This window comes from Abrus precatorius, unplaced genomic scaffold (genome assembly GCF_003935025.1).
Source record: "Abrus precatorius isolate BTA unplaced genomic scaffold, Abrus_2018 Scaffold1, whole genome shotgun sequence".
NCBI lineage: Eukaryota > Viridiplantae > Streptophyta > Magnoliopsida > Fabales > Fabaceae > Abrus > Abrus precatorius.
The window spans coordinates 5,009,316-5,081,404 of record NW_020874291.1 but is presented as its reverse complement, the minus strand read 5'-3'; the positions used below and the strand labels follow the sequence as shown (position 1 = coordinate 5,081,404).

Below are 72,089 nucleotides of genomic sequence, written 5' to 3'. Positions count from 1 at the left end.
AGTGTGGTTACGTGCAGTGAGTGCACGTGTATATGGATTGTTTGATGGTGCAGTGAGCGCATCCGTTTGTGAATTGAAATGGAATGTTGAAAATGTATTATTTTACATCTGCTTGATGTGTGATTTGAATAATATTAGAAAAGTGTGTAATGTGTGAGGTGAGTCTTTGTGCTTGTGTGCGATAGTGTAGAGTACTCAACCTTATATTTATTTTTCAGATGACTAAGACGATCAGCACCGAATTCGGTGAAGGGATGGATGAAACTGGTATAGGTCTTAAAAAGTTATTTTGAAAACTATGATGTATTTAAACTAGTCCTATAGCAATCATTTGATATAAATTTGTAATTCATCTTTATTTTAAAATACTTTATTGAACTATGTATTAAGAACTGTTTGAATGAAAATTTGTATTTTTCCTATTTTTGTGAAATTTATTTATTTAAAAATAAAATTAAGGTGTTACACTTTTACAGCAACAACTCTTTCAAGTAAATGAGTATTTTTTACTCTCAACACTATTGGATATATGAAAAATATAAAAAATGAAAAGGCTGGCATGCAATTTGATGTTTTGTCAGAACGTTTCCATCGTCAAACAGTTTTTGCTTTTACTTGTATAGGTTTTGCATTTATTTATTTACGTTAAATATCTTTAATTATCTTTTTACTTTTTAATCTTCAATCTGAGCATTTTTTTTTAATTTGTTATCCTGTTCATACGATTTGACGTTTCAAGTGTTTAATATTTTTGAAAATAGGAATTGTTATTATTTATTTACGTATTTAGGTACAATTGTTAAAATAGATTTTTGTTGTTGTTAACTTTATATCTAAAGTTTGTTTTATTTATTCTAGTGTTTTATTGAACATTTATTTTATTTTATTATAAATTTAGATATTTTTTATTATGTATATAATAATAAAATAATAAACTTTTTAATGTATCATTTCATATTTTATTTCTATCTAGTAATTAAATTTTAATCTTTAATTCTTTGAATAATAATAATAATAATTATTATTATTATTATTATTATTATATGATATAGATGTAAATGAATTTAAAAATTAATATATATATATATATTATTTTTTATTTATTTAGTCATTAATATTATTATCTTCCTTCATTTTATATGTGGATGATATCAATATAATTTCATTTAAATTTATGTGCTATTCCTTTTTATTATTATGCTAAATTATAAAAAAAAATTATCTAAAATTAAGCAAGTGGATAATACAATATTTGCATTGATTTATAACATTAATGTATAGATACTCTACCGCCATGTATTATAAATTGATAAAATCTTTATGTACCAAAGTTACCGTAGGTTCTATATAATATAAATATATCAACCAAGTTTAATCTTTTCATTAAATAATAATAATTTTTTATTTTATTTTATTATAATATATTCATTCCTCTCATTAAATGAAATTAATTTCATATTTTAATTTTTTAATTTATATTTCTAATTTTAATCAAATAACCAAATATTTATTCAATTTATTATATAAATTTTTGCAATATGGATGTGTAGTTTATATTGTCTTTGATTATCCAATAATTATTATGGATTTATATATAGCTTACACTATCTTAAATTCTCTTCAATATAAATCTTCAAATATAAATTCAAACTTTTCATTTACAAATAATAATATTTTAAAAATTATTAAATCATTTTAAATGATTTGCAATGTAGTTGTGTGATCACACTTGGCCTTCTATATTGTTTATCGTATGATGCATCTATAATCGCGTTATCTTATATCCTAAACATTAATCTTATCAAAATAATTTTAATCTCAAAATAAACTTTCTTTTACTAAACTTAATTTTAATCAACCAAGTTCGTAATTTTTAGATAGAACTATGTGACTTTGAGTTCTTCATTTCACTTGGGGGATACGTAATAGCGGAGTCAGACTCGTCAAATCAAAATAACTTTCAAAAATATATTTTTTTCTCTCTTAAGATACCAATTAACATTTCAATAAATAATTTTTCTTCTTCTAAAATAAAAATAATTATTATTTAAGGGTTAAATACATATTTTTTTAAATTGAAATGAATTTACACAATTAATTTAAGGTAACAATTTTTAACGGACGTTATAGGATGCTAATATCTTCTTTATATGTAAATGAATCTCGAACTCATCTTTGGTTTCAAAGATCATATTATTTTAAAAGTTTTTTCAAGGTTTTTTTAAAATAAACTTTGGTGGCTACTCCTCTGATTTTTTTAGAAAATGTTTTTTATTCCTAAAAGATGTTTTTTTATAAACACGTTTCCATCAATATGACTGCCTAGTTGCTACAAAAGGTATTTTAGTTATTTATAAAAATTTATTAAAAATTATTTAAGTTCAATTTTTTCACTTCTAATTTAATAGTTATATTATATATTGTAAAAAAGTGTGTTCGTGGTTAGAAACAATTGTAAAAAGAATTAAATTCAAACTAGCAAACGTGATAAAAGTTGAAAAGGAGGTTTTGAATGGAGCAAATATTGAACAGTCTTAATGGTCACTGCTCACATATCATCAAAACTTGGCCTCAGCACGACTTCCACCATTCAGTGGGCAATAATTGAGATTAATGGTTTATATTTGGGATTATTAATATGATATGAAAAGAATTGTAATGCAATTATATAACTTAATATGAGCTAGTTAAATTAAATTATGTCCAGCCTATATGTTAATTAATTATTGAGCTGATTATTTCTCATGTTGTAGCAGGAATGACTCTTCATCTTTCTCTAGCTTTGTCTTGGATCAAAGGCTGATTAGATGGACTCCTCCTCCTAATTAGCTCAAGTTAATCGTGATAGTAATGGAAGGTTCATAGTTGGTTTCTGTAGTAGCCTAGACTCTTGTTTCCCCTCTTTGTTGAACTGTGGGGCATTTTTTTGGTATTTAGTTGGCAGTCTCTTCTCATGCTCAAGTAATTTAGATTGAAAGTGATGCCAAAGAAGCTATCAATCTTGTGTTCAAAGTTCTCTTATCTTCTCATCCTTTGTTCTCCTTTGTTTGTAATATTAGAGAATTTAATATATATTAGTTTTGTTAAGTTTACTCATAGCTGTAGAGAAGCTAATTTTTGTGCTAACTTTTTAGCTAAATTAGGTCTAGGGCTCCTTTTCCTTTTATGTCGAGTTTAAGGTCCCTCTTCCTCCTTTTTGCCTTTCCTGATATTATATATTTATTTAAATTAAAAATTATGATTTTTTATTATTTTAAAAATTTAAAATATTTATATATTTTTTAAATAAACAACTAATTTCATTATTTATTCATAGAAAATTAACACTCATAGTACTGTTGAACATGTAAAACAACATAAAATGCTCTCATTTTAATAAATATCATAGAATTTGCCATTAAAAGAAATCAACTTTTTATAATAAGAAAAGTATACAACTTTATATTATTATATAAATTAGAAAAAATTTGTAAAAGAAAAAAAATATAAAGTAAAATTTTATTAAATGTAAAAAAAAAAAAAACTAAATGTAATTTGTCTTTAAATCAAATATACCAAAGGCGTGATATATAATTAAATTGTATAAATATGTAAAGTAAAAGTATATAAAATAATTTAATAAAAATATATTTATTATTTTTATTTAAATATTTTTAATTAATTTATATAAATCAATATTTTGTTACACTTCTATTATATTTTGTTATTTATTGAATGAAATTTTAATTTGAAAAACTTCATTTGAAGAAGACAAATAAACATAATGAGAAATTAAAATTATATAAATTAGAATACGGAAATTAAAAATGTAATTTATTTTATTTGTTAATCTAAACTTTCAATTTTTTTACTAATAATTAATAAAAATTTATCTTTAACACTCAGACCTTAATTTTAATATACATATATAGAGAAACACACAATTAAATTCTATTGATATTAGGTGTTTAATTTAAGTATTTATATTATTTAATAATTTTTCATAGAATGGTAAATTGACAAATTTAATCGTTTGTATGAAAGTTTTTAATATTTTATAAAATTTTGTAAAAATAATACATACAGATTGTATCGTATAATGTTATTTTAGTAAATAATATATTTTAAAATATAAATAAATATTAAAATTAATATACAAAATTATGAAGATAATTCAACTATTAAATCTATGAATCTTGTATTCTATAAAAAAATATTAAATAATGTAAATATACAAATTTGGCATCCTAACTCTCTTTTTATGTAAAGCTAACTTAGTTCCACACATTAATTTATTTGTTTTTTATTAACATCTAACATACATTAAAAAAAAGGGTGCACAAATGATGATAATTAGGCCATATATTAATTAACCATGCAAATTGGGTTTTGATGAGGACGATTCTTCCCACTTGGGTGTCATAATATAATACTAATATTCCATTCATTTATATTATTTTCACAAAATAATTCAAACAAAAAGATAATATAATATAGGGTTTAGATTTATGCTGCACACCACACTTATTGCATAACAAGAGTCTCCTCTATTTTACTAAATATTATTAAGTAGTTTAGGATTACTATGTTAGTAAATAGATAAAGATATTATTTTATGATATATTGGTTAAACTATTGTTAAATCGATATTAATTAAATATGTATATTTTATATAATATATTAAATAATAAAAAATTATAAAGCATAGTAAATGAGTAAATATATTGTTTAATATTAAGTTATATAATATTATAATTATAGTAATATAATTATTACATCATAAAAAGACTTTTTTTTGCATAGTATAGTGTAGTGGTTAAGTATTTTTGCATGGTTTTAAGGTGTTTGTTACCGTGTTCGTGAACTTAAAAGAATATTTTATACTCTCTTGAGAATAATCGTTATAATTCTTCTCCCATTTTAAAAATTAAAAAATATTAACGTTTTTTTTTTCTAATTAAATCATCAATTTTATTGTTTATTAATATTAAATTAACAATAACAATTATTTCACGTAAAAAATATACCAAGCCTTCTTAATAATTAAAGCAGGTATAATAGATTTTATCTAATTTTAATAGATAATACGTGAAAAGTAAAAGTTAGTCTAATTCTCGGTTGGATTGGTTGGTCTAATTCTCAAAACACATCCATTATTAATTAAATAAAATAATCTAATAAAATTATGATATATTTATTTCATGTTTTTGTTTTTAATTTTTTAGAATGTAAAATTATATATTAAATCCGTAAGCATTTCATACATAATACATTACCTTTATAAATAAAAAATAATGAAAAATATTAAAAAAATATGATATTTTTTATTTAAATATTTTATAAAATTTTTGTTTAATTTGTGATCAGAAAATTAATTTAAATAAATAATTAAAAATTACAAGAGTTAAATATGAACAATTAAAATTATACATAAATTTAAGTATGAGGACTAAAAATGTAATTTAAGTATAAAGAATTATAAAAGTGAAATGTTTGATGTAAAAAAAATAAACAGAGATCAATGGTGTAAAATTAGAATAGATTTTAAATAGAAGAATTTAATGTATACGATTTTTTTATTGCAATTAGTTTATTTAATACCTCTTTCTCAATGAATAAAAAATCAATTAGTAAAATAAATAACAAAAATTTATTTGTTAAAATTATTGTAATTTTGTTTGAAGTTTACACTTAAGGTTTTTGGGGATGTATAACTACTTATTAAATTATCGTAGTTAATTATGTTTGATACTTTTAAATTAATAATAAAGTCAACTAATAAAATAGTTACTGAATTAAGAGAATAAATATAGTAAGTTGAGCGACTTCTATTTTCAGAAAAAAAAAATCATTATTCCTAATACTACTCATTAAATAACTAATAACCTTTTTACAAATTTGTGGTGGGAAAATAAAAATATTAACAATTAATAATATTCTTAAAACCTAAAAATAAAAAACTAGGTGTCTTACGCTTAAATTGACCTTGCTTTATCATTCATTTTTCCTTGTATAATACACACTAATTACAAATAGAAGAAGATAAACTCGACATGCAACAATATATGACCACCAAAAATATTAATCAAAAGCATATATTATATGACACGATGATGCAAAAAAGTAACTCTTAATTCATGTCAAGCAAGAATCACTGTAAAATGAACGTACCATTTATTATTATTTTATTATTCCTATCATCGTTAATCTACTATGTTTATATTTTTGTAAAATATTTATTTATATTTCAATGAAAAAAAGCCTAATTCAGACTTCAAAGTAGGAATGTAAGGAAGATTATGAACTTGAAATTTTGATGTCAGTCACATTCCAACAATAATATATTTTAAAATAATTAATATTAATATAAATATAATATTACAACATACAAAATATTATTCATTAAGTATTGAAAATATCATAGTTAATATATAATTATTTTAAAAAAAATGTAAACTTTAAAAAATAAAGGTCACCTAGCCAATACAATCTAAAATATAATTTGAACTTGTCTTTAGTTTTACGGACAAAATTTATGTGTTCATTTTAGATACTATTTGTGTTGTTTATTAATTAAAATTAAAGTTTTATTTTAGTAAAAGATTATATTTAATATTATTGTATATTATTGAGGCAAGACCCTAATTTTAATTCAAAAGCACTAAAAATAGAAATATTTATAATACTCAACTTAAATTTTTTCCTTAATTTTAAAATCTAAACTTATATATTTTAGGTATGGGAATTGTGACACAAATATATGCATTGTGAAAATGGGCTGAAAAATAAAAGCCCATAGACCAAACAATAAAAACCCAACCCAATGCCAAAAAAAAGTGCATTTTGAAAAACATTCTAACCATCAAACAGAGAAAAGTCAATATCTAATCCATGTTCTGCGATCAATAGATTCGACCTTTTCTCTCTTCGGCTACACATATTGGTATATCATCTAAATTAGCCTCCTACATTTATAATTTTAATTTTTATCGTAAAAAAATATTAAATATGATAATATAATGATAATTTGTTATGTTAAAATGCATATTAGAGTTCACTTTAAATATAAAATAATGTCATTTTTAAGATCTCTTAATTTATGTGTGGATATTATTTACTAAACTAATATTTTTTTAATAAGATTAAAAAAGTTTTAAAATTAATTTGTCACTAAGAAATGTTTGTAGGGGCTGCATTTATGATTAGACTAAAAGAATAATTTATCCAGCATCAATTTTGATTAATTAAAATTACTTTTGGTGAATTCAAAAATATAATGTAAATAATTATTAAAATAATCTAAATAATTACACGAAAATTAAAAATAATGAAGCCAAACGCCAAATATGTGAAAATGGGCCAAAGTCTTAAAATGAAAGGTGATCCAGAACTGAAACAAAGAAGATAAAAAATTCACAACGACAATATAAGTTTTTTTTATTTGAAAATTAAATTTAAAAATAAAATAAAAATATAAAAAATAATAACAGTAATAATAAATGATGATTGTTACAGGAAAACTAAAATAATATAAATATTTAAGCCCAAAACTTTTTTATATGTTGAAATTATAAGAAGAAATTGCAATAAAAATGTTGAAAATAAATAACAAGGTTAGGTTTTTTTTTTCTTTTAAGATAAATTTCTAACTTAGACTGATAGGTTTCTTTTGTAAAATCTCTCTTTTAAACATAAAATAATAATGAAAATAAGAAAAAGCACCCAAATTTCCTATCCTCATCACTTATAATTCAGGTACATAACCACATCCTCACACCACACTTTAATTAATTGACATGGAATTCACAAAAAACCCTTCGTGCCATGAAATTGGGTAAAGGAGAGTGTCATTTTATTGTTTACTCAATTCTGGGTTTAAGAAATTGAGTTATACATTAATCAGTATATTACCGCAATTTCAGCATTTTTTAAGGAGTGTTTACCCAATCATTTCTAAAATCACTGCATCTTAATCAACCCATACCCCATGTCCATGTTCTTTTTAAAACTTTTACAGCTTTTAGGTGTAATGTGGGAACAATGCAATTTTGTTTAAATATCTTGATATTTATTTTTTGTAACATTGTTTAAAAATTAATGATGTTACAAACTCTGTTACTAATTTGTAACATACTTAATTTTTAAATTTTAAAAGCTGCTTATTCTATTAATACAAATTTAGCATAATGTATAAAACTTTTATATAATGACAAATATTGTAAGTATAAATAGATAAAATATCTATTTGTGAATAAGGTTGTTTACAAAGTCTGCCAATTCAAGAAATATTAAGTAAATACCAGTAAACATAAATCATAATTACTCGAAATAAATTTTTACAAACATTGGTACAAGGCCTGCATTTATACATATTTTATACAGTAATTTATAAACTGTTTGTCAAAACAGGTGGGACTCAAAATAATATTTATATGACCAAAATAATTACATTACAATAACTTATAAACTGCATTTATACATATTTTATACACCATTCGATGTATCACAATACCTATATCTTAATCACACTCCTCAATCTATTATGACTCACGTATTATAATCATGCATCTTATGATTTCATGATCATGTTACATTGTTCACTTTTATACATAATACTCATTGTAACACCCTCTTTTCATTATTTAGAAAATTATGTTTCGTTTGATATTAAATAGCATTAGGATATGTTAGGAGTAAACTGAGAGGGGTTTTAGAAGAAGTTAATGTAGAGAATCTCGCTCAAGCGAGTAGAATCTTACTCAAGCGAGACTGAGCGCCCAGAAATATTCTGTTCCGAGCAATCTCGCTTATGCGAGATAATTCTCGCTCAAGTGAGATAATTATCGCTCAGGTGAGATAGGATAGAATTGGCCCAACTGCCACCTTACTCAGGCGAGAGCAATCTCGCTCAGGCAAGATGGAGATCTCGCTCAGGCGAGCTATGTCGTTCAGACGAGGACTCACAGGAGAAATCTCGCCCTCTCTGGCCGCCATCTCGCTCAAGCGAGCATATCAGAGAAACGTTAGGAAAACCATTGTCTGCATATCTTGCTCAAGCGAGGGATCTGTCACTCAAGCAAGATACTGTCGCTCAAGCGAGATGTTCATTGCTCAAGCGAGATTGCGCGAGGCTGAGGGGTTTTAAGAGATTTCCGGCATGAAAATTCATTTCATTTCACAACTCATGTACCTCTTTCATATTCTCTGAACTCTCTCTTCCCTATCATAGATAAAAGCCTTAAAAACTTAGAAACTTCACTGAACACAAGCTTAAACTTCTACTCGGAATCTTTGGTGAGTATCTTAGATCTCGAACCTTTCATTTTTACTTCTATCTTCTCTATTCTCTCTTTTCTCAAAGAACCTCTTTTCTTTAAGGTGTAGAATAACCTAAGTCCGTTAACCAACCTTCTCTTACCTCTTCTCAACCAAAAACTAGTTTTTCTAAGGTAAAAAGAGCTCTATCTTATTACTAAGAAATGTGTGTTTGCATGTATAATTATGTTTGATTTGAATATGTAATGAGTGATAATATGTTTTTGATTTACTTGGAATATGATTTGATATATACGAAGTATGTTTTATGATGATGAGTGTAATTTCATTTTGAATATATGCATGTATATGGTGGACTGAGTCTGGGGGAACTAACTCTCGACAATGATTGACTAATATATGATATAATAATGAACTAAGAAAAAATATAAAAAGATGAGATAGAAATATGGAAAAGGAAAGGAAAGGATATGATAAGGATGTGTATAGATAGTTCAGAGGTACATTGAGAGTATGGAAGATGGAGAAGACTGAAAAGTCTTGGAGAAATGAGGGTGGTGGATGCTCCTCTTGAATTGTGCAAGATAAATGAGAGTAAAAGCACCACAGGCCTCACACTAGTTTCTTAACTAAACTCTTAACCATGCTTTTGCTAAAAAAGGTTGGGTCGACACACGTTATATCTGTGTAGCTGTGGCTATTCAGCGACTATCTATGCTAAGGAAGACCTCGAGGGATCTCAGGAGCAGTGAAATTGAGAAATGGTAATGTTAATAATAATGAATTTAAGTTGAATAAATTAGGATATTAATAATCTTGTTATATGATGTTTGCATGATTGCTTTATATGTATCATTGAATTATTTGTGATTGTATGCTTAGTAATGAAAATAGAGACTCATCCTTACATAACCATTTCAGGGAACCAGGATGACAGCACCCACCGAGAGCCTTAGGCTTATAAATAGTTCTGTAATCTATAGGTTAAATTATGTATTGAATAAGTATCAGAGACTTTGTTTCTTTAAGATTATTGTGTATGAAAGTGATGTATCTAATGACCTTATTATGATGGAAATGGAAATAGCCTTTAATATTCCTTTTGATTTTCCTATAAGTAGAGTCCATCATACTCTATGCATATATATCTTTCTTGGCACCGTGAGGACCCCTGCAACATTGACGTATCTATTCACGTACCATGACCACGATTATCTTGGAAGGCCATCTTATTGGATGTTTGAGAGAATTACTAGTACCCAGGTTACTGCAGACTCTGGTGACGTATATCTCAGATCTGATGATGACCTTAACTCAGACGATATAGCGATGATAGAAGGATGACACGTGGATGACTAGTGTCTTTTTGGTCACGTGATGGATAGGCTGCTCATTAGGACTTTATATGTTTTGTAATTTATAAATGTTAATATAATGTTTATTATGAGAACAATGTATGTTCATGTATTTTAATGTTTCTTATTTAGATTCTGCTTAATCATTATTGTTCATTATTCAAAGTTTTGTACAATTGAGCAAAATGAACAGAATATATGATAATTTTACTGTTATATTTGACCAGTAACTAAAAATTTATCTCATTTTCTATTTAATTATGAAATTTTACTATTATTGTTTTAAATAAAAATAAGGATGTTACACTCATTCTTCATTCAAGAACAATCACACACTTTTCATCAATAACATAAATCCACCCACTTTGACATACATCAGCCATCAGGCAAACATCCATATCAGTCTAACACAAAATGATCAAACAATTTCACACCACACAATTAATACCATGTGCCAAAGGTTGGACTCCTTCGGACTGAACGTAAGCGTACAACTTAATATACACATTTTCTAAGTTTTAATAAAATCGCCTATCTTAAAGTTCAGTATCTTCTAATACATATATCATGTAGAATAATAATTCAATATTACTTACACATACCTCAATAATAGTAAAATATTAAGAATCATTAGGATTCTATTACTCAAAATAAAAATACTAATCTTAGGGTTCAAAATGGGGTTTTCTCTCCAAAAATCCATTTTTAACACTATAATTTCATGAAAAGCTTATAACTTTTCCTTTTCAAATCAAGTAGTTTGATTTTTCTAAGTTAAATTACATGAATAAGACTTAGGGTTCGGGATCAACTCCCCTTACTTGGAAATAGATTCCTTAGACTAAGTTTTCCTAGAAATCCAAGGGAGAGGTACAACGTCCTAATGGAGAATATTGTCTAAAAGATAAAGTTTTCCTTAAATAAGTAGGCATCTTTTGAGAAAGAGAAAATTGAAGAAAAGAAATGAGACTAGAGATTTGAACACCAAAAACTTACTTGAATCAGAATGGAATAGATGTTTGAGCTCAGATCTTGAAGAGATTCAAGGTTTGGGAGAGTTTTCTTTGAGAGGAAAAGATGAGAGAATAGAGAGGGAAGGTTGTTTAATGAGAAATGAATGTTTTTAGGGCTGAGGTTCCTTAAATACCCTCCAAACTCGTGCATTCTCGCTTGAGCGAGCCCAACTTTTGCATGGGTGAGATCATCCTCGCCTAAGCTCATTGATTAATTGGATTTTTATAACCTTATTTTCTCTCATTCCTAGCTCATTAATCCTCTTTTGTGCCTAATTGGTTTGAATTAGATCATTTTATGATGTTTGAATTTTATTTGGGCTTTATTTAATTTTTCCAGTATTTGAAAATTTTTGATACTATTTTGGTTTCTGGACCATATCTTGAGTTGTAGAACTCATTTCATTGTGATTCTTGATTTGTAGGAAAGATAAGAGAAAGACGCACAATTCTTATGCATAGGTGAGAACCCAATTCTAATGATAATAAGTTGAAACTGGGCCTGGAAAAAGTTGAAATGCTGCACTCGCAGTTTTTGACCTTGGTGCAGTATTTGGGCCATATCTCAGTCCACAGATGTCAGTTTAAGTCCATTCTAGTTGCATTTTAAAGCTAACATCCAGGGCTACAATTTATCTTCATATTATAAATCAAATCAAATAGATCTTCATGGCCAAAAATGTCACACAATATCTTCTCGAATTCAACATAGCAATTACAAGCATAACTTTCCCTCCAAAATTGAAACTTGAACAAATAAGGATTCCAGAGACAGCTATTGAGTAGAGGATTAATGTAATTGAATAATTTTTAATTACATTTTACATTTTAAGCCTTAAGAGCCTGTATTTAAATTAGGGCAGCAGGCTGTAAAAGGGTTGGTTGGGACGTTAGGTTAGATTAGGTTTATGTTTTAGGGTTTTTGGTTTTTCTTCTTTGTCTCTTTTATTTTTACCTTTCGTTTTCCTCCATTAATGGAGGCTTAGACTTCCTTCTAGTCCAAGGATTGAAAAAGGGCTGAGACACACTTGAGGATCGGTTTCACAATTTATTCAACAATAAATTCAGTTTCATCTCTTCCTTCTTTCTCCTTTTGCTAATTATGATTTTGAATTGAAGTTCTTCGTTTGGATTGATAATTGTGCAATTATTTGATTACATATTATTCAGTTGATGTATGTAATTAATTCTTGAAGGAGTATGAATTAGATTTTCAGGTTTGAGATCTAAGATTAATGACATTGGTGAATTAAATTAACATAAATCGATTAGGTTCTAGAGGTTTATGAACTTTGAGCGAATTGTGTGTTAATCGAATGTATGAGGGTTCTCATGTGAATGCTTAATTTAAATTGAGGTTTTATTCGAATTTAATGTTAATCACTAATTTGTTGGTTGATGTATCTTCTTGGAATCCAGTGATAGAGTGATCGTAGTTCTTCTAAATTCTTGGATTAGAGCCTTTAATTCTTGTTAACTTTTTATTCTAATTAGTGTTATTCTATAAATCAAACTCCCTCTAAATTTATAACCATATAACATTATCATCATTGGGAGACGATTCAGATTGCATCTCTTACTACATAATTTTTATGCAATTTAGTTTTTATTAATTTGTCTGAGCGCGACACTCGCGATCACTATTCTCGTCTATGTGTGAGACATTCTCGCCTGAGCGAGTAGAATATCACTTGGGTGAGAGGTATTCTCGCCTAAGCGAGAATGGGTCCAGAAAGCTTCTTGTTTTTCCTGTGACTTCTCACCTAAGCAAACTTCATTCGCCTCGAGGAGCTACTTCTCGCCTGAGTGAGACCCTTTCTAGCTTAGGCGAGAGGACAGTTAGGATAACTTTATCCTATCTCGCTTGAGCAAAAATGCTCTAGAAAGCCTACTTTTAGAAGACTCTATTTTGCTTGAGCGAGAAATCCTACATCTAAATTCCTATTTTTCCCATACAAAAACAACAAAATTGAGGGTGTTACATCTTCTCATTTACAGTTCTGATGACCCCTTTTAGCAAGTTCACAATTATGTTTTTTTTTAATTATGAGATAGCTAGTCCTCCTCCTTTACTGTTGATTTTTTATTTTTTTTTACTTTTGTGATTAAATTCTTACTTTTGTCTATGTTAAAAAATGACTATAAATACCAAAAAGGAAAAGAAATAATTCTATTTTAAGAATGATAAGAAAGAGTCTTAAAAATGGGACAAAATCATATTTGACTCTCTAAAATAAAAATAAAATATTGGAGACAAACAAACCCATAAACTAATATTAGCTTTACATATAAAGAATAAAATATAAAAAGAATTATTATTTTTTAGTCTTGTGAGCATAAAATAGAGAAAAAAATTGTAGAACGAAGAAGGAGATTAAAATAAAAATTAAAAATAGAAAAGAGGAGAGAATAGAAAAATAAATTTCGGGAAACCAGAATGAAAAGAGAACATAATTGAAATTAAAGATTAAAGAAAAGAAAGATAGAAAGAAGAGTTGAGAGAAGAAAAAAATTGAAAAAAAGAACAAAGAGAAAAAAGAATGGAATGAAAATTGAGAAGATAAATAAAGATAAAAATAAAAATAAAAAAATAATAAAAAAGGAGCAAATATATATATATATATATATATATATATATATATATATATATATATATATTGTTATCTTAATCGGTTAAATTTAAGGTTTCATAACATGAATTGTGAGTAACACTTACAAAATGATTACATTAACTAAGTCAGTCTAAACTAGTTTGATAAAATATAGGATTGTGGTATTAAATTTTGAACTTGAATTATTTTAAAATCTTTTTAACAAAATCCAATCAAATCTAACGTGAGTTAAGCCAAAAAAAAAAAAAAAAAATTTACTCATTTTGCATATTTATGAGATTGAATTAAATTAAAATACTTTTAGTGTAACCCACTAAAGTTCTATCTCTCGTAATAACAAGTTAGTCCAAATGGATTAAATAGTCCATTTGCTAAATCTAGTTATGGAAACAATAAAATCATCTCCTTTCCCATTTCTTTGTCCCCTCTCTTCTTTCTCTTAAGAAGGCTTACTATGAACCTTAAGAAAAAGTAGAAAATTGTAACACAATCCTACCGATAGAATGACTCAATTCTATTCCACATATTTCTTTTCACAAATTCATAACTTACATAAAATTACAATAAAAAATACATAGCTTTCTTTAGCCCTCAAGAAAAACGAGATAACAAAACTCAATTCTACAAGAGAGGACTACCTTATAAGAGGGACTCAACACAATAGGCTTAATTCGCTGGGGAAAACAATACAAAACATAACTCACAACATTAAATACAACAATGAAAGCTACTCTTAACCAAATTAAGAATAGGTAGGGGCTAGTTTTAGTTGTGTCCATTGTTTATAGGCGTACTCGGTATAAGCCCACAATTTAGAGCACTTCTAGGAATTCTCCTCACTTTGTGAACACCCTCAGCAAAGATCACACCCATACCCATATGCAAATGGGGTTCAATGTGGCAATGGAAGGCCCAAACTCCAGGATTATCTGCCCTAAACCTTAGGGCAGTCCAACCATATGGAAATATGACTGCAGTGTTCCTTAAGGGTGCATGAATCAAATTGAATTTCTTCTCATCCTCAGGCTTGAATTTTCCTTCTCCATACCCCAAAACCCAAAAGTCATGCCCATGCAAATGCCAAGGGTGAATCTCACTACCATTCCCTTTTAATTGGTTTGCATTTTGTAGTATCACATCAACAACATCATTAAGTTGAAACATGTACACCCCATCACCAATAGTTGCATTACCATTCACTGGTGGGTTAAAGATGTCATATTCTTGTGGGAAGTTTTCTGGTGGGGGCTTTGGGTCAAAGGCATTATTTATTTTAAACTTGATGGAGCCCAAATAAGGTGTTGCTGGCAATGACAAGGAAACATTGTTAATGGCCCACTTGGTGAACCCATTGACTTGGTTTTGTGTGTTGAGGAGCAAAATCTTACGGTTAGAGAGTCTTGGAGGTTGTGGGGTTCCCCTCTTGGCAATGATCTTTTTGGTGAATGCTTTGCTACGCTCAAAATCATTCCATAGGGGTGTGATGGGTGGTGGTGAAGTGGGAAAAACTGAGGCTGAAATGGTCTTGTAATTTAGAATGGTTAAGCCTTGTGGGGTGTTGGGCGCTCTTCCTCTAACTCCAATTGAAAGCCAATAATTTTTGCTTGGGTCTTGATCCGTGCGAAGGAGCACTGAATAGCTCTCACCAGAATAAATATCCATGTCATCAACCATGAATGGCTCCACATAGTTTCCATCAGCCTCCACCACAAGAAGCTTGTGATTCTACATCACACACACAAATTACAGGATATGATTAATTGTTGCATACCAATATTGAATCTATTCTGTCATTCATGATAATAATATATAATCAATCAAGTGAATTTTTATAACAAAATAATGAAATTAAATGCATGCTTCAATTAAATGAAAGCAATAGATTCACTGTAGACTCTCTGCTTGAATTGATTTATTTTGTCTGTAAGTAAACTTATTATCAAAACAAAAAAGTTTATGTAAATAGTTCTCAAAAAATAGGGTAAATGAAGGGACTTTACCAAGCTCTTGCCAATTATTATTAAATTGAAAGGATAAAATTTAGATTCGGTATCCTAGATATTTCAAAAATTATTATTTAATTAAAATTTTATTTTAATTATGAACAAAATAAAGATTTAACTGAAACTTTAATTTTGTTTAATACTAAATATCTTAAATATATAAGAGCAGAACTTTTTTATATTAGTATAAGTTTAAAATTTTTTACATTTGATATGAGTTTTTTATTTAACTTATATCTTATTAGTTATTGTTGATTATTTTATTAATTTTTAAATATAAATTAAACAAAAACTTTATAAAAATATTTAAATTTACATTAACGTGAAAAAATACTTCCATATATATATATATATATATAATTTTAGAATTTTAAATCATAAATAGTTTAATTGTAAAGAGAAATGACATGCCAATACAGGAATATCACTAGAATCATTGCTATTGTCATGATAGAATGGGTATGTGCTCGTCAAATCGATAGCCACGACCTTTCCCGTCTTTCACGACGTGCTTATGTCCTACCTAAACCCTTGGAATCTCAATCATAAATCTGCTTTCTTTATTTTAATAATTTATTCAGCAAACTCTCACATTCATTCCATGAGATTGTTAATGTTAAGTATTTTAATTTTATAGATATCAAACAAGATCGAGAGCAATCTCAAAAATGATAAGTTTTTTAAATATAAAGATATGTAAAATAAAAATATTATTATTATTATTTTAAATTTAAATATTTTAAAAATATAATCAACTTTAAATTAATAATGTATAAATCGTTAATTTTTTCAATTTATTACTCTTCTCAGAGAAAATAAAGTTAATATTTGATATTATAAGAGTCACTGTCTCTTTTCACCGTATCTCTCGGTGCTCGACAACTCAGGGAGTCCCACGCACATACATATTCATTCTAATTTTGAAAATACACTATTATTTTAAGATTAAATAATCAGCACTGTTTTCACCAAGAAATTGACGTATTGTTTCGGACTAATTTTAAGCATTATGATTTTATTAAAAAATATAGATTATATAAAAAAAATACAGTTTTAACAAATTTTAAATTTAATTAAAATATGCTAACAATATAATTTTTTATATTATTTTTCAATTACAAATTATTGTATTAATAACAATTATTAATTATAAACATACCTGTCATATATTCTAATTATTTAATTATATAAACTTTTTATACTTATAATAATTAAAATTAAACTAATTAAGTTTAATATTTTTATTAACTACGAGTGTAAATTATGAGGAATTTTCTTTAGTAAATTTCTAATATTTTTAATCCTCAACCAGGCTGTCGCTGTTCCCACATACAACGGTCTAATTGAATTTACACCACAAAGTCTAAGATTTCTACATCTACATGAAGATTTTTTATATATATTTGAAGGGACACTTCAGGCTTTGAAATTAGGTTTAAATAATTATTCATAATGAGTTTTAATGTAATTAATAAATATTTTTAATAAAAATATATTATTTTAAATATTTAAAATAAATTCTAAACATCAAAAGAAAGATGGTCCACGAAATCATCCTCCTTTAATCACTTTATATTTTAATTCAACTTTCTTGACCAATTAGTCAAGTCTTTATTACCTTAACACCTACCAATACCTAAATTATTATATCTTTAGGGAATAAACAATTAACAATAGACATGAATGTTCCTCTAATTGGTTTGCTTTTTGCTTAAATGATAAATGAGAACAAGAAAAAATCTTAGACTAATTAACCTTATCACACAGCTAATGGTCACTAAGATGCATATACGCGTAGAAGTGATGACACCTTTACAGAATGACATAAAAGTTAAAAAAAGAGGAACAAAAAAGAGCGATAGTGAAATGGAAGATTCGATAGTGCCAATGAGAACTCACCGAAATGGCTAAGTTGAGGGATGCTAAAGAAGTGGTACTAGCAATTCTGATCCTGTAGGTCTTGTTTGGCTCCACATGAAGAATTTGAGGAGCACATTCTTCACCACCTTTAAAATTGCACTGGGGTAGGGTGGTGTTGATGAATTTAGTAGCAAGGGAACAATTGAATTGTCCTCTTCCATTGATTAGCAGTGTCTGAAAAGTGAAAAAATGCGTGCAAGGTCAGAACTTGAGAAAGATAAGGACACATTCCAAAAGTTCATCAGAGAAATATGAAAAAAATAGTTGATTAAATAGCTGTATAGATTACTTTTCTTTCTACCTTTTCTCAATTAATTAAAGCCTCTCTACCGCGTAAAGCACCTAAATATTGCACTTTTTATAATACTTCAAATCTACTTTTTAAAAGATTAATTAACATACTCATTGGTTTTAGTTCTTAGAGATTCTTTGTCAAATTAATGATTTGAAAGTTTAACACATTATTATATCCATCTTTATAAAACATCAGAGAAACTGACATAGAAAGATAAAGTTTGATTACAGCTGTATATTTTGTAAAAGCTAGTCTGAAAGTAAAATCATTAAAAATTATAACACATGAATGTTTTAAAACTCAATTTAAAAGATTATGTTTGAAAAGCTAGTAAAAGTGTGTTTGAATTCACACCAAGACTCCTCAAATATAAATTTAAACATGTACTAAAATACAATAATTTTTATTGTCTTATTTAATTTTAAGAAAATTATATATATATATATATATATATAATATATATATATATAATTATAAATAGAAATTCTCTATTAAATTAGGTTTCAGATAGTCATCCCATCCCGACTTGAAGTTGTAAGTGCTCTTTAATTCTTGATACAAGTCTTGATCTTAATGAGCTTTAGAGATCTAATGGATTTTAGTTTTAATTATAAAATAGAAAAAAAAAAATCCTTTTGATAATATCCCATAAGACATAATGCATTTTCTTCAAACATTTTTTTCAGTAAAATTCAATTAAAAATGTCAAAGGTGTAATAACATTTATGGCTGAAAGGCAGACTTTAAAAGTTACTAATTCTAAATCTTACTATAAATTTAATTATGATTTAATTTTAAAATATATATTAGATTATTTGTTTACAATTGTATCAGGAACAAACCATGTTTCTCCAACGGAGGTCTTGGTGGAAATTACAATCAGACAACACTAAGATGGAGGAATGTTATCATTTAGCTGTATTGAACTGTTTTAATTCAGAGAGAGATCTAGAGAGGGTAAAATGCATTCCATATTTCAAAATAAAGGTTAAAAAAAATATATCAAAATTGATCAATTAATTTATAGGCAAATTTGAAGACATTTAGAAGAGTTCTAAAATAATATGTGAAAGTAATTTATGTCGTAAGCTCTTTTCTTATATATATATATATTTAAATACTTAATTATATTACCTAAATAAATCTACCCTTAAACTTGATATATGGTGTTGACAGAGGAATAATAATAGTAATAATATAAACAAAGGAGTAGTGGGGGAATTCAAAGATGCCCTAATAAAAAAATCCAACACCACTTTGGGTAGATGGGCCATATGTGCACGTTTTTCCAACATACTTTACGGAATTCATATGATTTTTCAGTTTGGAATTTGGATGTTTATACTGAAATTTAATAATTTTATATCTTTTACATATTTCTATGTCCCATGTGGGAGTTACTTGGAAAGCAAACATATGAGTTGTTTTAATTGGTCCATTTGTTGTAATGTTTTTTATTATTATTTTTGTGTGTATGTACGTGAATGGATGGTGATCAATGTATAGGGGAATATAATAATTGCACATAAAGTACACATCATATAAATAAATAGGATTATATATCCGCTATGAATACAAAGAAGATACAAAGAAATTAAATAGAATAAAGGTTTAATGAATAATAGTGACGAGTGTTTTATTTATGAATTCAAGCAATTATTACTCAGTCAGAAAAATCATTTGAATTCATCTTCTAGAAAAAGCTAAAGTACGTAGTAATAATAACTGGTTAATCAAGTTCTGCTATAAAAAAAGGTTAATATTTAATATTTTTTAATACAAACGTGTAGCTAACATCATTATAAAAAAATAATAATATGAGATAAAAGGAACACTGCTTTTCTTACTCTTGTTTGTAGATAACTTGCATTTAATATAAGATTTGAAAAAAAGAAAAAGCAAAGTTAATGAAAAGAAAGATTTTAGTTTAATCAAGTTATATTACCTGAGCTTCACCAATCCATTTGAATGGCATTGAAGAGAGGCCAACCTCTTGTTCATGTGAACTTTTGTGCCACAGATCACTAAGGAGGAGGTTGAACTCACCATCATAGTGAAATGGCTCTCTTTGTCCTCTAGGTAAATCTACTATCAATGACCCATACAACCCTGCTGCTCTTTGCATACCATAGTGTCCATGATAGAAATATGTACCAGCCTGTATCACAAATATAACCCATAAACATTCATTATTATATAACATTGAGAGAGATCCATTCTCCAATTAAACAACAAAAGCATAAATTTAGTCACATGAGCTCCACCACCAAAGGAGACATGGTGCGTCAATCAATATAGATTTCTATAGAAGCTATCTGGTCCAAGTGAAAAGAACTCATCACATCTTAAGTTTGAGTTATATTTTCCAAAATAAATTTAGTCAACTAGATTTAAATTAATTGTGATTTAACGTGAGTATTTGTAAAAGAATAATAAAAAAGATTAAAAAAATTGAATTTCTTTTGTACATTAAAATTAATCAGATTTTCAATTTCTTTTTAAAGACTCGAGAAAAAAAAAACTTAAGTTTAAGTTTTAAGAAAAAAATGATTCATTTTTTTTTCATTTAACTCTTTTAGTTATTAATGTTAATTAAAGTTGTATATATCATTTCAAAATAAATAAATAAATAAAATGTAATTACCTTGTCAACTTTGAACGTGTAATTAAAAGTTTCTCCTGGATTTATAGCACACTGAGAGATGGCAGCAGTTCCATCTGCCCAAGGAGTTCCATACTGGAAACATAAAACAACAAAAATTATTAACAATAAGACAATACATTAAGGTTACCATATGACATAGTAAAACCATAGAAACACTCATTAATTTCTACACATAGTGAGCTAAAACAAAAGAGAAAAAGAAAACCTGTCTAATTCCATGCCAGTGAATAACAGTTCCCTCAGTGAAAAGCTTGTTGGTAAGGGCAATGTCAAGGGTGTCACCAACTTGAGCTCTGATTGTTGGGCCTGGAAACTGACCATTGATTCCCATCACAACGTGTTCCAAGCAATCAGGTGTCTTAATCATATATTCCACATCAAACTTGTAGTTTATCACTCTTCCTCCCACTGTTAACCCAAACAACCCCAAAAACATGCACCAAACAAAGAGTTCTTTCAACCCCATTGTTACTGTTACTGTTGCTCAAGAGAGCCTTAGCAGATATTAAGGTCTTAACCAGTACAATGGAAGCAGCTATTGGTGAATAAAGGAATATGAATATAAGAATATGGGTAGAGTAGAGGAACAAGGTGATATTTAGATTGTAACACCATTGCCCAAGCAGGCATATATATAGTGAAAGCTGCTTTTTTTCATGTCTTGGATCTTGAGTTGTTTTTCTGGTTATATTAATCTAACGAATTGCGCGTGCACTTTACTTTTTTTTTAAATAATAAATTACTCTCTGTATAACCCTTTTCAGAACGAACTAATTAGGCGTAGATTTTATCAAGCCTCACGTGTATTATTGGTTATTATCATCTCGCGTAAGAGCCAGCCAGTGAGATGACAAAACAAGAATATATGGACGCGTTTGCTAATGGTTAAACTATTTTAATATATATATATATATATATATATATATATATATAAATTATTTTTCATTAGTATAAGTCTTTAATTTAACTTAAAAATATAAAAATATTTAGACTTATATTAATGTGAGAAAATTTTGTCTGCATATATGCACCAAATGTATAATTTTGATTCTCTTGTTGATTTAGATTTACATTATTGATTCTTTGAGATGATACAAAATAAATATGTGAAGAATATTTTTATAGATAAACTCAGTAGTTTCTGATATAGAAAGTAATAATTGAGTAAAGTATTTGAATAATAATAAAATTTAATTTTGAAATTTTGAAAGAAATTAAAAGATAAAATTAGCCTGCGTGTTTCATTATGCTAACCACTTCTGAATATGTTTTATTGAGATAAAACATCTTAAGCTGAACTTTTCTAATTAAAGTAATACCATTTCAATCAAAGTTTCTGAAAGTGTATTTGAATAAATCATGCTTTAAATAAACGAATACAACGTGCACAAGACTAGTTAACACGTTTAAACAGAAATGGTCTGTCATTAGTTATTTAACTTTCGTAGAATGAATTAATAAAGAGGAATTTGTGCCTTTATTTGTTTAAAGCCACTCATCATTCAAATTTCCTGTAATTCAATCATGTGATTAATAATAGAAGTTTTTTCTCTTACGTTAGAGAGAGTAATAAAAGGAGATACAAACAGAGAAAAGTAAAAAAAAAAAAACAAAAAAAACTGTGAAAACAAATAAAAAGATCCCAACTTCAAATATTATTATTATTATTATTATTATTGTGGTTGAGGAAGCTTACGCAATCGTTGACTATACAGCAGACCTTATTTGATGATTTCTCCCATAAATCTGTACGCGTATTGAAGAAATTTTTCTGTATGGTAGTGTTATTTACGTTATATATAATATCTTCTCATGCTAGTAGTAGTTTAAATTTAAAATTTTTTATATTTAATTTATATTTAACAGTTATTAGTGAAATAATAAATTATAACGTTAGTATTAGAAGATTATATTCAGTGCATATATATATATATATATAAATATTAGTAATGATTATTAAATCAAAATAAATAATTTAAATTTAATGTTATTATTTAATTATCTATTTTTTTTATCAATAACTATTATTAATTTCTTTCACCTCTCACTTAAAACGTCATATATATTATAAAATTTTGATTCACCGTTATACACATATATAACTGCCCAGTAAATTTATCCACAGCCGTCGTTGAAAGCGAAACGAAAATATGTAATATATATAGGATAAATTATATTTCTTTCTTTTAAAATGATGTATGTACTGTATTTTTGTTATTTTAAAATATTAATAACCCTTCTTGTTAAAATTAAAATATTTATAATTTAATTTATTTTAAATTTTTGTTAAAATATTATTAAATATTTGTAAATTTATTTTGCTAAATTAATTTTTAATAAATTTTACATTTTTTTCAATACAAAACACTTGTTATTGTTATAAGAATTTTAAAGGTTTATCTCAACATCAATTAATAAAAATAAAACTAAACATATTCTCATTTATAGTACAAACAATCAAAACATAAACAATTTGTAGTTTTAATACATTTAAAGAAGAAGATAAAGCATAAAAAAAATTAAAAAATTCAGATATTCACATAAAAATTAAACAAGCAAAAGTTAGTAAATTTAAAATTAAATATATTAAATAAAATATTTAAATATTTTAAAAGTATATTTAACAGTTTAAAGTTAAATGAATCAAATAGTAAATTTTATGATATAGTAAATTTGTTGCTTCATGATGCTTTGATCAATCATGATATTATTAGTATTGCGTGTGATATTATGATGCTTTGATCAATCATGATATTATTAGAATTGTGTATGTTATGTCACGATCTATTTTTGTAAAGGATCACTGATATTTGCAACAATTGCTTTACATGGAGCTCAATACAAAATTTTGAATAATAATTACATTGCTTAAAAATTGTAGCTAAAAAGTCTAGACCTATCAATAAAACTTAGATTGACAAAATAATTAAAGCTATAAGTTTTTCCTAAAAAGTATGTTGACTCTGACATTTATTGATACCTTTCAGCTTAAGAAGTAGCTATAGCACCTGTCACATTTCCTCACGTACTCCAAAATGATCATTACAAAATGCAAACACACCAACATAGACAAAGTGTAAGGGTGAGCTTATGAAATAAAATTCATGATCATATATATATATAAGAATGTGAATATAAATATTTGTACAACCTATTATTTCTACATTTCTTAACACATAACGCAGCAATACAGTCCATTATCAACTTACTTAATGTAGACAATAACAACTCAGCTCCAATTGGCATTATAGCCTTAGTAAAACTAGAAGGAACCTACAATCTTTCAGTCTGGGAATGACCCATTCTGGTACTTGGATATAGATAAAACACAACTTAACTCGACATGTTTTTGAATCGTTACATGCCTACACCCCTTTAAATATGTGACTTAGCCCCAATATAACGACATTTCATACAATTACAACGCAACCATATAATAAGCATTTCTATATATTATTTCACAATATTTATCAGCTCGTCTTAGCACTTATATTGTAACTCAGGTATTTACTTGACCAATATTAGCATTTACCAACTAATTTTGGCACATTTCATTATAGCATTTCAAATGTGAGTAGTTTCACAAGACAACAGAAAATCCCATCACACACACATCAAGCATTGTTACATTCATCAACAATGGTCAACCCACTCAACTGTGTTTACACTGGGTCCTATCCTAAGGTTTGTTCATACACTAATTCATTCTTAGCTGAAATAAAATTATACATGTAAATATCTCAGTGTTTAGTAAATAAATAAGGCTAGTTTAGGTAAGATCCCCTTACTTGGAACTAGGCTTCCTTAAATTGGACTCCACGTGAGTTCCAAGAAAGAAATACCACTTGAGGGTTCAGATCTTCTCGCTATTAGGGAATAGAAACTTTAGAGAAGAGAAACCCAAGAAATAAGACGAAGAGTTGGAGAATGAGGTTGTAGGAGCTCACCTAGATCCGAACTAAACAGGGGTTCCACTTGGATAGGGAAGAAGTTCATTCTTGAGAAGGTTTTCTCTAAGAGAAAAAAGTGAAGGAACAGAGAGAAAATGAGAGAAAGAGGCCATCTGGTGAAAAATGACATTTTTCTGCACTAGGGTTCCTTAAATACCCTTTCAGGCCCAAGCACTCTCACTTGAGCGAGCCTTGCCCTCGCCTGGGCGAGCAAACCAGATAGTGGAACCTCTCAGATTTTTGCTACTCTCGCTTGAGCGAGGAACGTCTCGTCTGAGCGAGTTTAGGTTCAAAGAGCTACCCATTTTTCTTGTGATTCTTTGCCTGAGTGAGCTTCTCTTGCCTAAAAAGGTTGCCTCTCGCTTGAACAAGATCCCTTCTCACCTGGTCGAGAGGACAGTTGGGGCAGTCCTATCTGATCTTGCTTAAGCGAGAATGCTCCTAGATGTTTAATTCTGCACAACTCAGTCTTGGTTGAGTGAGAATTTCCTTGCTTGAGTGAGACACCCTCACCTAGAACTCCTAATTCTTCCTAGAATGAAGCAATACAAGTTCTCAACTACAATCCTTAGGTTATTATATACCTAATACACTAAATGATACATACATTTCAAACATACATAACACAATTTAAAAGAAATAATACATACATGAAAATACACCGATCTAACAATTCTCTCCCTGAAAATAAATTTTTGTCCTAAAAAATTCATTTATCACAAAAAAGATAGGGGTATTGGTCTCTCATCCGATCCTCTGACTCCCACATTGCATCACTAGTAACTGGATCCTAAATGACTTTCACTAGTTGGATTGACTTGCCTCTGGGTTCTTTAACTTTAGTGTCTTTAATACGCACAGCTGAAAGCTCAACCAATAAGTCATCTCGTATCTGCACAGTATCAGGTTCGATTACGTGAGTGAGATCTAGAATGTACTTCCTCAACTGTGACACGTGAAAGACATTATGCAACCTTGTCAACTGAGGTGGTAAAGCTAACTCATAGGCTACTGGTCCCCTACGATGCAATATCTGATATGGTCTAATAAATTTTGGTATCAGCTTCTTTGCTTTCAAGGCTCGTCCAACACCCGTAATTTGGGATACTCTCAAGAAAACATAATCATCCACCTCAAACTTCAGAGGTCTCCGCCGTTGATCAACATATAACATTTAACGACTCTGAGTTGTTTTCAATCTCCTCTAGATAAGCTCAACTTTCTCCATAGTTTTCTGAAGCATCTCGAGCCCAACTATCAAATGAACTCCATCTTGGAACCAATAGGTGAGTGTCCGACATCTCCTGCCATACGAGGCCTTAAAAGGTGCTATCTGTAACACTTTACTTTTTAAATTCTAAAAATAAATAATAATTTGTTGCAAACCAATGGAATAAATCGATTCTTCATTAAAATAAGTAGTATAAATATTTTGAAATTGAAACTTTTCATGATGGAATATATTCGCAATAAATTTAAACAATAAAATAATCAAAATTTAACTGCCTTTTTATGATAATAACTAAATTTAAATAATATTGAGTGTTTAAGTATTAAATTTAAGTTGTATTTAAAAGTATACTTTTTACAGACTTTTAACCCAAAATTACATATTTGACTTAGAATACATCATTATATGACCAAAATAAGCAAAATATTTCTTCTTAGAGCAGTTTTGATCCATGCCCAAACATTGAGAGTTTGATTCTAATCGTCATTTCTGTTTCCAGAAATCTTTTGTAAGGATGAGTTTCTTTCTCATCATTAAAACATAAACAACAAATATATTTTAATGCATATGTAAATCTATTTACATCTTTGTATGCAAGGATGAATACATCAATTTCTATACTAATATCTATATTGAACTCAAATAAAACATCATATCATTAATTATGAGTTAATCACATCATCACTTTCATACACATTAATAATATATTCAATTCACTTCATTATCTACTCAACAATTTCTTATACTATATGATCAAATTTTATAGTTGCCTCTAGCATTTTATGAGGTCTTACACAATAGGTAAATTGCTGCCAGTTAACTCATGCATATAGATACAACGTACACACTTATAGGGCCCCTTAGCAAAAGTATAGTCATGAGTGTTAGTCAGGAAACGAGTGTGTGGTCAAATGATGTATTCACATTTTATAAATGTGTACACTCAAGCGAAGGTCATCCATCACCCTACATTTCCCCCCAGACTTCCATAATCAGCTCCATATTCCACATTCCCAGTGTATTGCTGTGACTATTCACACTAATTCCTTTCTTATTAATCCATATACCATTAACAGATCAATATGTTATAATACATGTGCTATAATCATATAATTTAATGTATTACGATGCATATATTGTAAATACACTCGATGTATGACAATATGTAACACCCTCAATTTTGTTGTTCTTATGTAGGAAAAATAGGAATTTAGATAAGAGGTATCGTGCTCAAGCGAGGTAAGATTTCCTAAAGAGAGCGTTTTGGAACTCTCTCGCTCAACCGAGATGGGATAAAGTTGCCGCAACTGTCCTCTAGCCTAGACAAGAAGGGATCTCGCTCAGGCTAGGAGCAGCTCCCCCAAGCGAGATATAGCTCGCCCAAGTGAGGAGTCACAAGAAAGATAGGGTGCTCTCTGGGCTCAATCTTGCTCAGGCGAGATTGTATCTTAGTCAAGCGAGAATATCAAAAAGATGAATAGTCTTGTTGTTTGGTTATCTTGCCCAGGCGAGAAAGGCTCGCCCAGTCGTGGGTGGAGTTTGCTCAAGCGAGAATCTTATCGCTCAAGCAAGATTGCGTGAGTTTGGAAGGATATTTAAGGAACTCCAACTTCAAAAACATTTATTTCTCACCCACGACCTTCTCTCTTCATTTTCTCTATTCTTTCTCCTTTCTCTCTCTAGGGAAAGCTCTCTCGAACTTCAAACTTTTTTAGATCCGAGCTCAAACATCGATTTCATTTGGATTCAAGTAAGTTTCTCAGAGCTCAGATCTCTAGTTTTATTCTTTTTCTTGGGTTTTCTTCTCATATTAAGATATTTATCTTGAAATACTTAGGAAACTTCATCTTTATATTCTCGTTGATATCGTGGAACTCCTCTGCTAGATCTCTCAAAGAACTCATTTTGAGGAACTATTTCTAGGTAAGGGGAGTATTATCAAGCCTTAGTTTTATATATATACATAGTGATCCCATGAGAATTTGAGTAACCTAGTTTATTAAAAATCTGTAAATTTTTGTGAAATCATATGGTAAAAGTGTATTTTTGGTATAAAGAAAGGTTTTGGATTTATCTGAAATTAATGAAATCAGATTTTTAGAATGAGTTACGGGTTAGAATAACATTAAGAAGTTTTAGAACCAAGTTACTTAAGATGTATATGAGTTAAGTAATAAAAGACACAAAATACTAAACTTTAGGTTAGAAGACCATATTGAGATTGTACGAATTGGACTAAGTCCTAAGGTAGTCTGTAAGGTATCCGACCTTCGGCATATTGTACTGACTGTATGGTGTGACATTGTATGATAATTTTCTATGTTAGACTGGAATGATGCAATAAGTAAAAATAAAATTTGGTAGCTGATATGTGTCCAAATTGAGTAAATTCACATGAATAATTGAAGTATTGATTGATTTTGAAAGTATGTGATATATGAAAGAGAAATAGAATACGATTGAGAAAGAATGAGATACATGATTATGATGCATGGACCAAAACAATTTCAAAAGTGTAATTACAATATATATTATGGTACATTAAAGAGTGTATTATAATATATATATATATATATATATATATATATATATATATATAGTGATACACAAAATTATATAAATAATAACTTACGTATTATGACATGCTGATCGATAAAAAGAATGTGGAATTGAAAATGAAAAATGTTGAGAAAGAGAAAGAGAATAAGTATAGATAGTTATAGAGATATACTAGGGTATAGAGTCCGGAGAAGATTTGAAAAATTTAGGAGAAACGTAGGGTGGGGGATGACATTCACTTGAGCGTACACATTTATAAAATTGTGAATGCATAGTTTGGTCACACACTCGTTTCCTGATGAAACTCTTGACTATACCTTTGCTAAAAGGGGCTGGGGCAGCACATGTGTATCCATGATGCTGTGACTAACCAACAATTATCTATGCTATGAAGTTCTCAAAGGATCTCAGGGGTAATTATTATGAAAGTATGATGAATATGAAAGTGTTATAAATGTAAAATAGTATAGAATTTGTTTGATTATAATATATGCATCGTAACAGATCGAATTATGTTGTTACGATATATGTGTTGTAGTACATTGACGGGTGTAACTAGGACACAAGTATTGTGACATCTTAATTGAAACGATATGATACATTTATTATAACATACATGTTAACATAGAAATGTATATAGAATGAGTGAATTGTTGTATATGCTTTGATATGATGATTGTCAATGTAAGTTGTTTATTATTGTAATGAGTTAGAATAGGATGTTAGGCCATAACGTTAGTTCATTTAAGATAATCTATAATAAAAGAGATTTAGTCGGGCGGGAAATACTCACCCTTACTATATTTTCTAGGTAATGAAAGAAAAGGGATGGAGAAGGTTGAGCCGTTCTACGGTCATACTCGTCAAGAATTGTGGGAAAAAACTACTTGGATATAATTAATTTATTGTAAGAGATGTATAAATTTATTTATGTATCTTTATTTCATTGACAGTGAAATTTTTAATTTGGTAAATTTTATAAATTTGTCAAATTTCATTAGTTTATATTCTCATATTGTACCATTTCTTCAAAGTTGTACAAGTGCTTATGAACTTTCTTAATCATATTTTCAATAATATAAATTATTAAAGAAAATTATTTACATAAAAATAAGGATGTTACAAAAATGGTATTATAATCACATCAATTAATAGGCTACAGCTCACATGTTATAAACACACATCTCAAAATTATGTAATCTCACCAAAGCTTAATATTTCCAGATTCAATTCTATACAAAATTTCAAAATTACACATATATTTTCCATACATAATATTCTTTCTTTTTAATCATTCTCAACAAACTTCACTTCCAGAACAAAATCAATAATTATACTAACATGCTATGCACACCTTTAGTAAGTCATTAGTCAAACAATTTGCCAGAGGTTGGATACCTCTGAACTCAGCCCAATTCGGGTATTATAACCAATTATATTATATATCATCCCACAATTATTAAATACACATCAACATAAAATCACCGAAACAAACATCATTAAATTATCATAACACCTAAACTTTATTCTAATATATATTTATTCACAATAATAAGGAACACCATGAAGGTTTCAAAATTACAAATAGTTGTTACGTCTTAATGATGAGATAGAGCTCTTCTTATCTTGATATGAAGATCTAGAGGGAGTTTGATGAAGAGGATCGGTTAAAAGGAAAGTTTCCCTAAACAACACGAGATAATCTTTAAAAATAGAACTTGAATAGAATCAAACAAAAAATCTAAATTTAAATTCAAGAAAACTTACTTAGAGTTGCTTAGATTAAGTGTCCAAGCTTGGATTCAGCTAATAACCGGAGTTTAGAGGAGATTTTTTAGAGAAAATGAAGTAGGAATTCAGAGAAAATGAAGAAAACGAAACGGGAATTAAGAGAAATGAAATATCTCACTCTAGAAATTTCTTAAATAACCCTTAGTTTGCGTGCTATCGGTTGAGCAAGAAATTCTCGCTTGAGCGAGGAGTACCTCGCTTGGGCAAGATATGCAGACAATGGTTCCTTACACATTTTCTGATATTCTCGCTTGAGCGAGGAGGTGTAAGAGAGTTCTAGATTTTCCTGCGACTCCTCGCCTAGGCGAGCTCCATCTCGCCTGAGCGAGGTGACGGTTGAGGTGACCTGATCTATTCTCGCTTGAGCAAGAATGCTCCAGAAAGGAATGATCCTGGGCATTCAATCTAGCCTAAGCAAGGCATGTCTTGCTTGAGTGAGATTCCCCTACACCAGAACTCTTCTTAAACATTTAAAATCTTTTTTAACATCCTCCAACATCATCTATCATCACTTAATAATCCATTACTAAACACCATTTAAAAATGAGGATGTTACACCATCCATTTGCTTGAATGGTAACTATTATTGTAGATAAATTCTACTGAAGGAAGAATATCCTCCTAATCACCTTTCTGATTAATAACACAAGCCCGCAACAAGTCTTCTAAGGTCTGAATGGTTCGCTCGAATTGACCATCAGTCTGAGGGTGGTATGCTGAGCTCAATCTCAACTAGGTATCCATAACTTCTTGAAAATATATGTATAATCTAGAACAAAAAAATATATTAAATACAACTATTTATATTTAAGAATGAATATGTTTATTGTGTTTTTCTTTTCTTTGAACGCCCTCATTATTATTTTTGATAAAATTAGTTTTTTGACAACTTAAATATAAATGCAAGTTTTAATTTCATTTTCTAACTTTATTTTGACTAATTTTAGTTCTTGAATTTCTTTTTTTTCACATTTATCTTTTTGTTAGTTTTGTCACATAACCTAACAGAGATATTCTATGTGACTTTAATGTAGCCTAAACAATATTTATGAGTTTAACATGAATTTTTTTATTTAAAATTTTGTCGAATGTGTAAAACAATTAAAAAATAAATATTATAATCTTGTTTCTCCTTCACTGAAAATTAGAGCTTTTTCAAATGTGAGAACACAAGACACAACTTTCATTTCCATAGATTCGCAATCTTCGTTGACCAAGTATGCTCAAAGAATTGTTAGGTATCCATTTTATTATTATGCCATGAAGAGTGCTTACTACAGTAGCAATAAATATAGGAAGGAGGTTTGAGGAATGTAGGAACTATAAGGTAAATCTTTTAGGGATATTATCACTAATACTTATAACTATTTTACAATTAAAATTTACGTATAAATAAGTGCTTTATTTTTGTTTTATTAATTTATTGTATTATTTTTTAGTTTTGGAAGCAAGTGGAGTGAAGATGATGAATGTGATAATTATGAAATTACACTATTGAGGCAAAGAAAAATAAATTTGTATTTTAAAAACTCACTATGTCATAAATAAGTTTTTAGAGCACTAACTTGGATAGCGGTTAGTAAAAGCTGCTCTGTAATAATATGTGTTTATGTGTTGAGATGAGAACTGGCTTTATATGATCATATGTAATACCATGATGTTTTCTTTAATCGTGATAAGATGTGTTTTATGATGAATATGTGTTATGTATGAGTGGTGGGGTAGAGACTCACCCTTACAAAACATTTTCAGGAAACCAAAATGAGTAGTATCATGCTCACAGTGCATGGATGAATGAGAACTGCTATAGGACTTAGTTATTTTGAGTTATGTAATGGATATTTTCAGTTCTATAGCATTCTTTTGAGACAGTTGTAAAACAACTATTTTCTTTGTTGTAGATGAAAGTTTAAAATCTTTGTTTTCCATAGTACTTATGAAACAAAGAAATTTTTACACTATGGTTTATATTATTTTCACATTTCTTTCTTACTTACAAGAATGTTCAAAGGAATTCATTTTACTTTGTTGATTCTTTTATAAAAATATAATGTATTTGAAAAAAGAAAAAATAAGGTGTTACAATTTTGGTATCAGAGTAGTTCATCCAGACCAGACTGGGGTATGGGACTAACATGTTTGTGTTGTGTAATAGATATACTGGAATATGAAATTATTATTTGCTAATATGACTTGTTAGATGTAAATTACTTGAACTAGATATATCTATGCATATGTGAATGATAGATTAATAATAAGTGATCTAAGTTTATTGCAAGATTAGAGCTATGACTGGTAGAGGTAGACATGCTGGTGCTACAAATGAACTTCTGGAGTGCATGACCCAAGTCTTAGAGACTTTGGCACATAACCAAGAGGCTAAACCAGCCGAGTATAGAGGACTTTCTTCTTTTACTAGGCATAACCCTTCAAAATTTGAGAGAAAGTTTGATCTTGAGGGAGCTCAGAGGTGGATAGCAGATGTGGAGAAGATTTTTCATGCCATGGGATGTAGAGAGGAGCATAAGGTAACTTATGCTACCTATATGCTAAGTGCAGAAGTTGAAGACTGGTGGAGATTTGCTAGTCAAACTCTACTGCAAGAAGATGGTTATATTCCTTGGGAGACATTCAAGGCAAACTTCCTGGAAAATTATTTCCCTAGAGATTTAAAGAAATAGAAGGCTAGAGTGTTCCTTGAGTTGAAACAAAGAAACATGTTTGTAGGTGAATATACTGCTAAATTTCATGAATTTATGAAATACTGGCCTCACTATCAATATGATGATGGAGAGGAAGATCTATGTGCTCAATTTGAGCATGGGTTGCGACCAAATATTTAAGTTGTCGTTAGTGTATTCCAGTTAACAGATTTACCCACTCTAGTGAGTAAATGCAGAATATTTGAAGCCAATACTAAGGGTAAGACGGTGGATACCAGAATTGGTGGTCTTGTGAGGCAAGACTGAAGGCCTTCAAGATTTTCTAGAGGACCTTACTCTAGTCCAAATCAGTCTCAAGTGAAGGGGACTATATCTCAAGACGATAGTAGTGGTGGTTTTGGTTCTTTCAGAATTTCACTAAAATGTTGCAAGTGTGGTGGACCTCATATTAAAAGAAATTGTCCTCAACTTCCACCAACATATGACATTTGTGGGAAAATGGGACACTCTGCAAGTGTCCGTTGGTATGCTCCACAAAAAAGCAGAAGCATGAGTGTGTTACAAAGACCTGAATGTAGAGCAAGCATTGGCACAAAGCCAAATGTGCAAAGCAAAGTTTTTGCTACAAGTGGAGCTGAGGCTTCAAAATCAGAGGAGCTTATTAGAGGTAAATGTATCATAAAAGACCGACTTTTAGATGTGTTGTTTGATTCTAGTGCTACACATTCCTTTATTTCTGCGAATTGTATGAGATGTTTGGAATTACCTGTATTTGAATTGTCTTGTGATGTTATTGTATCTACTCCTACGGGTAAGCCCGTAGCAACTTCTTCTATGTTTAGGTTGTCCTGTGATGGTACATAGTAGGATTTTTAGTGTAGATTTGATTTGTTTACCTCTTTCCTAACTTGATGTAATTTTGGGAATGGATTGGTTGTCATCCAACCATGTTCTATTAGACTGTAAAGAGAAAGTTTTAAGATTTTTGGCTCTAAAATATCAGAAAATGCTAGACTCTTAAGTCCAGATCCATTGGGAAATGTAATGAGTGCTAAGGCTTTCATGGTTCTATTTTCAATTAAGACTGAAAAGGAAATGAAGCCTGAGTATTTCCCAGTGGTGAGAGATTTTTAGAAGTTTTCCCTGATGATGTTATTGAATTGTAACCGGAAAGAGAGATTGAGTTTATTATTGATCTCATTCCAGGAGCAAATCCTATTTCTGTTGCACCATATAGGATGTCACCAGTGGAGTTGGCTGAGGTAAAGAAACAGGTAGAAGAATTATTGCAGAACGAAGTACACACAGAATAAACACTCAATCATCTTTGCAAATTTTCATAACAAGCATTTTCCTACTACTCTGTACGTCCTAATACATGTATTATACCACGTCGATCAATATGTCACAATACATGTGTCCTAATCGCACCCGTCAATGTATTACAACACATATATCATAACAACATCAACCGATATGTATAATGCATATATTATAATCATACAATTGCTATACTGTCTCATATACATCTCAGTTTTACATTTATTTCACTTTCATATTCAATGCTTCTAAGATCCCTTGAGAACTTCATAGCTTAGATAGTCGCTGGTTAGCCGTAGCAACACGGATACACGTGTGCTGACCCGACCCCTTTTAGCAAAGGTATAGTCAAGAGTCTCGTCAAGAAATGAGTGTGTGGCTTGTGAATGCTCTCACTTTCTACAAATCATTGTGCACTCGTTCACAGATAGTATTCACCACCCTCATTTCCCTAAGATTTCCCAATCTTCTCTAGATTCTATATTCCTAGTGTATCTCTGTAGCTATCTAAACTCACCACCAACATTTTCTCATTCTTTTCCATATCCTTCTCATAGGTCAATGTGTCATAATACGTGAGTCTTGACCACATAACTTGATATATTACGATACATGTATTATGAATACACCCTTAGATGTACCATAATACCTGTATTATAATCACATCTATCAATCATTTTGACTCCTGTACTATAATCACTTTTTCAACAATTTCACCGTCATGTCACATCATTTCATTTCATACATCAAACTATATCTTCATTCAAGAATAATATAACACTTTTCATTAACAACATCATTCAGCCTATTTTCACATACTTCAATCATCAACAAACATACATTCAATGCAGAAAATCTTTAAACAAGTCCATACATCACACAAATCAATACAAGGTGCCAAAGGTATGACACCTCCGGGCTTAGCCCAATTGTACAATCTAACATACATATTTTGTCATGGATAATAAGGTCGTCTATCCTAAAGTTTGGCATAATCCATTATTTATAACATGTCCACTATTCTGAAAACATCAAATAGCAAATCCTTACTACTTGTAAACAATGATTGCTTAGAAAAATCATAATATTCCTCAAAATAGTTTTATTCGGGCCTTTTCCTACAAGTTATATTTAGATAGTTATGAAAGTAAGTAGGAGTTTTTCAATTCAAACTACCTAAGTGAAGTTAGGGTTTGGGATCAACTCCCTAATGAATCCACATTTGATCATGTTTTTACTTGTCTTTTTAGTTTTCCTTAATAGAAAAATTAGACTTATATAGTGTAAATAGTACAAAAATTACATTTTGAGTAAAAATCATAGGTTTATTAATTTTTAGTTAATTTGCATTTAATTACATAGATATAGACTGCAATTTTAATTTTCTTAATAATTTTACAGAATCCCCAAGTTAATTTTTGAGAAATCTTGGCCCTTGGATGAAGGTTGGCTTCAAAGTAGCCACTTTCAAGAGCAAAAGTGACAACCACAGCAAGTTTGGAAATTGAAGGACCCAAAGTAGCCACTATTGCCTTTCACAGTGACCACTCAAGGGAGCTCCAGGATGCCGTTTGGGAGCATTTCTGCGCGTGGACACTATTGGCTGAAATAGTGGCCACTTTCAGCACAAAAAGTGGCAACTCCAGAGAAGTAGCAAACCTTTCATCCTGCGCGTGGACACTCTTTTGACCCAAAGTAGACACTTTCAAAGTAAAAAGTGGACACTTTGCTGACATGGCATCCAATATAAATAGGTTTTAGGAATTAGGATACGGGACTTTTACACTTTACACATTTTTTTCCTTTTCCAAATTGAGACAATTTTCCAGAACATTAGAGTCTTGGGTGACAGCCAAGGGTCCTCTATAGGTTTTAATTTCCAATTTTCCTTTTGATTTTTGTTGAATTTACATTAATGTTACTTACGTTCTTGCATTTCTTTCTTTCATTTGTGAAGCCCATCCACATGGAAGGCTAAACTTCCTTGTAATTCCTAGTCAATGCACATGAATCTTGAATTCTTGGGATTAATTGCAATACAAATCTTTCTTTCCTTGAATTTATTGACCCCAATCTTTGAATGAAATGGAATTTGCATGAAGGGAACATTGCTTAATGAACCCTAAATTACCCAACAAAATTATAATTCAAAATTGCTTAATTTTTATTAATCTTTGAGGTTGCTTAATCTTAGGGATAGAGATTGGAGCCCATTAAGATGCTTAATTTTAATTGGGATGTTAAAGTTAATTTTCGCTTGTTAGATTAACTTAATTCAAGGGAAAGAAAGGGGATTACTGAATCATTTGAAAGAATAATGATGGAACTTATTGATTGACTAGGAATTACTCATTTTAATTGATTGAATTTCACTAGTTTACATTTTTCTCTTGATTAAAATCTGGAAATTGACAAACCTCCCCCTAATTTACTTGCTTTAAAATATATGTTCACACTTGTTCGATGTATGTTCCCAACCAAAAATTCCTTGGAGACGACCTAGGACAACACCCTAGTACTGCATTTATTTCTTTGCATATTTGATGAGGATTAACGACAATCTTTTGCATGACGAGTAGCTAAATTCGTTTCATCAAATTGGCATCGTTGCCGGGGAATTTTTGGTGCTGAACTTATGTTGAACATGCTTGGTACTTTGTTTTTGTGACTGGCATGTTAGTGTGTTTGTTTCATTTTGAGTTTTTGTGTTGTGTTGAAAGTCATACGAATTTTGTGATCTGTTTCTGCATTGTTGTTGCAAGATTTCCTACATCATTTTCTTCATTCAAGTGCTGCAATTTTTCAATTACTCACTTTCAATTTTCTGCACTCATTTTGCTGCATATTACTCTGTTTTTCTGCACTTTTGCTGCATAATTCTGCAAAATTCTGCAGAGAGATTTCAAACTGTTCTTGTTATTTCATTTACTCAATTTGCTTTCAATTTAGTTAGTTGATGTCTAGTGCATGACCCGATCAAACCCTAGGGATTTGTATCCATTAGACCAGAAGATTGATAGGACTTTTCATAGGCACATTAGGACACATAGGGATCACTCTGATCACTCTGAACACTCTGAACCATCATCACCTCCTACTGCATCTTTGCAATCTGTGACACCAATTTCTGTTTACTCTTCTACATTTTCACTTGACTCTAGTTTTGGAGCAATGACAGGTGATGAGAGGACTCTTAAGGAGCTAGCTGCACCGGATGTCACATACCAAACATTGTGGATCCAATATCCAGATGTAGACGCCCCTTTTGTTTTGAAAACTGGATTAATTCACCTTCTACCTAAATTCCATGGTTTTGCAGGTGAAGACCCTCACAAACACTTGAAGGAGTTTCACATTGTATGTTCCACCATGAGACCTCAAGGTGTTCTGGAGGAGCATGTCAAATTGAAGGCATTTCCATTCTCTTTTATGGATTTGGCTAAAGACTGGTTGTATTATCTTCCACCTGGCTCTATTACAAGTTGGGACACCCTCAAGAGATTGTTCCTGAAAAATTTTTCCCTGCCTCAATAAGAAAGGAAATATGTGGTATTAGGCAGCTGGAAAGGGAAAGTTTGTATGAATATTGGGAGCGTTTCAAGAGACTTTGTGCTAGCTGCCCCTATCATTAGATAAGTGACCAGCTCCTAATCCAATACTTCTATGAGGGCTTACACCCAATGGATAGGAGCATGATCGACGCAGCTAGTGGGGGAGCCCTAGTTGACAAGACTCCTACTGCTGCTAGAAACCTCATTGAAAATATGGCAGCTAACTCTCAACAGTTTGCTACAAGGCAAAATTCTCTCATGACTAGGAGTGTCAATGAGATTCAAACTTTAGATTCACACAAGCTGGAGCATAAGCTAGATGAGTTGGCTTCTATGGTAAAACAGTTGGCATCCATCCAAAAGAATTCTGCTGCATATACACCTCCACCTCCATCCATTCCAGCAATGCTTTGTGGGATTTGTTCATCTACGGATCACTTCACTGATAGTTGCCCCACATTGCCAGAAACTGAATCTTCAGAAGGTAATCCTCAAGCTTACGCTGCTAATATTTATGCTAATAAATTCCCTTTTCAGCAGCCGCAGCAACAACAAAGCTGGGATTTATCTTCCAATAGATATAATCCCGGTTGGAGGAACCATCCTAACTTAAGGTGGAGAGGAAATGCACAGCATCAAGGCTCTAGCCAACCATCCAACAACCATTTCCAACCGCATCAAGCTGGACAAAGCAAGCCATATTCAGCCCAACAACATCACCATCCATCATCTTCTTCTCAACAACACCATCAAACATCCCCTTCAGTAGCTCCTGCACTTCAAAAGAGTGAGTCATCTTTGGAAGACCTTGTGAAGCAACTCACCATGAGTAATCTCAATTTCCAGCAACAGAGTCAGGCCTTCCAACAACAGACTCAAGCAAGTATCAAGACCTTGGAGAATCAAATGGGTCAACTTGCTTCATCCCTAAATCAACTTCAATCTCAAGGTTCAGGCAATCTCCTTACACAAACTGTAAAAAACCCAAAGAATGTGAGTGCCCATTACCTTGAGATCTGGTAAGGTGATGCAAGAGCCAGAAATGCCTAAGGAGAAGGATCCTAGTTGCACTTTAGCTGAAGAAGGTGAAGGAGGAGAGATTAAGAGCCAAGAGCAGCCTGCACCTATGCCCACACTATGTCAACCAAAAGTGGTAGACAAAGAGGAGAGGTCCATTCCTATTCCCTTCCCTCAAAAAATGGTTCAGCCCAACAAGAAGCAAGAGGAGGTTGATAAAGAAATTCTAGACACTTTCAGAAAAGTTAAAGTCAATATCCCCTTGTCAGATGCTATCAAGCAAATCCCAAAGTACGCCAAATTTCTTAAGGACTTGTGCACTCATAGAAGGCGGCTAAAGGGTAATGAAAGAGTGAACATGGGGAGGAATGTATCAGCTCTTTTTGAGAGGCAGAAAACTTCCATGCCTGTGAAATGCAAAGATCCAGGGACGTTTACTATCGTTGCATTATAGGCAACAATAGGATAGATAATGCCATGCTTGATTTAGGTGCATCTATTAATGTTATGCCTTTATCTATCTTCACATCTTTGTCTCTTGGACCATTGCAGCCCACAGGTGTCATCATCCAGCTAGCAAATAGGAGCACAACACATCCAGCTGGACTTGTGGAGGATGTGTTAGTGAGGGTGAATGACCTCATTTTTCCAGCTGATTTTTACATCCTTGCATGAAAGAGTCAATGAATAGTGTTGCACCAATCATTTTGGGAAGACCGTTCTTAAAGACTGCGAGAACGAAGATTGATGTGCATGCCGGATCACTTACTATGGAGTTTGGAGACAGTGTTGTCTGCTTTAATATACTGGATGCTATGAAGCATCCAAATGAAGAACACTCTGTTTTCCACATTAACCATCTTGATGAATTAATAGATGATAATTTGTCTGAATTTCTAGGAGGAGACTCTCTCCTTAATTTTTCTGATTGTGTAGATACTTCCAATTGTGAATCGTGTAATAGTTCTTCTCTGTGTGACATTTGTGCTGAGATTTCTGATTATTTGAATGCAAATTCTACTACTTTCAACGTTGATGAACCTGAAAATTCCATAGGGTTGGAATGTGATGTATTGAGTACAAGTACAGTTGAATCTAACGCCTTTGGTTTGAATATTGCAGAGACTTTGTCAAATGAAAGTGCCAAATCACTTCTTTCTGTGGAGCAACTTCCCACATTGGAGTTGAAGCCCCTACCAGAACATTATGAGAAGCTCCCAGTCATTATTTCCACCAAGCTTGAAGGCGATCAAGAGGAGATATTGTTGGAAGTAATTAAAAGGCACAAGAGAGCTATTGGATGGACTTTAGCTGACATTCCTGATATTAGCCCTTTCCTGTGCATGCACAAAATTCTGTTGAAAGAGGGGACTAAACTAGTGAAGCAGCTTCAGAGGAAAAGAAAGAGAAAGAGGAAGAGGAAAAGGAAGCCACAACTCCAAGAACTAGAAGTGCTACACTTAGGAGCATATGAAGACTCAAGAACCTACAAGGAGAGAACCAAGAAGTATCATGATAAATTGATAGGTAGAGGAGAGTCTTGTGTAGGTCAAAAGATGCTTCTATTCAACTCATGTCTCAAGTTCATGACTGGAAGGCTGCATTCCAGTGAATGGACATCGCCTGAAGCTTTTTTTGTGTGGAGAACTCAGTTCCCTTGGAGGAGATTGAAGAGATGGATGTGTACTCCCCCATCAATTCCTTCGACCAAGACCCCGGTCATGAGTAAATCACTTCGCACGTCAAGCTAATGACGTTAAAGAAGCGCTCTGTGAGAGGCAACTCACACGTGAATAAGGAATTTTGTTCTTTCCCTTTTCATTCTTTCAATTGAGTTTTTGTTCTTATTTGTTTTCATTTGTAGATAGATCTCTGATACAATTCAATTTTGTGTAAATAATTTTTTGTGGACTCATAATTTTTGCAGGGATTGTGGCAGCAGCAAACACTTTAGGTACTCATTCATGCTTGGTACAATTTGTTTTTCGTGAGAGTGGCCACTTTCATAGGCCATAGTGGTCACTTTGGCTCAAAGTAAGCATGTTTCTCTCTCTGTAGTTCCCACTTTTAAGAGTGAAAGTGGCTACTTTGACACCCAGGAGGTCAATAGTTTGCGCGTGGACACTTTCAAGTCCAATAGTAGCCATGCGCAATTCACTTTGCATTTTGGGGCTCACTGTAGTTACCACTTTCTTCAATGAAAGTAGCCACGCACATATGCTCACAAAATGGAACCCACTATAGTTCCCACTTTCAAACCCATAGTAGCCACGCGCAAATTAGCCTTGAATTTTAGCTTACTGTAGTTGCCACTTTCTCACTTGAAAGTGGCCATGCACACTTGTCCCCCAAAGGAACCCACTGTAGTTCCCACTTTCAAGTCCAAAAGTGGCCACGCGCACCACTCTTTGGGCTAGCCCACTGCGCACAGCCCCTAAAATCCTTCAAAGTCGCAACACCCACTCACAACCACTCACACCCATTCACACCCACTCACACCCACTCACTCCTAGTCCCAAGACGCACCTTCCCTCACCACACCCATGGCTTCAAGCAAGGTAATTCTCTCAATTTCTCTCCATTTATGGTTAGGGTTCTTAGATTCCCCAATTTGGGGCTTTTCAATTTTACTTCTTTTTTATTGAAATTGAGGTGTAATTCTTGTGTAATTGAGCATTCTTACATGAATTAGAGAGGGTGAGGTCCCTAAATTGCACCCAATGGGGTGTATTACTCCCATCCAATTGGGCGTTCCCACTTTTGCCTCCAATAGTGGCCACGCCCACTTCCTCTTTGCCATTACTCCCATTTGTTGTTTTTGTTATGCTCCCCTCCTTCATTTTTATGCTCTAAACATGCCAAAAATGATATTAAACTTCTTGTTCATGTATGTTAGTGCCTGAATTTGGTTCGTGCCCATTTCCATTTAGTTTTGGCCCCTCCATTTTGCTGTTTTGCTTTTCAATTCCATGCCATTTTACTTTTACTGCACTTGATCCTCATGCACATTACATAATTAACCATGATTGTTGATCTTTCTGGGTGTTGAACATGCTTTTCGTGACTTTAATTTCACTAATTGCTGCATTATGGTCCTTGAGCTTAGAAGCCATATTCTGCTATACATTTGATTGCTATACATAGTGACCGTATGCCACACCATTCTCTGTGCTTAATTGTTCTTGTCTGTACCATTTGAGCTCTTTGCTTTGCCCACAAAATGCCTCTTTTTATGGAATGGAATGTGTTTGTAGGCTATTGATGGAACGAATTTTTGCTACTCGTTATGCACAAAGATTGTCATTAATCCTCATCAAATATGCAAGATATAAATGCAATACTAGGGTGTTGTCCTAGGTTATCTCCAAGGAACTTTTGGTTGGGAACATACATCGAACAAGTGTAAACATATATTTTAAAGCAAGTAAATTGAGGGGAGGTTTGTCAATTTCCAGATTTTAATCAAGAGCAGAATGTAAACTAATGAAATTCAATCAATTAAAAAGAGTAATTCCTAGTCAATCAATGAGTTCTATCCCTATTCTTTTGAATAATTCAATAATCCTCTATTTTTCCCTTGAATTAAGTTAATCTAACAAGCGAAAATTAACTTTAGCATCGCAATTAAAATTAAGCATCTTAATTGGCTCCAACCTCTATCCCTAAGATTAAGCAATCTCAAAGATTAATCAAAATTAAGCAATTTTAGATTAGAATTTCGTTTGGGTAATTTAGGGTTCATTACGCAATGTTCCCCTCATGCAAATTTCATTTCATTCAGAGATTGGAGTTAATAAATCCAAGGAAAGAAAGAGCAATATTGCCATTAAACCCAAGAATTCAAGAACCAAATGAGTTGACTAGGAATTACAAGAGAATTTAGCCCTCCATATGGATAGGCTTCACAAATGAAAGAAGGAAATGTAGAAACATAAACAACATTGATATAAAATCAAGGAGAATCAAAAGGGAAATTGGAAATTAAAACCTATAATGGATCCATGGCTGTCACCCAAGAATCCTAAGCTCTGCAAAATGCTCCAAAAGTGGCAAAAGAATCTAAGGAAAATGAATCATCCCGTACCCTAATTTCTAAAAGTCTATATATACTAAGTCTGCATTGGCCCCATAGTGATCACTCTGTAAAACAAGAGTGTTTACACGCAACAACTTTAGCTTTTTCCCTTTCTGGAGTGATTACTCTCATTTCTGAGAGTAAACACGCGCAGGGCACTTGGGGTCTGGGGCTTCTGGAGTGATCACTCTGATATCTGAAAGTGGTTACTCTGGCCTATCCCTTGAAACCAGCTCCCTGGAGTGATTACTCTGGTATCTGATAGTAGTTACTCTCAGTTTATATTTTTTTAAAGAGCCAAAAATTCATGAAATTTGTCTAGAATTTCTTGCACAATTATTCAAATGATCAAAATTACAAAATATATTCACAAAAATTTATGGAAATAAGACAAAAATTAAGAAAGCTATTATTTTCTACCTAAATAAGATTTTAATGTTATTTACAACCTCTAAGTCTATTTTTTCTATTAAAACTTTATAAAAACCAAACAAAATATCTATAAAGTTTGGATTCATCAGCTATGTACCATGATTGACATTGGTTGCCCTCTGAGTCATATCTAGCACTATACACCCTTTTGCACACAAATTACTTAGGATGGTATCAAATTATTTTGCAGCCCTGGTTTGATTGCTTGCTGTTGTGTGTTACCATGGAGGGTTGACCCAATTTCCCTGCATTACCCATTCACATATTCTTTCTTCTCTGTAGATAATGTCAAGCAATCCTAGAAGGAACTTTGAATACATCATCTATAAAAAAGGGGTGAACTTTTTGTCCCTGTTTTGCATTTATTTCTCGCTTACTTTTCCTCATTTCATGCCTTCTCTTTTCTTTTTAATCTAGTCCTGTTTTATAATTTTGTTTTTATGCTCTGATTGCATTTCCCATTCAACCCATACTCATTCTCATTTTTGTACATATTTCCGTTCCTAACATTTTAAACATATTTTCTTGCCGGGTGAATTGTGCTCACATTATTGCAAGTTCTTGTCACCTTTACCATGGTAGTGAATTGGGCCTCTTACTTCTTTTTCTATGTGCATATTACATGTATTGTTGCATTCATCCTCTAGAACTTGCCTTGTTTCTTAATTGAATATGCATTGTGCAATTTTCCATCTAGATGATTGAGGCCTTCTTTGCATATACCCCCCATCCTTTCACCTCCTTTCCCTTGTTCCCCATGTCTTACTTTTACCAAACTTAGTTTGCACCAATAATTTTCCTTCCTTAAGAGAGGCATTTCTTTTGAGTTACCTCAAGATTTAGTGCAAGCACCTAAGTTTGGAGTGCCGATTATGAGTGTAGTTGCTTGAGGACAAGCAACATCTTAAGTTTGGGGTGGTGGACAGCATACATGTTCATAATACATGTCAAAAAAATGATTGTCAAAGTCCATGACATCACAAAAATATGAACGAATGAAAAAGGAGAAAAGAAAGAAAGAAAAATATAGCAAGACATTTGAGTTGAAAAAGGATTTTCACATAAGGCAAATTAAAAGAAAAAAAAATGTGGTGAAAGAATGCTTGAACCTCTTAAGCTACATCATTTAAGGCATTCCACTCTAGTTGTTGTACTTAATCACTCAAAAGAACTCCCTCCTCTTGAGTACCCACTTGATCTTGTGACCCTCCTTGATTAAATTTGAACCTATCCTAACCCCATTTGTGACCAACAAAGCCCTCATGATAGGTGGCTCATTGTGTCTAGGCAAAGGAGATTGAGAATATGGGCAAGCCTATGGTAGGGTGAGGCAAAATGCATGGATTGAGGGAAAACACTTAGCCTGAAATGTTATTGAGTGATGAGTGAAACACCACCTTGTGAGATGGATAGTTTCTTTGCATTATGTGAGTCACATGAAACCTTGCTTGATTCTTTTGTTTCAATTTAGTGGGACTTTGCATGGAATATTTGACATGAATATGATTCCTCTGTTGAATGAGTCTATGGTTGTGAAGATGTTGGAAGTGCTAATTAAAGCATGAAGTTGAAATGGAAATCTTTAAAAAAAAATTTGGATAAATCCAACTCTCTTCATTTGATTTGCTTGAGGACAAGCAAAAGTTTAAGTTTGAGGTTGTGATGAATCCACATTTTATCATGTTTTTACTTGTCTTTTTAGTTTTCCTTAATAGAAAAATTAGACTTATATAGTGTAAATAGTACAAAAATTACATTTTGAGTAAAAATCAAAGGTTTATTAATTTTTAGTTAATTTGCATTTAATTACATAGATATAGACTGCAATTTTAATTTTCTTAATAATTTTGCAAAATCCCCAAGTTAATTTTTGAGAAATCTTGGCCCTTGGATGAAGGTTGGCTTCAAAGTAGCCACTTTCAAGAGCAAAAGTGGCAACTACAGCAAGTTTGGAAATTGAAGGACCCAAAGTAGCCACTATTGCCTCTCATAGTGACCACTCCAGGGAGCACCAGGACGCCGTTTGGGAGCATTTCTGCGCGTGGACACTATTGGCTTAAATAGTGGCCATGCGTACCAGAGTAGCCACTTTCAGCACAAAAAGTGGCAACTCCAGAGAAGTAGCAAACCTTTCATCCTGCGCGTGGACACTCTTTTGGCCCAAAGTGGAACTTTCAAAGCAAAAAGTGGACACTTTGCTGACATGGCATCCAATATAAATAGGTTTTAGGAATTAGGGTACGGGACTTTTACACTTTACACATTTTTTTCCTTTACCAAATTGAGACAATTTTCCAGAACATTGGAGTCTTGGGTGACAGCCAAGGGTCCTCTATAGGCTTTAATTTCCAATTTCCCTTTTGATTTTTGTTGAATTTACATTAATGTTACTTACATTCTTGCATTTCTTTCTTTCATTTGTGAAGCCCATCCACATGGAAGGCTAAACTTCCTTGTAATTTCTAGTCAATGCACATGAATCTTGAATTCTTGGGATTAATTGCAATACAAATCTTTCTTTCCTTGAATTTATTGACCCCAATCTTTGAATGAAATGGAATTTGCATGAAGGGAACATTGCTTAATGAACCCTAAATTACCTAACGAAATTCTAATTAAAAATTGCGTAATTTTGATTAATCTTTGAGGTTGCTTAATCTTAGGGATAGAGATTGGAGCCCATTAAGATGCTTAATTTTAATTGGGATGTTAAAGTTAATTTTTGCTTGTTAGATTAACTTAATTCAAGGGAAAGAAAGGAGATTATTGAATCATTTGAAAGAATAATGATCGAACTCATTGATTGACTAGGAAATACTCATTTTAATTGATTGAATTTCACTAGTTTACATTTTGCTCTTGATTAAAATCTGGAAATTGACAAACCTCTCCCCAATTTACTTGCTTTAAAATATATGTTCACACTTGTTCGATGTATGTTCCCAACCAAAAATTCCTTGGAGACGACCTAGGACAACACCCTAGTACTGCATTTATTTCTTTGCATATTTGATAAGGATTAACGACAATCTTTTGCATGACGAGTAGCTAAATTCGTTTCATCACTCCCCTTACCTTAGAATGAAGACCCACCACGAAATCAACGGTAGAAATGCTCTGTACACGGATTCTCGCCCTAAGTACATAGAATAATCCATGATAAATCAAGAAGAATGAAGAAAGAGTAAAAACAAAAAATTCTAACTCACAATACTTACCTCCAAATGTTCCAAACATGATTCCAACCTTCAATCTAGGGCACAAACGGCTCTGTAGGCAATTCAATCAGTGAAAAAGGGCTAGGGATTGAGAAAATTGAGAGAGAAACAAAAGGGAAGGTGGGAAATATGTCTTCCCCAACCCTAGACCACTTAAATACCCTAATTGTCGCGACATTCTCGCTACAATGAGGCATGTCTTGCTATAGAGCATCTCTCGCTGTAGCGAGACCCCTTCTCACTACAGCGAATATATCAGACCAAAATGCACCATGGTTTTTCCATATTCTCTCTACAGCGAGACCCTCTCGCTCTAGTGAGACTACACCCAGAAAACACCTTCTCTGTTACCCTCTCGCTATAGCGAGAGTGTAATAGATGCACGCCACTTGCCTAAGACCTTTTCACTACACTGAGAATACTCTTGCTACAGCGAGAATGTCCCTGCAGTTCACCCTTAGTCTAAATTTCTAATCAACTTCAGCCAATCCAAGCCAACACTCACATATATTTATTAATATACACACATCCACATCACTAACATAAATCAAGATGCATATTTAATTAACAATACACATACTTATATTAACAATCAATTTGATATTACCAAATTCGAGGTGTTACATGGGTGACATCCTTGATTATAACTTTGCATTTCCCTTAAATTTCGTGAAGAATGTAGTCTTAGAGACCTGTTTCCTGGTAAGGGGAGTTGAACCTGAATTGTAAGTCTTTTTTATGTAATTTAACTTAGAAAACTCAAACTATTTGATTCTAAATAGCAAAGTTATAAGTTTTTCTTGAAATTATAGTGTCAAAAAGGAATTTTGGAGAGAAAACCCCATTTTCCATAACTCCAATATTCTTGTTTTGAGTAACAGAAACCTAATGATTCTTAAGATTTTAGCATTAAGAATAGAATTTGGGCATGAGAAATCAATAAATTATTTTAGAAATTATCTAGGCAAAATTTTATAGTAAAAACTATGAGTAAGTAAGTTTCTGAGGAGTGTAAATACCATTTTTTATTTTCTTTCTTTCGGTTGCTCTCAAGTTTTTATAAAATAGAATAAAAATGTCATTTTTATAAGAAAATAGAAAACTTTGGAAAATAAGTTTGGCTCCCAAAAACAAAAATTTTGCAGAGTGCAGATTTATCCCCAACACCCATAATGAACTTTAAAGCTTAAGAAGGAAATACACAAAAATCTTGTCCTCATATGAAACTCTAAACAGACCATTATAAAAATGTAAGTAAGAAATCTGGTGAAGGGGGTTCTATTTCTTTGAAAGAAACCAAAAACTTTTGGAGAGGAGAGAACAAGTTTTTAGAGGGGAGGAGAAAAATTTTAAACAGAGGCAACAATCAATTTTTAGAGGGGAGTAAATTTTTTTAAAGGAGGAGAAAATTTTAGGGGGCAAGGGTAAAACGTTAAGAGGAAGAGATCTAAAAGAGATGAGAAAATTTGAGAAGAGGGCTTGTGGAGATCTGGATAACAAATAGTAGAAGAGTACAAAAACTCGAGTAAAGCATAAAAAGGAAGAACAAGCAAACAAAGAACGCAAAAATCAAAGGAAATACCATACCTATCGCTAATCACTGCTTGGATCATTTCTTCATCTTTCCTTATTGTATTCTCAAGGTTAGCATGTAACACCCTCCATTTTGTGGGCTTTGTATGGAAAAATAGGAGTTTTGGTGCAGGATATCTCGCTGTAGCAAGATGTGTGTGATGATGGCTTTTTTTTTTTCTTTTGTTTAAAAGATTTGTCGCAAATCCTCATCAAAATTTAAACAAATTAATATAGTACTAGGGTTACCCTAGATTGTCTCCTGTGAACATTGGCTACTAATATTCATTAAACATGTTGAAGGCATTAATTGAACAAGCAATTAAAATGGGGGGGGGGGTTTTGTGGTTTCAATTTAATATAAAGAGCAACAAGCAAACAAGTTTAATTAATTCAAATAATAGAAAACAGCAATCCTTAGTTCATCCACAAAGATTCTATCCTCATTCCACTCAAGATTTAACATTCATCCTCTCTCCCATGAATTAGGTTAATTTAATAAGCGAAAATCAACCTTATGGTCCCAACGAAATTACACAATTTGTTAAGCTCTAATCTCTCATCCCAAAGTTATGCAACCTTAAAATTAAATCTAGGATTAAGCAATCCCTAATTTAGAATCTCCTTAAACGAATTAGGGTTAATTAAGCAATATCCCCCTCATTCACCATTAATTCAATTCAAGAGACAAGGAAGAAGTAATTCATGAGAAGAAAGGAATTATTTTATCATTAAAATCAAGGAACTCAAGAATCTATGTGAACTTACTAAGGATTACACAAAATTTAGCCCTCCATGGAAATGGGGTCAAAAACGCAGTTGGAAAATACAGAAAATTCATTAACATTAATGTAAAAGCAAGAGAAATGAGAAACCAAACCCTAGGTTGGACCTTTGGCTGTCACCCAAGGTTGCCGTAAGCTCTGGAAAATTGTCCTAATTAAGTAAGGAAGAGAAAAGGTACAAAAGGTGTAAGAACTCTCTACCCTAATTTGGCAAAAATCTATTTATACTAAAGTTGGCGCCCTCCAAAGTAATTACTCTCATTCTTTCATAGTAAACACGCGCAGCATCAGTTGGGTTTTTCCTCTCTAGAGTGATTACTATGAATATTCATTGTAACCACGCGCAACACTGGACATTTTGGACTCTCTGGAGTTGTCACTATGAATTTTGATAGTAACTACGCGCAACACCTTCAATTCTGCATGCTCTGGAGTGACTACTATGAATATTCATAGTAACCACGCGCAGGTTTAGTGGATTCTGGGTTGCTGTAGTTGTCACTTTAAGCTTTGAAAGTGATCACTTTGGTCCCTTTGCTGGAAATGGCTTGCTGTAGTTGTCACTATCAATTTTGAAAGTAGTTACTTTCACCTCAAATTCCTCAAAATCTAATAATACTTCAAAATAAGCTTGGGGATTCCTGCCACATTATTCAAATGATCAAAACATGTAAAATAAACTATCTAAATCAATGTAAATTAACCGAAAACTAAGAAACCTATATTATTTAGCCTAATTGGAATATTCATCTTATTTACACTATCTAAGTCTATTCTTTTCTATAAAAAGTAATAAATGATATCTAAAAATTTAGTAAAATGTGGATTCATCAGTGTGTCACTGTAATGAGGAAGAGCGTCCTCAATCAGGTTCTCTAATGCTCTCTCGTTGTAGCGAGGAGCTCTCACTGTAGCTAAAATGACAGACAACACAAGGAAAGTTTGTTAAATTTTTTCATTGCAGTTAGAGGAGGGATTACTGTAGCAAGAATATCATGAGTGAAGGGGTATTTAAAGGCCTTCAACCTAGAAAACTTGGATTACAATCCAAAATCTTGACCTCCCCTCTGTTCTCTCCAACCTCTCACCCTCTCTTCTCAGAAATTTTCCTCCAAACTTCAATCTTCCTTCGAATCTGGGCTTGGGAGCTTAACCATTCAGATCCAAGTAAGTTTCTTAGAGCTTGGTTCTCTAACTTCATTCTTATTTCTCCATTTTATCTGATCTAAAGTTTTGTACTTTGTGATACTCAAGGAAACTTTAACCCTTAAGACAATATTCTCTATCGGGACATTGTGCTTCTCCCTTGAATCTCTAGAAAAACTCGATCTGAGAGACCCATTTCTAGGTAAGGGGAGTTGATCCCAAACCCTAACTTCTTGGTATTTTGGTTTAAAAATACTAGGTAAGGTTTTCTATTGGGTCCTTAGAATACTAAGGTTTTCTTAAAAATCTGTGTGTGTAGGGATAGAGAGTTTGACATGAAAATCCCATGTTTATTTTTGAACTAATTAAATACAATTTATAACTAAAGCTTTCAGCAAAATAATTTCAAGAAATATTATGATTTTACTAGTAAACCTTGTAGAGGTAATTTAAGATTTACAAATTTGATATTTTTGGACTAATAGATTTACAAATTTAACAGCTGATGATGTTTCATATAATGCAGCAGCAGGTTTGGGAAACTCTAACTTGATTATTGCAAGTATACATACCCCTGAACCTGTCCAAATATATGTTGCAGAATTAGACTTCTCCACCAGGACACTTCCCTCTATTATGCAGCCACCTACACTTGAACTGCAGCCTCTGCCTAAGCACTTGAAGTATGCATTTTTAGAGGCTAATAACAAGCTACTCGTGATCATTTCAGCAGATTTAGATGTTGCACAAGAGGAGAGTTGTTGCAAACTTTAGCAGCCCATAAGCAAGCAATTGAGTGGATTTTGGCAGACATTCCAGGAATTAGTCCATCCACTTGTATGCATAGAATTCTCTAGATGAAGATGCAAAACTTATGAGACAGCCCCAAAGAAGGCTAAATCCCACCCTCCTGGAGGTGGTGAAAAAGAAGTTTGTAAATTGTTAACTATTGGCATGATATACCCAATCTACGATAGCAAGTAGGTGAGTCTGACCCATGTTGTACCCAGGAAGACTGGCATAATAGTCATAAAGAACCAGTTTGATGAGTTGATTCTTACTAGAATTCAGAATGGGTGGCGAGTCTGTATTGATTATAAAAAGTTGAATCAGACCACTCGCAAGGACCACTTTCCCTACCTTTTAGTGATCAGGTCTTGGAATGGATAGCTGGGAAGTCCCATTACTATTTTCTAGATGGATTTTCTAGTTACTTTCAGATACACATAGCCTTAGATGATCAACATAAGATCACTTTCACTTGTCTTTTTGGTACCTTTACTTACAGACGAATGCCATTTGAACTATGTAATGAGCTTGGCACTTATCAAAGGTGTATGATGAGCATCTTTGCAGACTTCCTAGAAACGTCACTTGAAGTATTCATTGACGACTTTACTATTTTTATTTGATGCATGTTTAGATAGCTTGTCTAGAGTATTAGATAGGTGCATACAGTTCAATCTGGTTTTAAATTATGAGAAATGTCATTTTATGGTGACTAAAGGGATTGTATTATGGCATATAGTGTCGAGTAGGGGTATTGAGATCGATAGAGCCAAGATTGATGTAATTGTTTCCTTACCTTATCCCACTTTTGTGAAATAAGTGCACTTTTTTCTTGGCCATGCAGGTTTCTATAGGCACTTCATCAAGGACTTAAGAAAAATCGCATCCATATTGTCCACCTTTTTGCATAAAGATGCTTATTTCATCTTTGATCACACCTATAAGGATGCTTTTGATGAGCTGAAGAGACGTCTCACTTCTACTCCTATCATTCAGCCTCCAAGTTAGAAGATTCTGTTCAAGCTTATGTGTGATGCTTTGAACACTGCAGTTGGTATTGTCCTTCAGAAAGTGGAGAAGCAACCCTATGTCGTAACCTATGCTTCTCACACATTAGATAAAGCACAAGCAAACTACACCACTACAGAAAAAGAAATTTTAGCCATTGTCTTTGCTTTAGATAAATTTCGTTCTTATTTGCTTGGCTCTAAAGTAATTGTTTTCTCTTATCACGTAGCTTTGAGGTACTTGCTTAAGAAGTCAGATTCTAAATCGAGGCTAATACGTTGGATGCTTCTTTTGCAAGAGTTTGACATTGAGATCAGATAGAAGTGGTACAGAGAACTTAGTGGCAGACCATTTTAGCATAATTCAGTAGCCACTTGAGGATCTCCCTATTAGAGACACCTTTCCAAATGAGTATGCATTTGGTAAATTATTTGGCTGCCAAAGAGATCCCTATATATTTTTCTAAAGCTTAGGCTGCCAAGCTAAAGAGTGATTCCAAATACTACATTTGCTATGATCCATACTTGTGGAAGTTGTATGGTGAAAAAATTATCAGATGATGTGTGCTTGGACTTGAGTTCTAGTCTGTGCTTAGATTTTGCCATTCCTTAGCTTGTGGTGGACACTTTGGACCTCAGCATACAACCTGTAAGATCTTAGATTCTGGACTATATTGGCCTACCATGTTCTTGGATGCACACAACTTCTGTAAGATATGTGAGCGATGCCAAAGGACTGGGAACATCTCGTGCTAGAATGAGATGCCCTAACTATCTCTTCTTTTCTGTGAGGTGTTTGCTGTATGGGGTATAGATTTTATGGGTCACTTTCCTGTTTCATTTGACTTTATCTATATTTTGTTAGCTATGGACTATGTCTCCAAGTGGGTGGAGGCAAAAACCACTCGTACTGATGATTCTCGTGTTGTTGTAGATTTTATGAAGTCACATATTTTCTAGAGGTTTGGATTTTCCAAAGCATTAATCAATGACCAAGAATCACACCTTTGCAATCGCACAATGGCTACCTTACTTCAGAAGTTTGGGGTTATGCATAGAGTTTCCACACCATACCACCCTCAGACTAATGTACAAGCGTAGATCTCTAATTGAGAAGAGAAGACTGTCCAACCTAATAGAAAGGATTGGAGTCTACGCTTGGAGAAAGCTTTGTCGGCTTACAGGACTGCCTATAAAACACTCATAGAAATGTCCCCTTATCAGGTTGTTTCTGGTAAGGCATGTCATTTACCAGTAGAAGTGGAACATAAGGCATTCTGGGCGATCAAGCAATGTAATCTGGACATGGGGACAACTTCAATTACAAGAGTTGGAGGAGATTCGTAGAGAAGGATATGAAAACAACATTACAAGGAGCGCGCCTAGGCTTTTTGATAGGAAATCAAGAAAGAACTAGAAAGAAGAAGAAAGAAGAAATCTTTATTAATATGTGAATAAGTGATTTTGTGTACAAAAGTACCTAGAGCATTGCTCCTTAGCGTTATCTCTGCCCAAAGAATTTACAAAATAATCCCTTCCTTCACAAACTCTCTCTCCCAGCCTATTTATAGCTATACAAGGATATTAACAAAGACAACCCTTCTGAGAATATTACTTTCTCCTAGAATATACAAACCATGATTTAGCCTTAGTAATTGGGTTAGAGTTAATAACTATATTGGGCCCTTGCCCAATCCTAACATTCTCTTCTTCTGGAATAGCAGTCTTGTCCTCAAGGCTGATGTCGGGAAATTGACTCTGTAAGATGGTCTTATCCTCCCAAGTAGTATCTTCAGTTAGGCAATTCCTCCATTTAACTAACCACTGCTTTACTGGTTCTGCATTCTACATAATCACCATAGAAGCTAGCACACCCTCTGGTTCAAAAAATTCATCCAACTCTATTTCAAAACCAGCATGCAAATCTAGAGATGTGTTGTAGTTCCCAACAGCTCTCTTCAATTAAGAAATATGAAATACCGGATGAACCCCAAAAGCTTCAGGTAGCCGCAGCTTGTTGGTTATTGGTCCTACACATTGGAGGATTTTGTAAGGTCCAAAGAACCTGGCTGCTAGCTTCAAATTGACTGTCCTTTGCATTGTTTATTGCCTGGGCGGACGTAGCTTAAGGATAACATATTCTCCTACTTCAAAAGAGACATATTTGTGCTTTCTTCATCATTTGTTGAGCTTTAGTAAGATTGTACTTCAGTTGAAGAAGAGCTTCATCCCTATCAACGAGGTCTCTAGTGACAACTTCTACCTTCATTTCTCCTGGTAAGAAATGAATGATTTTAGGAGGAGGCCTCCCCATAGATAGTTTCAAATGGAGTCGTAGCAGTGGCACTGTGGAAAGACGTATTATACCAAAATCAAAAAGACCAAGTTTTGGGCTGCTTATAAGGAAAGCACCTCAGATATGTCTCTAGACACCTATTTAAGACCTCTGTCTGGCCATCAGTTTCAGGATGGTATGATGAACTCATCTGCAATTTCGTGCCTTGTAACCCAAAAAGTTCTTGCCGAAAAGAGCTAATAAATAGCAGGTCCCTATCACTGATAATGGAACCTAAAATGCCATGTAACCTAACAATTTCCTTAGCGAAAACCTCAGTGATAGACTTGGCTATGTAAGGGTGTTTCAACATAATAAAATGCTCATATTTAGACAATCTATCAACTATGATTTTACATTTGCTTGATGTGTGAGTTGAATAATGTTAGAAAAGTGTACAGTGTGTGAGGTGAGTCTTTATGCTTGTGTGTGATAGTGTAGAGTAGTCACCCTTATATTTATTTTTTAGGTGATCAAGACGATTAGCATCAGGCTTAGTGAGGGATGGATGAAACTTCTATAGGACTTAAAAAATTATTTGAAACTCTGATGTATTTAAACTAGTCCTGTAACAATCATTTGATATGAATTTGTAACTCATCCTTATTTTGAAATACTTTATTGTACTATGTATTGGGAACTATTTGAATGAAAATTTTTATTATTTCCATTTTTGTGAAAATTTATTTATTTGGAAATTAAATTAAGGTGTTATAATGTTCTTTCCTTAACACCTCTGTAGTGTCTACTATTGACCCCAAAAGTGGCTACTTTCACTAGGAATTTCCTTTCCAAGCGTCTGAAGTGCCTACTTTTTGCATTGAAAGTAGCTACGCTCAATATACTTCATTCCCTAAGTCTTTGAAATGTTTACTTTTTGCATACAAAGTGCTACGCTCAATCCTCAATTGTTTTCCAAACCTCTGAAGTGCTCACTTTTTGTACTGAAAGTGATTACACTAGATCCATTTGAACTATTAGTGCCTTTAACTCATGTGTTCTTGCTTAGAATCTTTTGTAAAACTAATTCAATAACAAAATTATATAAGAATTCTATTAAATCCAAACAATTTGAATTACTAAAAGCAAAAATTGAATTTGTTGAACAATTATATCTTTATGCAGTTTTCATCTTCCAAATTATTCTTTCTTATTAAAAAGATCCTAGAAAACTAAACAAAAAATCCATCAAACTATGGATTTATCAAACCTCATTCCCTGCCCTTGTTGGTGTTGTTAGAATATGATGCAAGTAAATATGAAGGAATTGGCAGAACATCTAATGTCCAATGGGATTGACAAAAAATAAACTTGTTAGACAAAGAACATTGAGATACAAGGTGGAAGTACATCACATAACATGGAACCGAGTATGTATTATTCAAAGACATTAATTAGAGATGAGAGTGATCATGTTGAAGACACTCTGAATGTTGTTGAAGAAGATCTTAGAGATTGCTCAAAGATGTTTGAGAGGCTAAAAGCTTATGCAAAAACACCATTGTACAATGAATGCATAAAGTTCACAAGATTGAGTTCTATGTTAAAACTTTATAACTTAGAAGCCTTGAATTGATGGAGTGATAAGAGCTTTATAAACTTGCTAAGTTTATTAAATGAGATGCTACCAGATGATAATGTGTTACCTAAGAAAATATATGATGCTAAACAAAGACTTCCTTCCATTGGATTGACCCATGAGAAGATACATGTTTGTCCTAACGATTGCATTTTGTTCCAAAATGAGTATGCATCATTAAGTCATTGTCCAAAATGTAATGAGTCACGATACTTAAAGAGGAAATCTACACCACAAACGTTATATGGTATTTTCTAATAATATCGAGATTAAGGCGCCTATTTCATAGTCCAGAAAATGTATAGCAGATGACTTGGCATGCCAAAGTCAGAACTAGAGATGGGAAACTTAGGCATCCAACAAATTCTCCTCAGTGGAAAAAAAATTGATGATGAATATGAAGATTTTGCAGCAAAAACAATAAATGTATATTTTGCTTTGGCAACTAATGGAATGAATCCCTACGGGATGCAAAAAGTAGCACCCATAGTATATGACCTGTGATTTTAATAATGTATATCTTACCTCCATGGCTTTGCATTAAGCAAAAATATATAATGCTCTCTTTGTTAATCACTGGTCCTAAACAACGTAAAAATGACATTGATGTGATATAATACATGTATTATGACATCCTCACCTAGGCAAGATGAGCTTGCTCAAGCAAGGAGTTGCAGGATAAATGGGGAACTCTTTGGACCCATTCTCGCCTAGGCGAGAATGTAGCTCGCTTAGGAAATATGCCCTTTGTTCAAGCGAGAATAGTAGAAATTTGAGTAGTTTCACTATTTGGTTTTCTCGCCCAAGTGAGAGCAGAGCTCACTCAGACGAGAGCGCGCGAATCTAGAGGGTATTTAAGGGACCTCAGCATAGAAAACATTCATTTCTCACTGGACAGTTTTTCCTTCTCATTTTTTCTCTGTTCTTTCACCTTCTCCCTTAAGAGAAAACCTTCTCAAAACCAAACTTCTTCTTGATCTAAGGGTAGACGTCGATTCCATTCATATCTAGGTGAGTTTTTGGAGCCTCGTTCTATGAATGGTACAAAATAGTTTACGTTTGAGATAGTATTTGAAATGTTGTAGTATAATGTACTGAAAAAGTTTGATATATGACTGTACTGCTGAGACTGAATAAAAATACATTTGACTGTACTGATAAGACTGAATGAAATTATAAATATGGTTGTGTTGCATTATATAGACTTGCATCATTCTAGAGCCGAGTTATGTGTTTAGGTGGTTAGATATGTAATGATAGGAGTCGAGTTACGTGTTTAGGTGGTTAGACATGTAATAATATGAAAACAAAGAGTTGTGCTTTGTCTAGATCCAAATACCGAGATGGGTCACTCCCAAACTGAAAAATTCAAGGTTCCTTTGAATTACTTAGGCTATAAAACCAAATAAAACTAGACTATGCATTAGGTGGGTTGGGAACGGGTCAAACTACTGCATTGATTTACTAAAAATTGTTGATTTATTACACTGTAAAATGATTATTTTATGTCCTGCATTTTTTTACTATGGCTATTTGTTATATAAGCTCACCCTTGCATTCTATCTGTGTTGGTATGTATGTTGTGATGACCGTATAGTGGTACGTGAGCAAGAGTGACAGGTAGAGTGTCCACTTCCTATGCTGGAGGATCTGGTTGAGGGGTGGTCTGGGCTGAAGATTTTGAGATCTATAGATTTATTTTTATTAGTCTAGGTTGTAGTGTGACTCTAGACTATTTAACTACATGCTTAATGTTGAAATGTAATTAATTAGTTTTTTTTAGTTTGTATTTTGAGCTCCATGTTGAGCAACTTTTGTATATATGTATATTCAAGACTATATTAAAATGGCCTTTTGAGGTTTTGCTCCACTATTGAGAGGTTGAATATTTTTCATTGATGGCCCTGAATTTAGTACTTGATATTTTTTTTAAATGCTTAAAAGTTTTTTCAGATATTAATTAGACAATATGTTATAGATCTTTCCTAAAAAGAGGGTCATGACAAGAAGCATATGATGGGTTTAAGGAAGAATCTTTCATGTTGAAGGCAATGTTATACTGTTAAAGAGACAAAATTCTGTGACCTTGCATATATAAGATAATGTATCCTATTGAACGATATATGAAGATTTTAAAAAGGGTATATAAAGAATAGAAGCCGATAAAGGAGGTGTATTGTTGAAAGATATGTAGTCAAGGAGGCTATTAAATTTTGCAATGAATACTTGTCAAATATGGAATCAATTGGTCTTCCAAAATTGCATCACACAAATATGATTTTAGGATACGGTAGCACAGGTTGTCAACTAATAGAGGTTTCCATATTACATTGGGATCAAGCACACTTGTATGTTTTACAAAATACTCTTGAAATTGAACCTTATATAATCATGCACAAAGACATACTGAAGCGTAAAAATCCTAATAAAGGTGAGAATTGGATTATAAAAGAACATAACTAGAGATTCATTTCATGGCTACAAGAGCATGTATCTGAGCAGTTGATAGAAAATAACAATGCAAAAATAGTGTGGTGACTCTTATTGCTCAATCACTATATATCTCCAATGCAAAGGGTAGAAATCCCATTTATGCTAATATGTCATACTTTGGGGGTAATTGAGCACATGATAATTAGATCACACAAATTTTTGAGTTGCAATGTTTGGATGCAAGTGGGTTGACGACAACAATGAAGTTCAAATTGACGATTTAGGCTTTATAAGAGTTGAATTTAAAAGGGTGGGTTATCAAAATGACTCATCTATCCTTGCGTCATAGGATAAACAAATGTTCTACATCCTAGATCCTATTGACAAGTCATGGTCAATTGCCTTGCTGTCAAATAAAATCAATGCTTTCACATATGGCGAATGGTCAATTGAAGTACAAGACATACGCGTAACCACTTTCTTTGTTGAAAGTGGTTGTTCCAATGAATGATTTAGCCCTTCTTTCCTTGAACACCTTGTGCGTAACCACTTTCTATGCTAAAAGTGGAAGTTCCAAAGCATGAGAAGAGTGAAGGGGTTGCAGGTGATCACTTTCACCACTAAAATTGATCACTTCAGAGTCCATTGGTGATGAGGGACCCTATGGATAAAACTCTGAGCATTGAAAGTGAGTGTTCCAAAGAGCTTTGCATGTAGAGGACACTATGGGTAATCACACTTAGTACTAAAACTAAGTGTTGCAGAGCTAAAGTTGAAACAAGGATGCGTGTAAACACTCTGGGCATTGAAAGTAGATGTTCCAAAGAGCTTTATATGTGAAGGACCCTGCGCGTGATCACTCTCAATGCAGAAAGTGAGTGTTCCAAAGGCTTCAGCTAGCAAATAGGCTATGCATAACTACTATAGGCACCAAAAGTGATCACGCCGGAAGCGCGAGATACTTATAAATAGCCAGAAACTCAAAATTAAAAGTGTCTTTTCTCTTCTTCTTTTTTTTTTTTTTTCTTTTTCACACTCTTAGAGGGATAGAGAGAGCTTTGGGAGCAAATTTCAAGGCTCAATTATAGGATTTTCATTTCTTAATCTTTCTTTTTCTACCTTTCTTTGAATTTCATTCTATTTTTCTCTGTAATTTTGAATTTCATTGTAATGGAAGGCTAAATCTTTGGATTAATTCCTTGAATTGACATTCTAATCATAAGAATCTAAGGTATTGTTCTGGAATTTCCTTAACCTAATCTTCTTCTTCTCTCAATTCTATGCATGATTTTGATTGCTTGAGGTTTAATTGCTTAATTGAATCTCTAATTGAATTTCGCATGAGATTCTTGATTTACATGTAATTCAAATTTTGTTATGTGCTTATCTCACAAGATTTGAATTGAATTGAGAAAGAGTTCTTAAGATTTTATTCTTGAATTGTTAATCTTCTTCAAGCATAGCTTAATTGCTTGATCTAGGTTAAACATTAAATTTAGAATTCTAATTCTGTAGTAATCACATTGAGGCTAGATTTTGATAATTGAGAAGCATAATTTGAATCCAATAAGGAACTCTAGGTTAGACTATTAATCAGTGAATTGATCAATTACTTGCTTGAATTTTATCCAATTCAATTTCTAATTTTGTTTGATCAAATCATATTGAAATTCCCCCTATTTTTTAACACAATGCATAGAAAGTGTTTGATATTCAATCAAGATCCAATGGTTCTTAGAAACACGACCTGGGTTAGCTTAACCTAGCTATTACATTTTATTCATCATTTTCATCATAAAATCATTCAATCATGCCAAAAGATAAAACATCTTCATACTCTATTTAAAAATCATATTTCCATATCATTCAAAAAACAATCAAATATCCATCAACTTTCAAACAAAGATTCACAATCACTATAACATGTCATTCAAAGATATTTAAATTATCAATCAATTTGTCAAAGGTTGAACACCCCTGAACTTAACTCCAATCACATTTCATGCTATATCTACTTTAAGAATGTGATTCCTCTGAGCTAGGGTTTGAAATACATCACTATATAATTATTTGGCATCATACACTTTTTATATATCCTATGCAAACTTCTCAAAATACTAAATATCATGCAATCATCCATTTTTAAGTTTAAATTTTTGAAATAAACATTATATAAACACATACTATACAAGGTAAGTGTACAAAAATAGAAGGAAGTTCTTTACTTAAAGCTATAAATGACGAGATAGAAACCTTCCTTACTAAGATGAGATGATTTTTTGAAGAGATTTATAGAAGATATCGTCCGAAGAACCAAGTTCTTCCTACATATCACAAGGTAATTTTGAGACAGGAAAATAGAGAAATAGAAGTAAAATTAAGATGGAAGACTTCAAGAAACTTGGAGTCAAGAGGAAGAGACGTTCAAGCTCAGATTTGAAAGGGGTTTTCTTTGAGGAAGGGTAGAGAGAGTTCAGAGAGAAAAGTGAGAATAGGTTCCTTGGATTGTAATGTAAGTTTTAAAACATTGAAGTCACTTATATAGGTAATTTCTAATAAGATATTTTCGTATTAAAATGAGAATAATAAAATTCCATTTCGAATAGTTCTAAATACAGGATTTTGATAAAGTATTTCAAAATATGGGATGGGTAACAAGTTTGAATTAAAATAAAGCTACTGGACCTCTTTAATATATCACAATTTTAAAAAATAATTTTTTAAGTCCTATAGCAGTATCATCCATTCCTTCACTGAGCTTGATGCTAATCGTCTTGGTTACCTGAAAAATAAATGTAAAGGTGAGTCTTCTACACTATCACAAACACAAGTTAGAGACTCACCTTCTGTAGTCCAAAACATTTCCTAATAGAATTAAATCATACATTTGAGCAAGTATTAATTGATTCATTCCAACAATGTACACATCGTGTTCACACATCAATCGTTCACACCAATTCATACACGGGTGTGCTCACTATAGCACTGTGATCACAGTTTCCTGATGCCTTCAACCTTAGGAACTTACTCAGTTTCATACCATAGATGGTCGCTAATTAGCCCCCGTTAAGAGACCGTCATAAAAGGCTGAGCTGTCACGTTAAGTGCTACATCAGAATCCCTGTTGGTAGCAACGATGTCATTTTGGAAGCTGGCGTGGTAGAGATAAATGCGAAACGGTGTCCTTGTCATTGAAACCCCTTTTGTTCAAATTGAATCAAACATATCAGAATATATTGTGCGCCTCTAGTCTTCTTCCACCATTAGGGTTAGGGTTCATGGTTGCAATTGGGTTACTTGATTTTGTTGGGTTTCTTGCGTTCGTCTATTGTTGGGGTATCTTGCTTCTATTATTAGGTTCCTTCCTTGCGTGCTTCTATTGCGAAACAGTGCATTGTCATTGAAACTCCTTTTGCCCAAATTGAATCAAATATTTTCCCATTATTACCCTACCTTAAGTCCAGGCTCTCTCTCGCCCAAATTCTTATTTGTAATTGTGTTTGGGGGTGAAATATTTCAAGATTGAAGTTTATTGTAGTGGAACAAGGGCCAAAGATGAAGTTTATTGTAGTGGCAGAGATAACCATTAGGACAAGCTCATCTGCTGCAAATGTTCCCACATCACCTCAGCAAAACAGTCCACCACCATCTTCACCAAATGAAAAGGGAGATGAGTCTGTAAAAGCTGCACATTTCATGCCAACACCTGAAATTAGGACTGTAGAATGAGTTGTTGTGATTATTTTACTTGTTTTCATTATTTTTTATGTAACAAGTTTGTATTATGTAAGACTTGTGTCATTTGGACAAGTTGTCATGTTTTAGGTTCCACCAATTTAAGGCATTGAATGGTTTTATTTTCATTCATTTTTGTATGTTGTTAGTTATTATTTAATATTTTTATAATTTTTAAGCCAAAATTGGGTACTAAGTACAATTCATTATTTCATGTTAATAAGAAATTCAAAATCAGTACATATTAATCAGATCCATCCTAAATTCTGTTCCTGACTAAAAACTGGTTGGTCAATGTCCAGTTCATGACCCAAATCAACTGTTGTAACTCCAGCTTATATAGCACCAGAGGTTCTTTCTAGGAGGATAAACATCTACGTAAGATAAAGTTACTCATTACTTAGAATTGGTAGGGACTTAATTGCATTAATAATAAATCAATTAGGGACTAAAGTGCATGATTTTTATTCTATTAAGGACTAAAATGAACTTTGTATTTTACTGTTGGGTTTGATTCCAGCTTTGCAAGAAGTAATGGCAGGTGCAAACCATAGGTTTCGTGTGTGGCATCTATGGCAAAATTTCTATAAGCAATGGAAGGATAAAGTCTTGAAGCACCTTGTATGGGCCATATCTTGAGTTGTAAAGCTCATTTCATTATGATTCTTGATTTGTAGGAAAGCTGAGAGAAAGGTGCACAATTCTTATGAGAGGTCAGAACCCAATTCTGATGTTAAGAAGCTGAAACTGGGCCTAGAAGTGAACTGAAGCAGTGCAGTTACGGATCTTGAGCAAGGTGCAATATTTGGGCCATATCTCAGTCCACAGACATCCAATTAAGCCCATTCCAGTGGCATTTTGAAGCTAACATCCAAGGCTACAATTTTCCTTAAGGCCACAATCAAAAGTAGGCCTTTTTCGTAGCCGAAAGGACAAAAAGAAAAGGACAAACAGAATTCTAAAAAAAAAAATTTGAATTTTAAAAATTAGGTTCTCTCTCTCTCTCACCCTTACGACTTGTTGTTTTCCTCTATTAATGGAGGCTTAGATTTCCATCTAATTCAAGGATTAAAAGGGACGTGACATTCTTGAGAATTGATCTCACATTGGCATAAATTCAATAACAAATTCGGTTTCATCTCTTCCTTATTTTCTCCTTTTGCTAATTATATTTTTGAATTGAAGTTATTCGTTTGGATTGATGATTATGCATCCGGTTGATTACGTATTATTCGATTTATGTATGTAATTCAGTTTTAAGGAACATGAATTGGATTTTCAGGTTTGAAAACTATGATTAACAGCATTGGTAAATTAAATTGGCACAATTCAATTTGGTTCTAGAGTTTTCTAAACTTTAAGTGATTATGTGTTAATCGAATGCATGAAGGTTTTCGTGTGAATGCTGAGTTTGAATTGAGGTTTCATTTAGATTCATTGTTAATTACCGAATTGCTTGTTGATATATTCTCTTAAAAATCTGGTGATAAAGTAGTCATTGTTCTTCTTAATTCTTGGATTAGAATTTCAATTTCTGTTCACTCTTCATTCTAATTATAATTAGTTGCGTTTTCTTTTCTTTTATAAACAAACCCCCCGTCTTATATACTCTCTAAATAGATTAATTTGTCCTTGTGATTCTTTGAGAAACGACTCTAGTTGCTTACCTCGTACTATAGTAATTAGGTGTATTTTGACCCATGTACGACCTCGTGTCAAATTGGCGTCGTTGCCAGGGAATCACTGGCATTTTAACATATTTAGAGTGTTAATCTTCCTTATTTTGTTTTGCATTCTGTGTGCAAAATTTTGGTTTGCAATTCTGGTTGTTGTTTTGAGGTATTTATTGTGAGTCTTATAGGTGGAAAACTTCACTACCAGTTCGACTTTGGAGTTTGAGGCTGAATTTTGATATCCAAATAGCACTCATCACGCTGATCAACTTTGTCCAAAGGAGTCCCCGCAAATTCCTTCATCTGGTAGGTGTTTTTCTACAAAAGGATAAAAAGGTAATTTTTTTGACGACTAACTCGGATTGGGCTAAAACTTGGTCAGACATTGCAGAAAAATTCAAGGATTTTTAAACCATCGTTTAGACCACTTTTTCAATTTTTTTGTATTTTAGGATTTTTAAAAATAGTGAAAAACTTCTCAAAAATAGGAAATTTTATTTCTAGTGCTTCTGTGGTGGTCCCATATTTTTTAAAAAATATTTTGTTGGTTTTATTTCCCTATTAGCATTCTGTCGGCATATTGTGTGTCTAGCATTCTTATGTTTCTGATGTTGCATGACATGAGCTAACCCTGGTGAATTGCATCCTTTTAACCCTGGAATTGATAGGACATTTCATCATTTAAGTAGAACACATAAAAGGCTTTCCTTCACTAATATTCAAGTTGATAATAGTGTAGGTTCTACTAGTAGTGTTAATCATTCTATTTTTGTGCAGTCTGAGTCTGAGTCTTTGCATTCGAATTCTGAGGATATTAGTAATATGGCTAATAGAACTTTGAAGGAACTTGCAGCACCTGATGTCAACTATCAAGCTTTGGCAATTCAGTATCCGAGTTTGGATGCAGACTTTGAGCTCAAATTAGGGCTGATACATCTGCTACCCAAGTTTCATGGTTTAGCTGGGGAAGACCCTCACAAGCACTTGAAGGAATTCCATGTGGTGTGCTCAACCATGAAGCCACATGGAGTGGAGGAGGACCACATCAAGCTGAGGGCATTTCCTTTTTCTTTGGATGGCTCTACCAAGGATTGGTTGTACTACTTGCATCCTAGTTCCATCACAAGCTGGCAGGACATGAAGAGGATGTTCTTGGAGAAGTTCTTCCCTGTCTCAAGAGCTGCTTCTATTAGGAAAGAAATTTGTGGCATAAGGCAGATTACTGGAGAAACTCTGCATGAGTATTGGGAGAGGTTCAAGAAATTGTGTGCAAGCTGTCCGCACCATCAAATCAGCGACCAGTTCCTCATTCAATATTTTTACAAAGGTCTCATGCTAATGGACAGAAGTATGGTTGATGCTGCTTCTGGAAGGGCTTTGGTAGACAAAACTCCCACTGCAGCTCGTGAATTGATTGCAAACATGGCTGCCAATGCACAACAGTTTGGTACCCAAGCCATGGTGTCTACAAGAGGAGTGAATGAAGTGAAAACCTCTTATACAAACCAGCAAAGGATGGAGAACAGAATAGAAGAGTAGACAACTTTGGTGAAACATTTGGCACTCGGTCAGACACAGCAGCCTCAACAGTCCATCCCAGCAACAGCAAGCATTTGTGGAATTTGCTGTGTACTAGGTCACGCAACAGATCAATGTCCACAGATGCAAGAAACCAATGAAACAGTTGCTGGAATTTTTCCTGGAAAACCTTTCCAACAACAACAGCAGCAAAGGAATTATGACCCCTTTTCCAATACATACAATACCGAATGGAGAGATCACCCGAACCTGAGGTATGGTAGTTCTAATCAGTTCCAGCAGCAGCAGCAACCTCAATATCAGTTCAAGCACCATGCTGCAGAACCAAACATGAGGCAGCAGTATTCACAGCAAGCTAAACCAGATCAACCACAAAGCAGTAGCTCAGAACCTAGCCTAGCAGATTTGGTGAAGCAGATGGCAACCAGCAGTGTCCAGTTTCAGCAGAGAACAGAAGCCAGCATCCAGAATCTGCAAACACAGATTGGTCAGTTGGCTACAACAGTAAATGAGCTGAAATCCCAAGGTTCTGGCAACCTTCCCTCCCAATCCGTGAGTAATCCAAGGAATGTGAGCTCCATTGCTTTGAGAAGTGGCAAGCAGCTTGAAGTTCCAGATTCTGCAGAACATTTTGCTGCAGCAAAAAAATCAAATTCTGCAGAGATAGATGCAGCTGAAGAGCAACCAAAGCCATCCAACAAGAGAGACAGTAGCCATTCTGAACCAAACGTTTCGTTGCCTTTTCCAAATAGAGTGACTCAAAACAAGAAGATAGCAGAGGCAGAAATGGACAAGGAGATCATGGAAACTTTTAGGAAAGTTAAAGTCAATATTCCACTCCTAGAAGCTATCAAACAGATCCCAAAGTATGCCAAGTTTCTCAAGAACTTATGCACTCATAGAAGAATGCTAAAGGGGAATGAAAAAGTGAGCATAGGCAGAAATGTTTCTGCCATCATTCAGCCAAGCATTCCTCCAAAATGCAAGGATCCTGAGACTTTCACCATTCCATGCATCATAGGAAGCAAGCAATTCAGTCAAGCCATGTTGGGCCTTGGAGCTTCAATCAATGTGATGCCAAAATCAGTCTACCAGTCTTTGCACATTGGAAAGATCAAGCCAACGAGAGTGGTGATCCAACTTGCCAACCGAAGCACAACACACCCTGAGGGAGTTTTAGAAGACGTGTTGGTAAGAGTAAATGATCTTACTTTTCTCGCTGATTTTTTTGTGGTAAACATGGAGGATGATATGCATGTTGATCAACCAGCATTGATCTTAGGTAGGCCATTTTTGAAAACTGCTAAAACTAAGATTGATGTACACTCTGGTACTTTATCCATGGAATTTGGAGACAACAAGGTGCATTTTAAATTGCATGATGCCATGAGATATCCACCAGAAGAGCATTTTGTGTTTCATTTAGATATCATTGATACATTGGTTGATGATATGCATGCGAATTTGTGTGCTGAGTTTCCTGAAATTGTAGGCATTAGAGATGACTTTTAGTGTTCAGATTGTGATGGAATTCATGATTTATGTGTTGTTTGTGCCGAATTTAATGCATGTATATATGGTTCAGCGTCTGCACAAAATTTTTCTGAAGAGTTACATGCTGATCTTGGAAGTTTAAGTTATGAAGTTATTAGAATAGATTTTGATTCTAATTTTGATTCTGTTGTGGGATATGATAATGCTCTTATGCGAGATTTTTCACACGTTGCAGGTACTGAGATTAAAAAAACAGAGCAAATTTTGAGATTATCACCCACCTTGGAGCTGAAGCCTTTGCCAGAAAATTTGAAGTATGCATTCTTGGCACCAGATGAGAAGCTGCCAGTCATCATAGCCTAGGATTTGCAACTAGAACACGAAGAGAAGTTGCTAAACATTCTGAGGCAGAACATAAATGCTTTGGGCTGGACATTGGCTGACATACTTGGGATTAGCCCTTCTATATGCATGCATAGAATTCAGTTAGAGTAGGGAGTGAAACCAGTAAGGCAGCCTCAGAGGAGATTGAACCCTCTGATTCTGGATGTGGTCAAGAAATAAGTCAGCAAGCTTCTAGCTGCTGGAATCATTTACCCAATTTCAGACAGCAAGTGGGTGAGCCCGGTGCAAGTGGTTCCAAAAAAGACTGGAATAACAGTAGTAAAGAACTCAAAGGATGAGCTAGTTCCCACAAGAGTGCAGAATAGCTGGAGAGTTTGTATTGATTACAGGAAGCTGAACCAGGCCACTCGGAAGGACCACTTCCCATTGCCCTTCATTGATCAGATGCTGGAAAGATTGGCAGGTCAGTCACGTTACTGTTTTCTTGATAGATTCTCTGGTTATTTTCAGATTCACATTGCACCTGAGGATCAAGAGAAAACAACCTTCACCTGTCCATTTGGTACATTTGCATACTGGAGAATGCCTTTCGGTCTATGCAATGCCCCAGGTACATTTCAGAGGTGCATGGTGAGCATTTTTTTTTATTTTCTAGAGAATTGCATGAAAGTCTTCATGGATGATTTTACTGTTTATGGTACTTCATTTGATGCATGCTTGGATAGCCTTGCTAGGGTATTGCATAGATGTGTTGAGTCTCACCTTATTTTGAATTATGAAAAGTGTCATTTTATGGTTAGGCAAGGTTTAGTCTTAGGACATGTTATTTCTAGTGAGGGTATAGCTGTTGATAGTTCTAAGATTGATGTTATTGCTTCTTTACCTTACCCTACATGCGTGCGAGAAGTGCGTTCTTTTCTTGGTCATGCAGGTTTTACAGGCGATTTATCCAAGATTTCAGTAAAATCGCCCTTCCCCTTTCCAAGCTGCTGCAGAAAGATATAGACTTCCAGTTTGATGACGAGTGCAGGAGAGCTTTTGATCAATTGAAGCGGCACTTAATTTCTTCTCCTGTCCTTCAGTCACCAAACTGGGAGTATCCATTTGAGCTCATGTGTGATGCATCAAACCTTGCAGTTGGAGCTGTACTTTCCCAGAGAATTGGAAAGATTCCTCATGTCATAGCATATGCTTCCCGGACTCTGGATTCTGCACAGACTAACTACACCACTACAGAAAAAGAGCTTCTGGTTATCATTTTTGCTTTAAATAAATTTCATGCTTATCTGTTAGGAACTAAAGTGACTGTTTTCTCTTATCATACAACATTGAAGTTCCTATTGAAGAAGTCGGATGCTAAGCCCAGACTTATCAGGTGGATGTTGCTGTTGCAGGAGTTTGACATAGAGATCAAGGATAAAAGTGGAGCTGAGAACCTGGTAGTGGACCACTTGAGTCGGATTCCACAGACTTTGGAGCCTCTACCTATCCGTGAGAACTTTCCAGATGAGCAGCTTTTAGAGCTGCGAGGTAAGGACCCGTGGTATGCTGATTTGGTTAACTATCTAGTTGCCTCTGAGTTGCCTGCTTATTTTAAAAAGCATCAGATAAAGAAACTTAGGAGTGAGGCTAAATATTATGTCTGGGATGATCCTTATTTGTGGCGCATGTGTAGTGATCAGATTATTAGGCACTGTGTGCATGAGCTTGAGGTTCCTTCCATTTTTCATTTTTGTCATACACTTGCTTGTGGTGGTCACTTTGGGCCACAACGCACTGCTAGGAAGGTCTTAGATGCAGGTTTTTACTGGTCCACATTGTTTCGAGATTCTTACACCCTATTGTAAGAATTGTGAACAATGTCAAAAGACGGGTACTATCTCCCGTAGAAATGAGATGCCTCAACAACCATTATTGTTTTGTGAGATATTTGATGTTTGGGGTATTGATTTTATGGGTCCATTTCCTGTCTCATTTGGTTTTGTTTATATTTTGTTAGCTGTTGATTATGTCTCCAAGTGGGTGGAGGCCAAGGCCACCCGAACTGATGACTCTCATGTTGTTGTAGATTTTGTCAAAACACACATTCTTTGCAGGTTCGGAGTGCCCTGGGCAATCATCAGTGATCAAGGAAGCCATTTCTGTAACAGGAACATGGCAGCCCTACTAAAGAAATATGGTGTCACTCACAAGGTTTCAACTCCATACCATCCGCAGACTAATGGACAAGCAGAGGTATCAAATAGGGAGTTGAAACTTATTCTGGAGAAAATAGTGCAGACAAACAGGAAGGATTGGAGCAAGAGGCTTGAAGATGCACTATGGGCTTACTGCACTGCCTACAAGACCCCTTTGGTGATGTCCCCCTATAGAATTGTCTTTGGCAAAGCATGCCACCTTCCAGTGGAAATTAAGCACAAAGCATATTGGGCAATTAAGAACTGCAACCTTGATATGAGCCAGTCCAGACTTCACAGGAGGTTTCAACTTCAGGAGTTAGAGGAGATTCGGTTGGAAGCCTATGAGAACTCCCGCATGTACAAAGAAAAGACAAAACTCATTCATGATAAGATGTTGCTGCGGAAGGAATTCTCCATAGGCCAGAAAGTGCTTCTCTACAACTCGCGCCTCAAGCTCTTTTCTAGTAAGCTTCGTTCTAGGTGGCTTAGTCCTTATATTGTGACTAAGATTTTTCCCTATGGTGCTGTACAAATTTTGGAGCCTGGAACGGATAAAGTACTCACAGTAAATGGCCACCGCTTAAAGCCATTTCATGAAGACATACCGTTGGAGACCATTGAGGAGGTCCGCTTGCTAGCGGCCACTTATGCTTGATTAGGGAGTTCCACTTTCCTTTTCCCTACTACATTTCCATTACTACATTGAGGAAAATGTAAAGTTGAAGTGTGGGGAGGGAGAGTAATAGGTTTTTATTATTTAGCATTGTTTTTGTTTTGTTTTGTTTTGTTTTGTTTTCCTTTGTTGAATTGGAAGTTGTTAAGTTAAGGCATCAGTCATTAAGGAGGATAGAGTTTCTACATGATTTCATTTTTGCTTCGTCCTCTTGATATATGTGAATTGGGTGATTGATTTTGATTTATATGATTGAGTATGTTAGACTTTACCTTTGTGAGCTTTTGAGCCTTATTTTTGGATGGTTGAAATTCATGTCATTCTTTTCTTGTGTGCTTTCCCTCTTAGATTTTGTCATTCTAGAACTTGTTTTGATTCTTCTTTAAGGTCACAATTTTCATATGCAATTATGAACATGATAGAGGCATTTCTTTCAAGTTTTTACTCATTTGGCCATATAGCTTACCTTGCATTTTGCCCTTTGTTTAGCCCCTTTGAGTCTTATTGACAATTCTTTGGCTTCTAGCACATTATAAGCTTTAAGTGAAAAACCATGTTATACCTAACCTTAGGGAATAGGGAGTGCATTGGTTTCATTAATGTTATTGCATTTCAAGTGTGGGGGTTCGGAAAGAATGCAAGAAGAGAAAAAATAAAATAAAATAAAATAAAATAAATAAAATAAAAATTTACAAAGAAAATGGGAATTTTTTATAAAGGGAAAAGAAAGTCCAAGGAAAGTAAATATGTGTTATGGCTTGATTTGTCTAAGGACCAATGTTATTCCTATTCTCTTCGGTTGTATCTTGTCATATCCTCATATTTTCCTACCCTTACATTAGCCTCATTACAACCATTGAATAAAGCCCTCTTGATTTGTGTTTGCATATGATTGTAAGTAGGGGAGAAGTAGAAGATTAACAAGCTTATGGTAATGCATTGTCTTTTGAGGTGACTTGAGTGAAACACTTTGAACCATACACTTGAGAGTTGAGTTGTATACACAATCTTGTGAGATCTTTCATGCTTGATCTATGCACTTTGAATGATATTGGTTGGCTTGCATTTTTGAGAGGTTGGGAGTTGGATGTTTGATTGTTGTAGAACTCTTGATGCTTTATTTGATCTTATGTCCCTAAGTTCAGCACTTCTAAGGATTCATTGGAGAATTTATTTATTTTTATTATTCTATGATTTTTAGGTTACATGTTTTTATTTGCTTGATTGTGTCGTACATGAGGACATGCAAGAGCTAAGTGTGGGAGAATTTGATCAATTGGATTTTTATAACCTTATTTCCCCTCATTCCTAGCTCATTAATCCTCTTTTGTGCCTAATTGGTTTGAATTGGATCATTTTATGATGTTTGAATTTTATTTGGGCTTTATTTAATTTTTCCAATATTTGTCAAATTCTGATACTATTTTGGTTTCTGGGCCATATCTTGAGTTGTAGAGATCATTTTATTGTGATTCTTGATTTGTAGGAAAGTTAAGAGAAAGGCGCACAATTCCTATGAGAGGTCAGAACCCAATTCTGATGTTAAGAAGTTGAAACTGGGCCTAGAAGTGAACTGAAGCGGTGCAATCGCGAATTTACCAATGCTGTTAATCGTAGTTTTCAAACCTGAAAATCCAATTCATGTTCCTTAAAACTGAATTACATACATCAATCGAATAATACATAATCAACCAGATGCATAATCATCAATCCAAACAAATAACTTCAATTCAAAAATATAATTAGCAAAAGGAGAAAATAAGGAAGAGATGAAACTGAATTTGTTATTAAATTTATGCCAATGTGAGACCAATCCTCAAGAGTGTCATGTCCCTTTTAATCCTTGAATTAGATGGAAATCTAAGCCTCCATTAATGGA

The 72,089-nt window shown here is 32.9% G+C and overlaps 1 protein-coding gene and 1 non-coding gene across 2 annotated transcripts; both read right to left on the bottom strand.

The window, feature by feature from the left end:
- Positions 1 to 14,547: 14,547 nt before the first annotated feature.
- On the bottom strand, positions 14,548 to 21,722 carry LOC113855822 (L-ascorbate oxidase-like). Its single transcript, XM_027487453.1, has 5 exons — positions 21,324 to 21,722; positions 21,098 to 21,190; positions 20,399 to 20,611; positions 18,138 to 18,332; positions 14,548 to 15,960 (listed from the first exon to the last, which is right to left on the bottom strand). The coding sequence occupies exons 1-5, from the start codon at positions 21,582 to 21,584 to the stop codon at positions 15,001 to 15,003; spliced, it is 1,722 nt and encodes a 573-aa protein (XP_027343254.1). The 5' UTR covers positions 21,585 to 21,722; the 3' UTR covers positions 14,548 to 15,000.
- Positions 21,723 to 38,161: 16,439 nt separating this feature from the next.
- Positions 38,162 to 38,266, bottom strand: LOC113861801. Its single transcript, XR_003504343.1, has one exon. It is a non-coding gene; the product is annotated as a small nucleolar RNA R71 (small nucleolar RNA).
- Between the last annotated feature and the right edge of the window lie 33,823 nt (positions 38,267 to 72,089).

Excerpts from the sequence above, each read along its gene's own strand:
- LOC113855822 (XM_027487453.1), bottom strand. The coding sequence starts at position 21,584 with ATGGGGTTGAAAGAACTCTTTGTTTGGTGCATGTTTTTGGGGTTGTTT. Across the intron at positions 18,333-20,398 it reads AATGGATTGGTGAAGCTCAG|ACACTGCTAATCAATGGAAG; the intron begins GTAATATAACTT and ends TTCACTTTTCAG. Across the intron at positions 15,961-18,137 it reads CCCTCAACTTAGCCATTTCG|AATCACAAGCTTCTTGTGGT; the intron begins GTGAGTTCTCAT and ends TGTGTGATGTAG.